This window comes from Zea mays, chromosome 1 (assembly GCF_902167145.1).
Source record: "Zea mays cultivar B73 chromosome 1, Zm-B73-REFERENCE-NAM-5.0, whole genome shotgun sequence".
Taxonomy (NCBI): Eukaryota; Viridiplantae; Streptophyta; class Magnoliopsida; order Poales; family Poaceae; genus Zea; species Zea mays.
The window spans coordinates 220,538,202-220,610,290 of record NC_050096.1 but is presented as its reverse complement, the minus strand read 5'-3'; the positions used below and the strand labels follow the sequence as shown (position 1 = coordinate 220,610,290).

The 72,089-nt window shown below is 44.9% G+C and overlaps 1 protein-coding gene across 2 annotated transcripts; it reads right to left on the bottom strand.

Moving 5' to 3' along the window:
• Window positions 1-26,330: 26,330 nt before the first annotated feature.
• Window positions 26,331-47,192, bottom strand: LOC103645298 (uncharacterized). Of its 2 annotated transcripts, XM_020546699.3 has the most exons (13): window positions 47,077-47,192; window positions 46,896-47,006; window positions 42,566-42,589; window positions 42,308-42,471; window positions 41,467-41,554; window positions 41,184-41,339; window positions 28,830-28,889; window positions 28,443-28,745; window positions 28,178-28,332; window positions 27,500-27,680; window positions 27,295-27,420; window positions 26,792-27,169; window positions 26,331-26,702 (listed from the first exon to the last, which is right to left on the bottom strand). In XM_020546699.3, the coding sequence occupies exons 3-13, from the start codon at window positions 42,572-42,574 to the stop codon at window positions 26,592-26,594; spliced, it is 1,731 nt and encodes a 576-aa protein (XP_020402288.1). In that variant the 5' UTR covers window positions 42,575-42,589; window positions 46,896-47,006; window positions 47,077-47,192; the 3' UTR covers window positions 26,331-26,591. The 2 variants fall into 2 exon arrangements, with proteins under 2 accessions (XP_020402288.1, XP_020402289.1); XM_020546700.3 differs by lacking the exons at window positions 41,467-41,554; window positions 42,566-42,589; window positions 46,896-47,006; window positions 47,077-47,192 and having other exon boundaries at window positions 42,308-42,493.
• Between the last annotated feature and the right edge of the window lie 24,897 nt (window positions 47,193-72,089).

Here is a 72,089-nt window from a genome sequence, read left to right as displayed (position 1 = left end):
GACACAACAAATAGACGTCGAGCTGCCTCCGGCACTTACATCACTTCCTCGACCTCCGCCACATTTTCCTTTGGTACGTCCAAAACTAGTATTCATTTATATGTACATACGTGTGTGTTACAAATGAAGAACTTAGTGTTTAATATCCAAATATGTGTTATAGGGCTTCTAGACACCTCATTCTTCGGTTGCAACACTTGGAGCTAGATCTAGCCAAGACAACGCTGCAACTTCGTGGGCAAACAACCTCTTCGCTAGCGATAGTCCAACCGGACGAAGTGACCACAACTCGAAGCAGCCATGTGATGGTTGGTACGCTTAGCTAGTTTGTCTTCTATTGCACTTTGGAACCTTAGTAGTTGTATGTCGACATTTAAATGATTCGAAACGTGAATGTGGATTGACACGAACCGATATGTGAATCTATAGAACTATGTAATATGTGAATGAGATATGTGATATGTGACAGGTGTTCGAGGTTTTGAATGTCGCTTTATCGATGGAAATGCTTCTGTGAATGCGAATGTGGTCGGAATTGATGTGTATATAATATGGATGTATGTGATGATATTCTGGATGAATTTGTTTTGTATTATTTGTGATATGTTTTGAATTGTGGGAATTAACAAAAAGCATGAAGGTTTTTGACCTCCCTGTTATTTTTAATTTCCAAGGGCATTATAATTTCCGACGGTCTCCACAGAAACCATCGGAGATAATTGCATAGGGTCTAGGCTACCCGTGGGCCGTCAGAAATAGTGTCCATTAATGGCCCACGACTCCCATGCATGCCTTCGAACATAAGGATGTGGGGCCCACGGGACTCCGTGAGGGTCATTACGTGGTTTAAATGCTAACAGCCATTAGTGATCGTCGAAAATAGGCTATATGTTTGACGACTGCCATTGAACATAACCTTATTTGTGATCTATTAGAACCGCTAGTCCCACGCCATCAAAAATAGACTCTAAGCCATCGGATATAAATAATATCTGGATATAAATAATATCTGATGGCGTCTTCGGAAATTTCACTATAGTGCCGGTGGCTATGGTTATTGCGGATGGCAAGAGGAGATAAAATCATGAGAAGGTGTGTGCAGTATCGATCGCTGCTCGATGGACTGGGAAACAGGTGACCGCGCGAGCCCTATTGGGCCAAAATGATGGCCGACAGACCAAGTGCGAATGAGGAAAATGGCTCCATGGATGACCCAATTCGTGAAGATGACATCATACTCAACCTCGATAAGGGCTTGTTCGGTTACATGGGATATAATCCCACCATGGATTTAATCCGGGTATGGATTGGGTGAATCCATATCTCACACCCAATCCCATGGTGGGATTAAATCCATCAACAAATCCATGTGACTTTCAAAGCTAGTTATTCTTTTGATCCATGGATTCTAATGTAAACTTGTGCAATATCTCATGGATTTGTTCCATACCTAATGGGCTATGGATAGAATCCATGTCTTCCATAGTTTAAAAAATTCCCAAACCTTTGGGTTATATTCCATGATGGGTTTAACCGAATAAAAAAAATTAAGTAGTCATGGATTATTTTGGGGCATGGATTGAGGCATGGATTTAATTCCAATCCATGCTAATCCAGAGCGGGATTGGTGTAAACGAACAAAGCCTAACTGATTCAGCAACCTCAGTCCTATATAACCATGGCAACCTCAACGCTGATTTAGGAGGCTCTTGCAGGAGGGGGGCAGGCAGGCTCTAAGGGCTAGGCGGGCGGAGAGGGAGGATGTGTTCAATCCTGCTCCACAGCACTCCTAGATCCAACTCTTTCAAATGTGTTGTCTAAAGTTTAGTTAGTTTTATAAGAAGATCATGAGAGCATATAGAAGTTTCATAAAACAACTTTCTATTTTGATTTTTAACTAAAAAGGCAACAAAGTCTTCATCAACAATTTAGTAGAAGGAAAGTAACTTGGTAAATCCCTCATCAAGCTCATAAATTTTCGTATAGATAGAACTTTATATCCACTTCTTGCTCGTCCAACATAAGTGATCAGAGTAAATTGGATACATAAGTAAATTAAGAAAACAAAGATTGCTACTCTAGTGTTCACCCTAATCTACATGTGTATTGAGGTGAATTTGGGTGTAATTTAGTTTAATTTACACCCAATCCAACTCAATACACGTGGATTGGGTTGAATATTAGAGTATCCAAACAAAGCCTAAGTGATAAAGCTATAAGGGAGAAAAAGAACTACAAAAAATTTCTTAGTTACGGAGAGATCATAATTTCCAATGCAAAATCATTTAGCATGCTAGTATAGGAAAGCATTGGAGAGAAAAATAAATCGAGGTCGGTTCTTATTTTATTAACCCGCTAACCATATTTATTTAACGAATTAGTATTAATTATAGAAAACACCTGAAGTTGCTTTCAATTGATTCGACTAGATAATTGTGCTAAAGTGGTGTAAATTTTATAGTCAACTAAACACTTTACTAGACCAGGAGACGATCCAACGCATGGTTAATTCTCGCGTGCGTGGTGAATTGCAACATGCAAAAAGATACGCTAGTAAAAAAAGCTCTTTGCTTACGGGTTTTAGTTATCGAAGGTCAGTAAAATGAAATGGCCCGTCCAACATAATGAACAGCCAACAAAAACACATTTTTTTGACGAAGGGGCGGAGCCCCCTATTTCATTCACTACCGGAATCCGAGGCTTTACCGAGTGTCAGCCGCTTTGCCGAGTGTCTTTTGTCAGACACTCGGCAAAGAAGGATTTGCCGACAGCCGCACTCGTTAAAGTTAGGCTCTCGGTAAAGGTGGCGCTCGGCAAAGGGCCGTCAGCGGCCGTCCCAAAGCTGACGGCCGTCAGTCTTTGCCGAGAGCCCAGGGTTGGCACTCGGCAAAGAGTCTTCTTTGCCGAGTGCCAGATATTTGGCACTCGGCAAAGGACTCTTTGCCGAGTGTCTTCTCTGGACACTCGGCAAAGTATATTTTTATTTTTTTGATTTTGTCTTCCAAACTTTTTGTGGTATGTTCCTACACTATGTAGACCTACATGTACCATTTTGGGACAATTATAACATAGTTTTCAATAGCTAGTAGATTTAGTTCGTTTATTTAAATTTCTTCGGAAAATTCAGATTTGAACTGCAGGTCACTCAAAACTTGGAAAACCGTGCATGCAAAAATGATATTCATATTACTTAGCATAAGTTACGACCGATTCCAGGAGCGGACCAGAAACTTCGAGCAACATGCTCACTAAACATGAATGTGAACTTGCCATCCACATGTTTAAAAATTGTATAAAACACAAACAAAGTCAGAAAATCATGAAACTTGTCCAAGTGTCATGATATCATATGTATAGGCTCTGATAAAAAATTGGAAAATTTTTGAGAAAACTATGATGCGCTATGTGTACAAACCTAAGAGATCCACATTAAAACTCTATGATTTTATGTGTAGTTCTCTTAGGTTTTTACACATAGTGTCTCACAACTTTCTCCAAACATTCTAAAATTTTTATCACAACCTCTATATATGATATCATGACATGTTGAAAAGTATCATGATTTTCTGACTTTGTTTGTGTTTTATAAAATTTTTAAACATGTGGATGGCAAGTTCACGGCCATGTTTAGTGAGCATGTTGCTCGAAGTTTCTGGTCCGCTCCTGGAATCGGTCGTAACTTATGCTAAGTAACATGAATATCATTTTTGCATGCACGGTTTTCCAAGTTTCGAGTGACCTGCAGTTCAAATCTGAATTTTCCGAAGAAATTCAAATAAACGAACTAAATCTACTAGCTATTGAAAACTGTGTTATAATTGTCCCAAAATGGTACATGTAGGCCTACATAGTGTAGGAACATGTCACAAAAACTTTGGTTGAAAAAAAATAAAAACAAAAAATATAATTTGCCCAGTGTCTAGAGATGGCACTCGGCAAAGAAACCTTTGCCGAGGGTCAAATGGTTGACACTCGGCAAAGTGTAGTGACATAATCTTTGCCGAGTGTCTCCCGGAGGACACTCGGCAAAGATGCCTTTGCCGAGTGCCGCATCGAGGGCACTCGGCAAAGTGTATTTTAAAATTAAAAAAAATCTTTGCCGAGTGCCAGATCACGGGCACTCGACAAAGACCGTTTACTTACCGCTAGTTAACTCTTTCTTCCTCACTCTCTCACTCTCATTCACACTCACCCTCGCCGCCGCCGCGCCTCTCGCCGTCCGGTTCGCTGCCGCCGCGCCCCTCGCCCTCGATGCGCCCCGCCCGGCGCCCCCCGCCGCGCCCGCGCCCCTCGCCGCGCCCGCCCGGCCGCCATCACCGCACCGCCGCTCCTCGCCATCACCGCGCCGTCTGCTGCACCCGCGCCCTCGACCGCCCGCCGTTGCGCCCTCCACGCCCTCGCCCGCCCGCTGTCGCGCCCTCCATGCCGTCGCGACCTCCATGTCGTCGCGACCTCCACGCCGTCGCGCCCGTTCGCCGTCGTGCACCGTCCACGCCGAGCAACTAGGTACAAACTCATTTTGAGATTTTAGTTGCTAAATATTGTCAAATAAATGTTTGCTTGTTGTGAAATAGAGTTAGGTTTTTTGTGTGTGATTGTGTATTGTGAAATAGAGTTAGGTTTTTAGTGGTCACTTTGCATGCATTAGGTAAGTCTTCTAATTGCACAAAAGATGTTTATGTGGTTATTGAGGCATTAATGTATATGTCTGGATGTCAGCCATCGTGCTGCTACTTATATTTACAGGCTTTAAAAACCTCCCCGTGCAGAGGAGGTGCTGCCGGATTTTTTGTTGATAGGCTTTGGTTATATATGTTATAGGATGGAGGACCGTGAGTGGATGTACACGGGCCGTAGAGGAAGGAACGATGTCACCACTAAATGGATTAGAAAGACCGATGATTTCATGGAACGGGCATATGGCGAAGCTGCTAAAGGAGCGAGTCTAGTCCCATGCCCGTGCAGCAAATGTGCCAACCGGAAAAGAAAACCAAAGAGGGCCATGGTAGAACATATTTGGAAGAATGGATTTACGCCGGGCTATACTCGGTGGATCTTTCATGGTGAAGCGCATCATATGAGAGAGGAGGTGTTGAGACAACGTGTCAAGGATTATGACGCGGATGCGGGGGTAGCGGATATGTTGAACGACTATCAGGAGGCACAATACACGGGAGGCTGTATGGATGACGAGCCAGAGCCGACTGCAAAGGCGTTCTACGATATGTTCAACGCGGCACAGAAGCCCCTTCACGGCCAGACAAAGGTTTCTCAACTGGATGCCATTGGGCGTGTAATGGCGTTCAAGTCGCAATACAGCATGAGTAGAGACGCATTCGATGGCTTGTTGACGGTTATTGGTAGCCTGCTTCCGGATGATCACGTTCTGCCAAAGAGCATGTACGAGGCACAGAAACTCTTTCGTGCACTCAAGATGACGTATGAGCAGATTCATGCTTGTCCGAAGGGCTGCGTGCTATTTAGGAAAGAATACGCGGAGGCAAAGTACTGTCCCAAGTGTACATCGTCTAGGTTCATGGAGGTAGACTCTGGTGATGGACAAAAGAGGCAGCTCGACGTCCCCTTGACAATCCTACGACACCTTCCGTTCATACCGAGGATCCAGCGTCTGTACATGACAGAGGAATCCACGAAACATATGACATGGCACAAAAATGGAAAACGATACAATCCTGACAAGATGGTGCACGCATCCGATGGTGAAGCATGGAAACACTTTGATGCCATTCACCGTAAGAAAGCCGAAGAGGCTCGTAATGTACGTGTTGCGTTGGCCACAGATGGGTTCAATCCCTATGGAATGAGCGCTGCCTTGTACACATGTTGGCCCATGTTTGTTATCCCAATCAATCTCCCCCCTGGTGTGTGCTTTCAAAAGCAGAATATATTTGTGTCGTTGATAATTCCCGGACACCCGGGGAATAAAATGGGCGTGTACATGGAGCCTTTGATCGATGAATTGGTACGTGCCTGGGAGGAAGGGGTATGGACGTATGACCGAGCTACGAAGACAAACTTTAGAATGCATGTTTGGTACCAGTACTCCATGCATGACTTATCGGCCTATGGGCTATTCTGTGCCTAGTGTGGTCACGGTAAGTTCCCATGCCCAGTTTGCAAGGAAGCTCTCAGGTTCATTTGGTTGAAAAAGGGTGGCAAATATTCGTCCTTCGATAAACATCGACAATTTCTTCCTGCTGACCATCCGTTCCGCCTAGACATCAAGAACTTTACGAAAGGTGTCATAGTGACAGACCGCCCACCTGCAACGATGACTGGTGCCGAAATTCATCAACAGATAGATGGGCTCGTGGCCAATACAGAAGGTGGTTTTGTGGGATATGGTGAGCAGCATATGTGGACACATAAGTCTGGCTTGACTCGGCTCCCCTATTATGACGACCTGCTCCTTCCACACAACATTGACGTAATGCACACTGAAAAGAATGTTGTCGAGGCACTGTGGGCAACAGTTATGGACATTCCTGATAAGTCAAAGGATAATGTGAAGGCAAGAGTGGATCTGGCAGCGTTATGTGATAGACCAAAACTAGAGATGAAGCCGCCAAGTGGTGGAAAGACGTGGAGAAGGCCTAAGGTCGATTTCGTCCTAAGCAGGGCCCAGAGGAAGGAAGTACTTCAGTGGATCAAGATGTTGATGTTCCCTAATGGGTATGCAACTAACCTGAGTAGGGGGGTGAACTTATCTACTATGCGAGTCTTAGGGATGAAGAGTCATGACTTCCACATATGGATTGAACGGATTCTTCCTGTGATGGTTCGAGGCTATGTCCCTGAGCATGTCTTGCTAGCGCTTTCAGAGTTGAGCTATTTCTTCCGTCAGCTTTGTGCAAAAGAGTTATCTCGGACCGTGGTTGCAGACTTGGAAAGATTGGCACCCGTGTTACTGTGTAAGCTTGAGAAGATATTTCCACCTGGCTTCTTCAATCCAATGCAGCATTTGATTCTTCATCTCCCCTATGAGGCACGAATGGGGGGGCCCGTGCAGGGACGTTGGTGCTATCCAATCGAGAGATGTCTAAAGACTATTCGAAAGAAATGTAGAAATAAATGCAAAATCGAGGCTTCCATTGCAGAGGCATACATTCTAGAGGAGGTCTCAAACTTCACAACAACTTATTATGGTGACAAACTGCCGAGCGTGCATAATCCACCCCCTCGTTACAATGATGGCGACAATGAATCGAACCTTAGCATATTTCGAGGCCAACTTGGAAGCGCAAGTGGCTCGACCACCAAGACCCTGACACATGAAGAGTGGCGGCATATCATGTTATACGTATTGACCAACCTTGAAGAGGTGATGCCATACATGGAACAATTTCTTCATGAATTCTGGCGTCGATCAAGGGACCCCACTCCACAGGAATATGACGCTCTTCTTAGAAAGGGTGCGAGAAATGGGTTGCCCGATTTCATTGCCTGGTTCAAACGTAAGGTACGTGCTTAGTTTGTAAAAGAGATACGTCTTTGAACTCAATTTAGCGTCTTTTAACTTGCGAATACTTGCAGGGCCAAAGAGATCCGTCTATGAGTGCCGAGTTGAGACAAGTAGCCAACGACTTTGCTTATAGGGTCAAGAAATATTCTGGGTATGACGTCAATGGATACCGTTTTCGCACAACAAACTACGACAAAAGTCGGCCCAATCGGAAAACAACGTGTTCTGGAGTCTTTACGCCCGGCCTTGACAATGTCGATTATTTTGGACGAATCGAAGAAATATATGAGCTCAATTTTTATGGTTCCAAACCTCTTACTCCAGTGATATTCAAATGTCATTGGTTTGACCCTCAAGTGACGAGACGGACACATTCTAATCTTGGGATAGTCGAAATTCGACAAGATTCCACCTTAGCAGGAGACAATGTCTATATCGTGGCCCAACAGGCCACACAAGTGTATTATCTCCCATATGCGTGTCAAACGAAAGAACATCTTAAGGGTTGGGATGTTGTGTATAAGGTATCGCTGCACGGGAGGTTACCTGTTCCTAACGATGAAGATTACAACTTAGACCCGGACACATATGATGGAGTGTTCTTCCAAGAAGATGGGCTAGAAGGGCGATTTGAGATAGACTTAACCGAAGCTATCAGAATAGACGTAGATATTGAAATGGTTGTTGATGAGGAGGATGATGAGGTGCAAAATGATAATGACTTAGTAATCCTTGAAGGCAATGACATTAATGATGAACTTGCGTCTTCCGATGGTGTTGAGATTGAAATGGTTGATAGTGATGATGAGAGTTATGATCCGGCTAACCTCGACACATATGAAGATTATTTTTAATCGATGTAATGCTATATGACTTTTTATTTCGCACCTGTTTTAAATACATCTTTTTATATGTGCTTATTTGTTTACTCTTAATTGCAGGTTGTTGGACAAATATGGTTGGCGGTAATTGGCTGAGTAGGAGGAGGAGGGGGAGGAGGAGTAGGACGGCGGACGAGGCAGAGCAGGCAGCGCAGCAGGACGAGGCAGAGCAGGCAGCGCAGCAGCAGGCGGCGCCTCAGGACGACGACGACCAGTAGCAGGACGACGACGACCAACAGCAGGACGCCTCAGGTTCAGGCGGCTCAAGTTCGAGGAGCATCTACCTGCGAGGCCCCGCGAGTCTCCCTCAGCATCCCATACTTCGGGACAGGCGACCGCTGATTCGTCCGGAAGGGGAGAGGTATGTAACTTTATGTTCTTCATTCTTGTTCATATTATGTGTTCAAAATCATAATATAAACTAATATTTTTGATTTATCACTTGGACAGGTCTTGGACGGTTTTGGATTATGCCGCGGGTCATCGTCGCCCCCCAATGGCATCATAGGCCTGCTGTGCAGGGAACACTTCCCTGGACTTGTGGAGTACGCCGGAGTGACGGGCCCAGCCTTCACCTTCGACCACTACGCCGTCACCCACGATGCAGTAGACCGGGACGGCCGGGAATTCAATAACAAGGCGGAGCGGGTGAAGCAAGAGTTGTGGGTAAGTCTTAGTATAATGTAAAATATGTCGCATTCATTGCAAATTCTTGAAATAATGTATGGATACATCGTTTTTGTATGCAGGATTTCTTCAGATGCGATGCTGGATACGAGGCTAGGGCGGATGTGGTGGCCACCACAAGCTATAAGAAGCTCGTCGTGGACATGCACTATGAGGCCCGAATCCAGGCCATCATCACCTACCACGGCTCCGTCCTTGGGGAGAGGGTGACCAAACCTCAAGCCCGAACCATGTCGTTGACCAGGGAGCAGTACCTGAAGGTAAAGTCATGCATGTTTGGTACCAGTACTCCATGCATGAATTTTATTTTTTCTTCTGATATGCACTTTACGTGTTTACTTTGTAGATGATTTCACATTCGTGCGCCGCACATCCTCTATGCTGGGAGCAGATGGTGGATAGGTGGTGTTCGGCTGAGTGGGACGAGGCGCACACCGCTAGCCGGGAACGGCGTTTGATGATGCAAGGCCCCTCCCACCACCAAGGCAGCCGGAGCCTGGGCCAATATGCCGAAGCATGGGTACGCCATCTTTTTTATTTAGATATATATCACTAAGTTAGATATTATTTCTAACTATCTCGTTGGTTTTCGTTGCAGTCGGCGTCACAAGGTGGCCGGCCTTGCTCCACCTTCTCGGCCTATGCTATGGCCCATAAGGGTAAGGCGACGTCCGACATCACCTACAACCCGAATGACGGGCCCGAGGTCTACACCAACCCCGCCGTCTACAGCCGCCTCCATGACTACACCGCCATGGCGCAGGAGGTCCATGGCCCAGACTATGATCTGAGCACCGAGCCAATCGACCCCGATGTGCTCATGAGGGTTGGAGGAGGCAAGAGACATGGGCGGTACTGGATTGCCGATGGGGCAATCGACTCGTCCTCCACTCCCACTCTGTCTCAGGTGAGAGCAAGGAGCACGGGTTTGAGTCCAGCCATACGACCTCGGCACGACAGCTCACAGCATCGCATACAGCAACTCGAGGTTAGTGCTTCTGTAACTCGTCCTTCCTTGAGTTATATACCCACTCTTTGAGTTACTATAACGTTGGCTTGTAATATTACAGACCCAACTAGAAGAAGAGAGGAGGGAACATCACGAGATGGAGGCGAGGATGATGGCGGAGCGGGAGGCGGAGCACCTGGCAGATCATCAGAGGATGGCGGAGATGTTCCAGTACATGCAGAGCCTTGGCGCCGCACAGGGCATCGCTCCGCCACCTCCATTGTTCCCTCCAGTTGACCCTGCTCTCTTCCACACTCCTGTGAGTATCAAAATTGTAGTTAGATGTTTGTAATGCATCTGGTATAACACATGCAATCTCTTCTCTGTGCAGGGCCAATCTGGTGCGGCATCCAACAACCCTCCGGAAGGGTTCAGCCCAACGCAGCCCCGGTCAAACCGCCCACCTCCATGAGTGTTGTGTTTTCATTGTTTTAGACTTCAGAACTTGTGTATAATACTTATGTCTGGGTTTGATACTTATGTGAGAGCTTGCGACGTTTGAGACTTATGTTTGTGTTTGCTACTTGTGTTGAACACTTATGTTTGTGATGGATATTTATGTTTGTGGTGACGGTTTTATGTTTGTGTTGGCTATTTATGTTTGTGATGATATATGTGATGTATATATGTGATATATATGTGATATCTTTTGTTTGTGTGGATGGAATACAAAAAACAAATAAAAAAGGTATATACTGGTCACTTTGCCGAGTGTAACACTCGGCAAAGAGATGCTTTGCTGAGTGTCAGGGTCATAACACTCGGCAAAGAGCACAGACCTGGGCACCGGCTTAGGGACTTTGCCGAGTGTAATGTCGCTGGCACTTGGCAAAGAGGCATGCTTTGCCGAGGGCCGCACATAGCACTCGGCAAAGAACCTGACATGGGGACCCTCCCTGGCGGGCTCTTTGCCGAGTGTCCCGGAGGGCACTCGGCAAAGACGCCGTCTCCGTCACCCGTCACCGTAACGGCCGCTTTTCTTTGCCGAGTGCTCCCTGGCACTCAGCAAAACTCTTTGCCGAGTGCCCAAAAAAAGTACTCGGCAAAGAAGGCTTTGCCGATGCACTGTTTGCCGAGCCTTCTTTGCTGAGTGTCACACTCGGTAAAGCCTTTGCCGAGTGTTTTTAAGGCTTTGCCGAGTGCTTTTGGGCACTCGGCAAAGCGCCCGTTTCCGGTAGTGATTAGGAAATATGATAAGTGTCATTACAAACCAAAACGATGGGATACAACCCACCACCAAAAGGAGCGCCTAGTGGAACTAACCTCTACATACTATCATACTAGATAAGCAAAGATCAGTCACCACTAGCAACAGTTCAGGTGAATCCACAGTTTTTAAGCAGAGCTTATATACAATGGCAACATGCCAAAAGCAGCTACACAGCTAAGACCCCAGACGCATCTAAACCACCAAAATGACATCCCATCACTTGAGCTGCAGCCAACTGCTAACAAGCACCAAAAGAAATCTTCAACCAACAATACGACGGTCCCTCGGACACCACCCAAAAGCCCTGCTCATCGCCTCACTTGCTATCCTTCTGATTAGCCGACTTCTTTGGACCACCATCTTTTTTCCCTCTCTCTCTGGCGAATAGCCCAGGAATCCACCCAATACGACGGTCCTTCTGATTTTTACTTGAGCTGCAGTAAAAATGAAAACACATTTTTGCTGACGATTTTCTTTACAAAATCTCCAGTAAAATTTATGCACTTTTACTTATGGTATTATTGAAAAAACCATCAGTAAAAATCATGTTTTCACTGGCGTTTTTAAGAAAACCACCAATAAAAATGCATGATTTCTACCAGCGGTTTTGTAAAGAAAATCACCACTAAAAATCGATTTCTACCCGCGGTTTTCTTAAGAAACTGCTAGTAGAAATAACTAAAACTCATTTTTTGAGTTTTTTAAATGACCTGAATAAAAAACCATCAAAATAAAAGTTGTAGGTCTCAAAAATTTATAAAACTTTGTAGTTGACAACCTTTTCATTTGAAGTCATTTAGGCTCTGAAAATTGCATTTGAATCTGTTGAATTCAAAATGTAACCTTTTTAAACGACCTCTGATGGAAAAAGTACCAAAATAAAAGTTGTAGAACTACAACTTATTCAACTTTGTAGTTGACAACGTTTTCTTTTGAATTCGTTTGCAGCATCAAACAACCAATTTATATCGGAACATATATAATATGTGGGGAACAAAACCCCAAACCTAGCACAAGACATGTCATAGGCGGAGTGGTAGAGGGGTTTCACACGAGAATGAGGTTGCATGTTTGATTTCTAGCCGTCGTATAGCGCGCGAAAAAATCACGACCCGTGACTTCGATGGAGACGGATGGGGTGGGGTGGGTCGAGGCCTCTCCAAATTAATATATTTTTTGTGTTTTTAAAACGTGTTTTATGTTTCCTGGAAATTATTTGCACTAACAGTTTTATTACGCTGACTGCTAGTGAAAATCGATTTACAGCAGGGGCGAGACTACGTGGAAGCAAGGGTATTCAATTGAATACCCATTATTTTTTGCAACAAAATTTATGCATAGATATACATATTATATATTTGCACCGAAATATTATAAAAACATGAAATAACACCGTTTTACAGCTATTTGGTCTAAACTTCGCTTTTTGCTGGCCATTTTCATTTTCCTACCGTGCAACTAGGGATAGCAATCGCGTGGTTAGAACACGTGTATATAGTTTACAAATCCATAACTACGAGACAAAGTTCAAGCCATATATATATATATATATATATATATATATATATATATATATATATATATATATATATATATATATATATATATATATATATATATATTTGTAGGTATAGATTTGTACTCATGTCAGATACCAATCTGGTAACGGTTATAGATGTGTTCGTAGGTATAGATTTGTACACATATATGTTCGTACGTATAGATTTGTACTCATATCAAATTCCGAATACACATCCTTCAAATTCTAGGCCCACCCCTGCAGCGGTGGTTCTTAGTTACTCACCTGCAAAAAAATTATTTTTGCTGGCTCCTAACACTAACGGTTCTGAAAAACACAGTGTAAATACGTTTAGAACTACCACTATAGAGCTTCTATTGTTATACTCCTCGGTTTGAAAATAGTTGATACTTTTGGATTCAAACTTTGTCTTCAAATAGTTGTTATTCTCACTTCTTAACGCACCTTTCTTTTCTTCTAACACAAATTTTCAGTATATACCTATCTACCTTTACATTTTAGGAGATATTTTGGCCTTTTATCTTCTTAATAACGCACCTTTCTTTTCTCCTAACACAATTTTTCCAATACCTATCTACCTTTACTTTTTGAGACATATTTTGGTCTTCTATCTTCTAGTACATTGTTATTGGCGAGAGAATCTATAACATAAAATATTATAGAAAGTGAGGACAGAGGGCAGATCGAACGGGTGTATACGTACTGTCCGACAGCGTTAGGTAAGTATGGTACAGTTTATCCTTGGTCGGTGTCGGCACGGTGTACGTACATATAGAAAGCCCGATTCGAAACATATTTTTCTGTCCGGTAAGCCCCATCCGACCCGCTTTTATGTAGCCCGGATCGACTCGACACGAATAAGCATGCTAAGTCTGGACAGGAAACTAAGCCTGGCGAATTAGTTCGGCACGACCCATTTACCTTTAAATCCGTCAAACCCGCTTTTTGTGCTAAACTGTGCTAACCGACCCACTCAACCCGTTTTCGATCCGTTTTTCTATGCTTACCAAGTCGGACCGGCCCGTTTAGACCCACAGCGGGCAGTGCTCGAACAGGAAAACGAGCTGCGTGCTTAGAAGACCCAGTCTAATTTTTTACCCGTGCCTAACAGGCTAGGTCCAGAACAGATTGAGCTTCACTTGGTCCGGGCTAGGCGACCCATTTGGGCATCTATATATATATATATATATATATATATATATATATATATATATATATATATATATATATATATATATATATATATATATATATATATGGACGAACTAATGGAAGCCCAGGGCTTCCATTAGTATCGGGAAGCCCCAGCCAATTAGACGGAATCGGTCAGATCGCAGGTTTGTTCGGCGGTTTATGGTCTGGTCGAACCACAGCGTAAATCATAAGACAAGAGATCGTAAACCCTTGTGTATTTTAGCGTAAAATGATATACGCGATAAAATCGCGAACGATAACCGAAGCCTCCCGAAAATATCGCCCAGCATGCACGTAAGCAGAAACGCGAGGCATAAATATATACATACAATGGCGTAACTGGTTGCATATACTTCAGTAAATATAAATCTGTTTCAACAAACCACGATAAATTCTCTCGAGTTGTTATCACCAGTCCGACAATATCTCCTGCCATGCAGGAACAAACTTTATAGTACGTAATTGACCGAACAAAATAGCGTAAACATTGAACACGAGATTGGTTAGCTCAGGGCATATAAAAAGATACATGGCGGCTGATTGTATTGCATTGTTTACAATGGATGACGGCAGAGAAGAAGAAGCAGGCGATGATAATTCTGCGTCATTGCACAGAGCTGCACCAGGTACATTTGCAATTGAATTATTACTTCAGTTCATAAAATAATTAGACAAATATGATGGTCGGCTTGCAGACACATGCAGTGGTCTACCAGCAGCGCCCACATCAAGAATTATATCTCCAAACTGTGGTGCGAGTCCACGGATAAATATAGTAACACCACCTGCAGAATTACGAGCGCCAGGGGTCAATGATGGCAATACAACAGTAATTGAAACAATGGTAGCAGCAAATCAAATGGTGCCTATGAGAACCATTAGTGATCATGAACAAGATACACCTAATATCCTCCGAAGTCATGTAAGTTATTTATCTTTGGTTATGTCAATTATACAATTTAAATAACATTAAGACTGTAACTAATATAAAATTAATTGTATTTATGATTATGTTAATTCACAGCCTGAAAGTATTGATCCAACCATGGTGCCTAGGATCGGTATGACATTTCGAAATGTCGATGAGGCATACAATTTTTACAGTCGTTACGCATATGAGGTTGGTTTTCCACTTAAAAAGTATAGGGAGAGAAAGAACTGTAAGTGGTTAAATTGTTCAATGGAGGGTAGAAATACAGAAAGGTTAGCTAGTAATCCTAGAATCCGTAATACATCATCGAGGAGAACACAATGCAAGGCTGGTTTGAAACTAAAAAAAATCTATGATGACTCAAAAGAAAATATTGTAGCTGTAAGAATCGATCTGGTGCACTTAGAACATAATCATGAATTCATTAAGAAGGATACTGTAAAGAAACACCTACAATGCAACAAGACTCATGATCCTGAGTACATGGAGTTTCTCAGTTCAATGCAACAAAGCAGAATACCGTAACACTGTATCATGGACTTCGTGTCTGAGATGCATGGTGGTCCAGAAAACGTACCAATTACAGCAAAGGACATTGCTAATTTGTAAGAATCATTTTCTTTATGTATCTATTATATAAATTTTAAAATCCATTTCAAGTTAATGAGTAATAATTATAAATTTTTGTTGAAATATACAGGAAACAGGCAAAGCAACGAGAAAAGAATGCCAATGATGTGTCTAAGCTTTTGGCTTTTTTTCATTATGCAAAAGGGATAATCCACAATTTTTCTCTGATTTCCAGTTAGACAGCGAAGGAAAAATATTGAGTATTTTTTGGTCTCATGCTAGTCAGCAAGGAGAGTATGTTGATTTTGGGGATGCAGTTACCTTTGATGCAACTCATAAGACTAATTTGTATGGAAAACCCCTAGGAATGTTTGTTGGTGCAAACCAACACCTACAATGCACAGTGTTTGGGTTCTCATTATTGGGAGATGAAACTGTTGAAACATTCGAGTGGGTATTTAATGCATTTAAGACATGCATGGGGACTGAAGGACCAAGAGTCATGTTGACAGGTATGATTTATGTAGATATAATGACTATAAACTCGAAGTACATGCAATATAAATTCAATATCTTGTGCGTATTTACAATGCATGTGAGTCTTGTTTTGTTATGTACCATACAATGTTTGCATAAAAATATGCATATAATAATGTCAAATAATGAATATTTACAAATCAAGACCCTGCAATGCCAGTGGCATTACGTCGGGTCTTCCCAAACACAGTCCACAGGTTGTGTCTATGGCATGTGCAAAATAGGTACATGCCATTTCTAAATGAGTTGTATGCACGATATGCTGAAGCGGATTTTAAGACAAAATTCCAGTCTATAGTACATCATCCATTGACTGAAATAGAGTTTGAGGCTGCATGGAAATTGTTGATTGATGAATTCAACCTGCATGAAGATGGAACACTTAGAAAATTATATGCAATGCGTAAGGAGTTGTTGGGGACTTGTTCTCAAATGCTATGAGTTAAGAACAAGGCAACATAGAAAATGTTAATCGCTAAAGTCCTTCGTCCTTCGAAACATTATTTCCCCTAGGGTATAATGGTTTTCGGACGAAGGTTATGAAGGGTATACCTTCATAAATTCATTATATAATGACGAAGGATGAAATGTAAGGAATATAAATGACAACATGAACAATTATGTATTATTATTAAGCATAAACAGAAATATCGTTGAATTACAAGTGTACCTTCAAATGGAAGGAGATGATAGTACAAGCGTGACGCAAAAAGCGAATGCCAAGTCAGCGTGTCCAGTACGGGGGTACTGTTCACCTATTTATAGGCGCGGGACATAACCCATACAAAATTACATTCATGCCCTTTACACTTGATAATAATTCTATAGTAATTTGTCGAGGTCTAAATAGCCTTTTCATCTTTAAGTCGGTTTCACCTTCTGCTGTCAGGCCGAAGCTTTCCTGCTTACACCTTCGGCGCTGCACCAACCTTCGCATTATTCTGGTCTACTGTGATGCCTGACTTGAGTCCGAAGATACCTGTTCTCACATTATACTCCAGAAACACTATTAGATCCTGTTTTTGAGGACCTTCGGATGCCGAAGGTCCCCAACAGTAGCCCCTCGCAATATTAATTTGTTTAAAATAATAAATTTAGATTGCGACATGGACGAAGGCTTTACGCCGAAGGTCCGAAAAAACACCTTCCCTTTGCTAGAATAGCAACATTCACTGACAAGCGGGGTCTTTCAATTTTCAACGCACCTGGCGTATAAATACGGCCATACCGCGAACGCATTTGACACGCTCTCTGGCCAACTGCTCCTGCTTACTCAATTTTTAGCTCTTGTGCACTACGATTTGCTAAGCTTTTAGTTTTGAAGCTTCGGCTTTGAAAATAGTTTTTTAGTGTCTCCGAAGATGTCTGAAGATAAGAAGACTGCTGCTGAGATGAAGCTGAGCCTCGACGAAGAGAAAAACTTGGGGTTTCTCATAGCGATGTCAAAGACCAACACAGAGAAAATTACCAAGGAGATTCTGGAAGGTTTGTCTGAAGATACTGGTGACAGTGACAGCTATGATGTGGACAGTGGTGGTGAAGACTCCGAAGATCGTCCCTGGCGACCAAGCCATTCAGTTTATGGTAAATCAACTATCAAAGAGAATCATCTTGTCAACATGAGAGGAAGGTATTTCCGGGATTTGTCCATTGTGAGGGCCGACGAAGGGGAAAAACTTGCCCACACCCTGAAGAGAATGAAGTCGTAGTGTACCGAAGCTTTTTGAAAGCTGGACTGCGATTTCCCTTGAGCAGCTTCGTTGTAGAGGTGCTGAAAATATTCGAAGTCTATCTCCATCAACTTACCCCTGAGGCGATTATAAGGCTGAATATCTTCGTGTGGGCCGTGAGAAGCCAAGGTCTGAAGCCTGACGCAAAAAGCTTCTGCAATATACATGAATTATCATATGAAACAAAACCTTGGGGTAAGGAACAGTATCACAATAATTTTGGCTGCTACAGTTTCGTTTCCCGGTCCGGGTCAAGCTGCCCCGTGCCAACCTTTCGGAAGAGATGGCCCGGCGACTGGATGACAGAATGGTTTTATGTGAAGAATGATCTGACAGTACGAGAAGATATCAAAGGTATAATTATGCGCCCTATTTGGCAAAGCTTCGGCCTTCGGAGGCCGAAGGTTGAAATGAATGAAGCTGCCGAAGAATGCCAGAGGGCCTTCGGCGTTATCTGTTCTTTTATTGGAACGAGAGACTTAGTACAAGAGCATATTGCCTTCAGGGTATGGCCGCTCGCGGAGAAATGGGAAATGCCACAGGAAACCATAAAAGAGGCCGACGAAGGTGGACTTATCAGATTGAAGTACACTTTTAAATTTGGGGATAAATTCGTTGAGCCAGATGATGACTGGTTAAAAAGCATTGAAAATTTAAGTGATGAACTGCTTGGGGCTTATTCGAAGGCCAAAGACACTGCAATGTCAGCAGCCTTCGGAGGCCGAAAAAAGAAGAGGCTAAATCAGGTATTTGATGCAATCGGGTTTGTCTACCCTGACTATTGCTATCCCATTCGAAGGCAAAAGAGAAAAAACCCAACTTCTGCAAAAGAGGAAGTTGCAACTGCTCCTAGCGAGCCAGAACCGAAAAGAAAAAAGATAAAGGTCCTCACACATCGGCCGCGCTATATTGAACCAGCTTCGGTGCCTGAATTTACCGGAGAAACCTCTTCGGCCACCGAAGCTGAAAAAGTAACCGAGCCAACCCTTCTGCCAGAAGTCCCAGAAACGGCCGAAGTGCCAACAAAAATAGAATTGGAACAATCAAAGATTTTGTTATCCGAAACGAAAGAGAAGGCCGAAGCGCCGTCCGCAGAAAAAATGGAAGAAGTAAAAGAAGCAACTGAGGGATTAAAAACATCAGAAGTTTTAAGTCCTGCAGCAAATATTGAAGCAGTAAAAAACCAAAAGGTGCCAGCAGTGACTTCGAAAAGGAAGAGAATGGTCAACGTGCTAGATGTTCTGGAGACAATTAAATCTTCAAGCACACCTCCGAAGGATACTGCTGTCATCCCTGAAGAAAAAACTGAAATCTCTGATACTAAAGCTCCAGAACAAGAAACTGAAGCCGAAGCTGGGTCCTCAGAACCCACGAAAATAAAATCCTTAGAATTCGAGGAAGAAAAAATTGCAGAGCCAGCTTTTGTTGAAGAAATCAGTGCTGCTGCCCCCGAAGCATCTCCCAAAGTCCTTGATTATATTATTCGCCATGCTTCGGGGAAACAGCTATCAGAAAAAGAAAAACAAGAGGCCCAACTTTACGCCCAAAAGCTGAAGTATCCAAAGGGGGCATTAATATTCAATGGCAGTGGAGAAGAATACTTTTTTGTATTGTCTCCCTGACAGCAAAGAGATTTCTGTTTGTCGGGAGATGAGCAAGAGCTTCGGATTCCCAACACTGGAAGACGGGCTCTCAGTGCTATCGAAAAATGATTTGGCCGACAGCCTGGCGTATAATAGCTTGAAGGTGTAACAAATGGAATCTTTGCATTTTTTGTTGAGACCAAAATTTTTCGTTTGTTTAAACCTATTGACACACACATATTTCTCTTTGCAGGGCCTGATACTTAGCAATGCCCTCAGGGCACAGAAAAATGCTGAAGACGAAGGGTGTACTATAGCCCTGAGCAACCTTCGTTCCGAAGTAATTGAACTGAGGAACGAAGGTCTCGAGAAAGATAAAATATTACACTCATTGATAAACAGAATAAAGGAAGACGAAGCTGTTTTTAAAGGTCAAGCTGAAGCTCATAAACGCGAACTTGAAGATCTTCGGAAACAACTAGCCAGAGCCAAGGAAGAACGTATACTTGAAGAAACAAAGCGAGAACTCAGCGACCAATGGGCAGATCACTTAGAAGGAACTGTTGAAGAGCTTCGTTCGTCCAAAAAGAGATGCTATAACAAATCTATAGAATGTGTTAAGAAGCTAAAGGCTAGCTTCGCCAAGGTCGGCGCATTCTCAAGTGAGGAAAACTTTACGAGAGGCAATCCTGAAGGTCCCATCGAATGGATCGACCACGAAGCTGAAGCCTTCGAAGAAATTTTAAATAGCCGTGGAGATATATGTGCCTTCTCGGGTGCCAGAGGAATTGCCACTATTTTAGAGAAAAAAGGCTGCGAACATGTAAAGATTCTAGCGCAATCCGAAGGTGCTTTTTCCTTCGAAGATGCAAGGGATCCATCGGCCGAAGCTAGCATGGTTGGTGGAAAATTTTTCACCGATATATGGGATAATGGTGGCCGAGAAATGGCCCGAGAGATTATTCAAAGAAGCGAAAAGGGCATTCACGATGCTAGAGAAGTAGCTGAGGCTGCTGAGAAGAGCGCAGAGCCCGAAGGTCAATTAGGTATTATCTAATAGCTTTTATTGTGCTGTAATTTTAGGTTTTAAGATTCGTTTGCAATTTGTCATAGCAATGTGGCCGTATCCTGTTCTACTTCAGATTCTGCTAAAGCCCCTTCGGACACTCAGCCGAAAGGAGACGACGAAATAAAAAAGATGGCTGAAGCTATTATGGACGAAGTCGTCAATCGACTTCTAAACGAGGCCGCAGAAGTCGTCTTGAGAGAGGATTAAGTATTATTGTAAAAACTTCTGAAATGTGATATATATCGTAACATTTTGTAACCCTGAATGTAATATACCTGTTTTTCTTGCTTAATTCTTTACGATGCATTAAACTTTACACGTACCGCTTTTGAGTCTTTGACGAAAAAACACCTTCCCTTCTTTTCATGCTTCGTGAAGAAGAATTTTTCAACAATATCGTGTTCTGATGAATAATATCTAGGCTTCGTGAAAATATTTTCCGAAGCTACACCTCCGAAGATCGATAATGTATCTCCCTGTGACATTATGATTTTTCCCTTTCTTCAAAACGTTCTTCTGTAGATTGATATTGTGTCCACCTCTTGTGCCATATGCAACATGATGTATGATGCTTATGCTATGCGAAATGATGCGATGATGTTATGTTATGTGATGTGATGCGTATTCCGAAGATGCACACGCATCCCTGCAATAAAACACACAATTTTTTACAAGCCTCCCTTAGGAGCTTCTTCGCCTTTTACTTTAGCGGAATCAGCGTTTATTTTTCGCTGTAAGCCTCCCTTAGGAGCTTCTTCGCCTTTTACTTTCAGCGGTATTCGCGTTGACTTTTCGCGCTTCGCCTTTTACTTAGGCGGTATCAGCGTTGACTTTTCGCTGTATGCTCTGCATTCCCTTTGGAACGACTTTGGAGCAGAAAACTTACACTGCGCTCCCTCTGGAGCGGCTTTTTGTGACTTCGGCAAACTTACTCTGCGTTCCTTAGAACGACTTTTTGTTACTTCGAAGAATTTTCAATAGTTCGAAGGTCCTCTTTGCTGTCGCAAGTCTTTCAACAATTTAAGCCTGTGAAGAAAATATATTTTCCTTGTGGGAATCGACGAAACTATTTACATGAAACCTGAACAATGTCCTTTATTACAGAAAATAAAACTGAATGAAAAAGATAGGATATTTGTCAATAGATGTGCTTTGACTCTGGCACAGTGCTGTTAACTGTGCGAGCTTCAGACTGCTCTCTGAAGTCCCTTTGGTGTGGAGCATATTGGCTCCCTTCTGGCTGCTGGCCTTGTTGCAGCGGTGGTGGAGGCAGAGGTTGTTGCCAGGAAGCCTGAGGTTGACTCGCCGAAGCAACAGAAACTGCAGGGTGATTGCCTACATACTCTGGGATGTAAGGCGAATGATACGAAGCAGTGTGCATGACCTGCTTCGGCTGAGCCTGCTGTGCTGCTGCTTCGGCTATTTCTTTTTGCTTCTGGATGGTAACATGGCACATCCTGGTGGTATGACCTTTGTTCTCACCACAGAATAAGCAAAAGATTCTTCTCGGTTGATCACCAAATCTTCCTCCGAAGCCCCTGGCGCCTCTGCCCCTTGGAGCTGGTGGTCGGAAAGAGCCTTGCTGTTGCCCCGAAGCCTGTGAGGAACATTGTGGCCTTTGCTGTTGGCTCCCTCTATCATCATTTTGTGTAGAGTTATGAATTGATCTAACGTGCCTCGGGTAGAACCTCCCTCCGAAGCCCCTGGTCATTTCAGAAAACCTGAAGGCCTCCTCCCTTCTTTGGCGAAAATCATTATCGGCCCGAATGTACTCGTCCATCTTCTGGAGCAGCTTCTCCAAAGTTTGAGGGGGCTTCCTAGCGAAGTACTGAGCTGACGGTCCTGGCCGAAGCCCCTTGATCATGGCCTCAATGACAATTTCATTGGGCACCGTTGGTGCCTGTGCCCTCAGACGCAAGAACCTACGGACATACGCCTGAAGGTATTCTTCGTGATCCTGGGTGCACTGGAACAGAGCCTGAGCAGTGACCGGCTTCGTCTGAAACCCTTGGAAGCTAGTTAACAACAAGTCCTTCAGCTTCTGCCATGAAGTGATCGTTCCTGGTCGAAGGGAGGAATACCAGGTTTGAGCAACACTCCTGACAGCCATAACAAAAGATTTGGCCATGACTGAAGCATTGCCACCATACGAAGATACTGTTGCTTCGTAGCTCATCAAAAACTGCTTCGGGTCTGAGTGGCCATCGAATACGGGAAGTTGAGGCGGCTTGTAGGACGGAGGCCAAGGTGTAGCCTGCAGCTCAGCGGACAGAGGAGAAGCATCATCAAAAACAAAATTCCCATGATGGAAATTGTCATACCAGTCATCTTCGTTGGGAAAACCCTCCTGATGAAGGTCTTGGTGCTGAGGCCTTCGGTGTTGCTCATCCTGGGCAAGATGACGAACTTCTTCAGAGGCTTCGTCTATCTGCCTCTGCAGTTCAGCTAGCCTGGCCATCTTTTCTTTCTTCCTCTGTACTTGTTGATGAAGCATCTCCATATCTCTGATTTCTTGATCTATCTCGTCCTCTGGTGGTGTCGGACTGACAGCCTTCCTTTTCTGGCTTCGGGCCTCCCGCAGGGAGACTGTCTCCTGATTGTGGTCCAGTGGTTGCAGAGCTGCAGCCCCAGTCGCTGAAGCTTTCTTCGGCGCCATAACAAAGGTTTATGATCGCCGAAGGTGTTCAAAAAACTTCAAAGAGTGGAAGTGAGTTCACCGGAGGTGGGCGCCAATGTTGGGGACTTGTTCTCAAATGCTATGAGTTAAGAACAAGGCAACATAGAAAATGTTAATCGCTAAAGTCCTTCGTCCTTCGAAACATTATTTCCCCTAGGGTATAATGGTTTTCGGACGAAGGTTATGAAGGGTATACCTTCATAAATTCATTATATAATGACGAAGGATGAAATGTAAGGAATATAAATGACAACATGAACAATTATGTATTATTATTAAGCATAAACAGAAATATCGTTGAATTACAAGTGTACCTTCAAATGGAAGGAGATGATAGTACAAGCGTGACGCAAAAAGCGAATGCCAAGTCAGTGTGTCCAGTACGGGGGTACTGTTCACCTATTTATAGGCGCGGGACATAACCCATACAAAATTACATTCATGCCCTTTACACTTGATAATAATTCTATAGTAATCTGTCGAGGTCTAAATAGCCTTTTCATCTTTAAGTCGGTTTCACCTTCTGCTGTCAGGCCGAAGCTTTCCTGCTTACACCTTCGACGCTGCACCAACCTTCGCATTATTCTGGTCTACTGTGATGCCTGACTTGAGTCCGAAGATACCTGTTCTCACATTATACTCCAGAAACACTATTAGATCCTGTTTTTGAGGACCTTCGGATGCCGAAGGTCCCCAACAGGAGTGGATACCTGTTTTTTTCAAACATGACTATTGTGGGCTTATGGTGTCTACGCAACGTAGCGAGAGCATGAACAAACTCATGAAGAGCGCTCATGTAGATTCAAACACCCCACTTCATGAGTTTGCTAAGCAAATGTTGAAACTACTGCATAGCAGGAAGATGCAAGAAGGAAAGGAAACACTAGGATGTATGGTATGTAATATTATTTATGCATTATACTATTTAGTAGGCTCGCACGACGTAACTAATTATTTTATATGCAGGGTCAAAAAGAAACCACAACTCTATATATGTTCGAAATTAGGGTTGCAAGGGCATACACCAGGGCTGTGATGAATAGATTTGAGGAGTCAATAAAATACGCTACTGCATATAGGATAACACTTGATCCAGATGGAGGCGCAAATGATTGGTTGGTGCAGCATACATCAAGATCAAAAAGAATCGTGTGGGGGCAACACCAATTCAAAGTGAACGCAGATGTAGAGGCAGGAAAGTTTAAATGTGAATGCAAACAGTGGGAACACACAGGTAAGCAAAAGTTAAGAAATAACGTCATATTATTTATACGATAATAATTAAAGCTGAATGTGAAATGTTGCACCCTTGTTTAAATGTAGGACTATTTTGTGTGCATCTAATCTGAACATTCATGCACATTCAACTAGAGAGGATACCTAAGGAATACATTCTACAGCGTTACACATACTCAGCTAAGCAAGATGTGGAATTTTCAAGAGATGACAGGAAAATGAGTGGAAAAGATGGAGAAACAAAATCATATAGGCAAAAAATGTTGCTTAAAAAGGCAATGAAGGTAGTAAACCAAGCTAGTATGTCAAAGGCAGGGAGTGATAAGGCTTTGGACACAATGGATGAACTGTTGGAGATGCTTGGGCGTTTAGAGCCAGATATAGGATGTGAAGATGCTGGTGGTGCAACTACTGGAGAGGGCAACCATGTGGGTGTTCTTTTATATAAAAGTGTTGAAAATTTTATTCAAAACTTAATTATTGCTAATTGTAAAAATTAAACGTTGCAGGGCGAAGAGGATGATGTTGGAAACGCTGAAGATGAACATGTATCGCAATGTGATAACGAGGAGCATGTGGCAGTACATTCACGACAACAGGTAATATTATGGCAAAAAAACAATGTAATTTATGTATAGTGCAAACAAATGGGATGATTTATACATTATTTGTAATATTGACTATAATGCACTAATGAGTAGGATGGAGGCTTAAATATTGATGCACATCATCAATCTGAACTGCAAATGACGCTTGTTGGAAATGATGATTGTGAAGGAACACAATATGGGGATGTTAGAAAGGTATGAAATCTAAATTTATTACATTGCAGATATTATGTATATTTAATGGTAGTAACTATTTATAATTTGGCATCATAACATATGTACCTATAAATACTTCTTTGTATGGCATGTAGAGACTGGAATATGATGTAGATGGCATAAGCTTATTGCGTCCAATTAATGCAAGCCAAAGGGAAGGACAATAAAAACTAGTGAACAAAGAGTTCTAAAACTGGGTGCGAAAGGAGAAAAGAAGAAGACTCGAAAGTGCCAAAAATGTGGCATTGCTGATGGACACAACAGTCGAACCTGCTTGTCTGTAGAGGAAAATAGGGTTAAATTGGCTAGCCTTGCCGATAGAAAAAGAGGACGACCACCTGGGTCTAGAAACAAAAATTCAACAATGGCCCCACAGTGGAATGAGACATCCACATCAAAAAAACATAAACATACTGATTCTGAAGAACATGGTTCGGATGACGATAATTTGGCAGAATTGTAAAACATTTATACATAAATAATGGATGATATTGAAATGTTATGATCATGATACTATTTGATGATTATGAATATTTACGTTAAAAGCTCACTGTATGGATTATATCTATTAATGCGACGTAATTATTTGTTATGAGCTATGCTACTGATGGGTTTGTTTGGCTATATAATCATATATTCACTGCATCTCGTACAATATTTATGTTGAAAGAATCAAATATCCGGCGAAATGAAGTCAATATGTAGGGGCTTGCGCCAAACAAAAATACTAAATGAATAAGCGTAAACATGTTCAGTTATATGCATAAACAGCATCAGATTTATGCATAACTGAACAAATATAGGCAGCACATTAACACTGGATAAACAAAGATAGGCGCATTCAGTAAATAAGTACATAAAACAAGGTAAACCTGTTCATTTATATACGTAAACATTATCGGTTTTTTTGCATAGTCAATACAAGGAATTATTGAAAATATTGAACAGAACTGATCAAAGATAAGCAGCACAATGAAGCTGGATAAACAGGCGCATAAAGTAAATAAGTATACAAAAAAACATAAACTTGTTCAGTAATATGCATAAACAGTATCAGGTTTTTGCATAATCAATCCAGAGAATAACTGAAAAACTGAATAAATGAACTTAGAAAGAAAGCATATAAATGAAGAACATCACTGAATAAGATATAAAAACCATAAGACAAATGATAAAGTGCAGAACTATCATATATAAATATAACCATCTAAAACATATCTGGTACGATATATATAAGAGTTTGCTAAGAGCTGCATATGGACATAAGTATTATCTGAATCCTAACATAAGCCAACAGACCAATATTTACATGAACACCATTCAGTGACACTACCCTAAACTAAGCTAGAACTGAGATAACTTGAAGCCACCAAAAGCCATCAGACCATGATGTTCATACTAATATTAAGATAGTAAACTATACTAGGCTACTACTGAAAGAACTTGAATCTGTCCAGATGGGAGACCACGAAGCTGTTTCTATTTAGTCGATGGAATATTAGGTAATGCAGTACAAGAGAGCGAATGTCCTCTGAATTATCCTGCAAACAAATATAAGGAAAGGTGAGTTAGACATAACTGTACATACATTATGTCATAACAACAAAAAAACTATCTATGTATTATGTACCGGATCAATGACTGCATTCATAGCTCCAACCATGTAGTCGTAGTTCTGCATATATCTCATGACAAAGAATCCACAATCATTAGACCCCAATTTCATTGTTGGGCAGTTATTCATGAGTTCAATAGGGTACTTCAAAAAAGCAGGGAGAGCCGATCTTGGTCGAGCATTTTGAATAGCTAGATTGAGCCTACTCATCATTAACCTGGCCCATGAAACCTTCCTATCACCCAAATCCATAGGTATACAATGGTAATTTTTCCAGATAGTCCCACCCATCTCTGGTCCATAAGGGTTGGAATCTAACACATGTATGCGTCCAATCTGAAGATTAACAACATACAATGTCCAATGTCCAGATCGTAGCATGGGTACCATTATCTACATGCACACAAAATGGAAATAACAAATGTTTAATACACTAAGGTTGATATGGATGATTGGATTAAAATTTAAATGCAGCAAAATGAGGTGAGAGTGTGGAGGGTGAAGGAACAGAAATTAACTGATTTGTAGTCATCCAGCTGCTTGAAAGAAGGCAGTGTCTTCAATAGGTAACTCTCCAAAACTGAAGGGTCAAATGGACGAGGAGACTTACTATGTTGCTCCTGCTCCTCAAAGTTCAATATAGCCTAATAGGATAGAGAAGTATTATGTAATTTCCATTAAAGATATGCATTTAAAAAAGAGGTGTAAATGTAGAAGTCATACACCAACATTAACATCTAGAATGAGCTGGTGAGCATTGAGTGGAGGAATATGTTTAGACCAGTCATCGCGGACACACTCAATGAAACATTGCATAAACACGTTGTCGAGACATGCGCCATGAGCAAAAGATTGTTGTATGTCACAACAATTGGCGCGATGTTCACCAAAGTCAATTATATTTCTACATAAGAAAAGATTGAGCATACAACAAATAGAAACAAATGTTATTTGTATAAATGAGATATAAATTACATAATATATATGAAACTTGACCATTGAATTGAAGGTACTATATGGGAACAATGAGATACAAAATTACATAATATGCAACTTGACCACCCTCTCTCAGCCATAATAATGGGAATTCTAGTATTTCAATTTTCTGTTTTTCTCTTTTATGTAAACTTGCTGTTTTTGACTTTTGAATGTCTGGCACAGCCTGCTGTTGGAGCTGACAGAAGGAAAGTGGATGCTCAAGGCAATGTTCTATAGAAGCTACAACTCAAAGTTCAGTCATGTGTATAGCTATTTTGCTTTCGCTTCTATTCAATGCTAAATATTTGGGTGCAAAGATTGAATAAAACTTAATAGTATCAATACCATTGCCACGATGTTGTTCAATCAGAATAAAAAAGAATTAAAAAATATGCCAAGTCAAAGAAATTGAAAATTATGTACCTGTCCAATTCAATGAACCTAGAACACAAGTATGCCCGAAGAGCGCGAGCACATTCTAATTCAGATAAGAAGAGACCTGGTGCAGAAACACTCCCAATAGGAGTCTTGTCAAATACTGGTCCAGAATCATTTTCAACTGTGCCACCTACCACTGTTTGACCTTGCTGCACAAAAAAATATGAAGTATACGTTAATGAGAATATGTAAACATGAAATGCAAGATATCAAGACAGAAAAGATATATAAGTAAAGCTTAAATACTAACAGTATTTGGTGTAACAGATTCATCGGCCCGAAGAACCTCATCAATCAATTCTCCAAATGTAGCAGCTAGATTGGACTGCTTTGTACCAATAGTATTCAAACATTGCTTGATAGAGGCAAATATTTTGCCAACCTCTAAGTCATAATCAATCAACGTAGCTTGGAACTTCTGGCGTTGATGTACAGGAAGCATCTGAATCTTATTTGCCATCAAGTCTTGCATAAGAGGGAGTTGAATGATTATATTGGGAAGTCGATCATGTTGATTTGGGTCTTCATCAAAAGTTTCTGGCCTCATAGGAAACTGAAGTAAAAAAAGATAATAATGATATGATAAGTATGGTAAAGCAACAGACAAACAAAGATCATAGTGGGTATATGACCTAACCTCAATCTGGCAAGTAGTTGGCGATTTTGAGACGTAACATGTCTCACTGCTGCTACGAAACTGATGAAACAGGATCAAAATTAATAATTATGTATATGGATTGACGCATGGCATGAATTGATATCGTTATATGACTACTAAAATCAAGATGTGTATTCCAACTAAAAAAGAAAAGAAGACCACAGACTATATTTCAAACCATCCAGCCATGCATACTGCAAGTTTCAGATTCCATATACAAGGATAGCAATCCTGACACCTCTTATTTATCAGGACATTCTAAATGTAATATAGATTTTATAGGGAGCCATATTATAGTAAACGCAAGCAAACATTTCTACATGAATATATACTTTCAGTGGCTGTTTGCTTGGGATCCCTAGGAAACCTGCCAGGCATATTATAGTGAACGCAAGAAAACATTTCGACATGAATATATACTTTCAGTGGCTGTTTGCTTGGGATCCCTAGGAAACCTGCCAGGCACAGGCAGTGCTCCCAGGCGCACAATTTCATCTGCCTGGGGTCATGATCAATGCCTGGCAGATCCCAATCAAACAGACAAATAGTCCCTCACCACACCCATTTGCAGTACTGTTCATGGCTCGAGTTTGATCAGAATATTTACTTTACAAAGAAAATGCAAGAATGCGCAATAACAGCCAGTAAGATGAGTCAAGCAAATCCATGCAGTAGTACTAGTCTACTAGAGGGTAATTATATAATATCTAAGACAAAGTTAATCATAAATGGTGCTCCCAAAAATTATTACTTTGGATCAACTTTGTTGGAACTTGCTCTCAATCGCAAGGAGGCCAACAAGGGTGAGCAGTGGTGACAACAGGGTTACGTGCTAGAAGGCAATAGCTCTGTTCATCTGGCCTCCCACGGGCACTGTGCAGGGGTATTTATAGGTACCTGAGCGCCCAGCGCCTTGTGCTAAGGACGCATGTGCCCTCAGCTACCTAGGTTATCCCCGGAATATTCCCATAAAGCGGGGTTACAGACTGTAATTACAGGGATGTCTTTACAAATTAGGCCCGTAACACGCGGCGGCCACGCAGGGCACGTTACAATGGGCCGGATCGCACGTGGGCCTCTGAGCTGGACGAGGCCGCACTGTGGGATGACTTCGTCGCCGGTCTTCGTCTGGTGCCGATCAAGCGAAGTGTGTTCCTGCCTGTTTTGTCTCTGTCAGAGCAGCGGCTGCAGCGAAGGCTTCGAGCGAAGGGTGGCGTCTTTGCCTTCGCCCCAATATTTGCCCTCCGAGGGACCAGTTCGACAAAGTCACCTGGTGCCGAAGACGTCGCTAGATGGCGGAGACGCTGCCCTCGCTCGAAGTGGTTCCGCGGGGGTTTTTGATGTGACCGTTGATTGACAGCGTACTGTTGGATTGCGGGTTTCCCGAAGCGGCGCGCCCTGTTGGATTGCGGGTTTCCCGAAGAGCCGCGCCCTGCCTATAAAAGGGGGCGGGGGTCGGCGCTTTTTGAACTTCACTTTCCGCGCTCCGTGAAAACCCTAACCGCCCGCCGTCTTGCTGCTCGTCTGCCCGCCGTGCTCTCGTTCGCCGGAGATCTGGCTCGAGTGAAGCAGACCGCCCGCCGCCGCCGACGGTACGTAGCGATGCCGTCCTCTTCTTCTTTCGTTGCCGCTACGCCGCCGGCCAATTCCTCGCCGCCGGCCAATTCCTCGCCGCCGGCCGCCGCCTCGTCGGAGGAGACGCTGAGTAGTTTGATGGCGGAGGAGTTGCGCACCGGCGATTCTATTGATTTTGGCGTGTCACGGATGTCGTCGGTTCGCGTGCAAGATATGCAGCGGTTGGGTTACTTCGGCGGCGGAGTCGCTCGTGCCCCGGGGACGGAGGAAGTCCCCGAGCCGGAGGGTGAGTTGGTTGTTTTCGAGGCGTTCTTCGCCGCCGGTCTCCGCTTGCCTGCGCACCGGTTTGTTGGCGAAGTCCTGCGCAGGTTCAACGTTCAAATACATCAGCTGACACCGAATGCCGTGGTGGCTCTGTCGAAGTATGTCTGGGCGACGACTTCGTACGGCGGACAGCCATCGGTTGAAGTTTTTGCGAAGTATTATTGTTTGCACTGGCAGAAGAGGATGATTGGGGACGAAGTTGCTCAGTTTGGGTCCTGCACATTCACGCCGAAATCCGGCAAGACCACGATGCAGGTAGTCGAGTTGGTTCCTTATGCCCGCAACAAGTGGGGCAACTGGAATGAATTTTGGTTTTACGTTGCCGAGGGTGCCGTCGAAGGCCATGAGGGACTCCCCGTGTCCGAGATGTGTTCTCATTTTTACTCAGCGTACCCGCCCTTCGAAGTGGCAGAGGAGGATGTGGACGAAGGGGCCCTTCGGTGCGCCGCCAGCCTGAGCAGTGGGCGCGATTTGGTTGAAGAGTTTGTCGCGTACGGGGTATGGCCCTTGGCGCATGGCTGGGCGTTGGGCGAAGTATGCCCTCGCCAGATGCCTTTTCACGGTGGAAGGGTGGTGCGAAGTCCTGCCTTCACACTGAATCTGCGAAACCGCGACCCGGCCGCCTTTGTGCGCGAGGCGGAGGATGGGGCGGTGCGGCTCGTTGGACGTTACGTGTCGAGGACGGAGGGCCAGTGTAGCTTTGATATCCGCGGGTCGAATGACCGTTTGAACAGGGTTTTTGAATTAAATCAACTGCCGTATGACGGCTATCCTGGTCAAGACGACGTGGACCGCTGTGGGAAGAAGCCGGTGGTGGAGGCTGGAGACGACCCTGCGCCGGCGGCCGCCCCATCCTCTAAAAAGAGAAAATTAGGTACTGCTATGGGAGGACTTGGGGTTTCTGATAGTTTTGCTAGAGAGTTGATGAGGACATGCGCGGCCCCGGGGGGAAGGATGTCTTCGCTCGAGCTCCGGGAGTCTTCGGCTCGGATGCTGAGGGTTACCGGGGGTTGCTGGCCTAGGAATGTTCCTATCCCCCGTGCGGCTGGCGAGGACCTTTTTACATCTCGCTTGGTTCGTGAATGGAGAGTTTTTCCTTACGGGCGGAATATTGCTGCTATTGTGTCGGCAGTGATGGACAAGGACCGCCACGGAGCAGCGCAAAAGCGCCAGGCGGTTGTCAGGCTCGTTGAAGCTAGGCCGAAGAGACAGCGGGAGTCTGCGAAGGCTGCGGCCCCCGGCGGAGGCAAGCCGCCGCTGGCGGCGAAGTCGGGCGCCCCTACGTCTGGCAAAGCGCCGGAGGCGACGGCAGGCGCCGGGGGCTCAAAATCGACGAAGGCAGTGCCGCCGGCCGGCAGAGTGCCGGAGGTCGCGAGGGCGGCCCGAGCGCTGCCGTCGGCAAGCAAGCGTATCGCCGACTTCGCCACCGATATTAGCGTGGAGGACTATCTTGGTGGTACGTCGTTGGCTCCTCTTTTCTTCTTTTTATTATTATTATTATTATTATTATTATGATTATTTATTCGTCGATACGTCGCAGGGTCGGACGAAGGCCAACTTGCTATAGTTGCGCCTGTCGCGGCGGCGACGACGGCTGCCGTAGCGCCGAAGGCGAAGGGCGGGGCTCTTAGCGCCGGAGGCGAGGTGGCGGCCCTCGCGGCCGTCAGGGATGAGGCGGGCGCTGCGTCCCGCCGGCTGAAGGAGGTGGTGGAGTCGCTAAGTCAGGTCCGCTGAGCCAGACTTCGTTTTTTTTTGCCGCGGTCTTATGTGTGTTGTGCAGGTGGCTGACTTCGCCAACCGCACGGCGTCGGGGGCCCTCACGGCAGTTGTGTCTGCCGAAGTCGAGAGACTTCGGACACAACATGCTGATGCCGTCCGAGAGAAATCGGCCGCCGACAGCAAGTGCCGCAAGCTGGCGGACAAGGTGGCCGCGCTGGAGGGAGAGAAGGCTGACCTCCGGCGCCAATTGGCGGGGGAGAGGAGGGAGACCAACGAGGCCCTCACCAAGGCGCAGGCTGCGCAGGCGGAGACCAACCTGGCACGGGCAGAGGGCAATCTTGCCAGGGAGCGCGCCGAGCAGCTGCAGGAGCGGCTCATCGCCCTGGAGAGCCACGTGGAGCGGGCCGAGGCCGCGGCACGCGCGGAGGCCGAACGGACGCACACTCAGCTTATGGATACATATCGCGAGCTGGGTGCGCAGACCGGTGACTTCGAAGTGCCGGACCGAGAGGCCGGACTTCGCTGTCTGGAATGGGTGCAGGAGGAGCTGCAGGCACTCCCCACTGTCGTGGAGGGGTTTATGTCGTACGCCTCACTGGTCACCTGCGAGGGGGCGATGAACGCGCTCTCCCGCGAAGGGTGCCGGCACTTCAAGGTCTTCGACCAGGCCGATGAAGATTTTGAACGAGATATCTATAAGGTTGAAGACCCCGTAGTGAAGGACTCCGCCGGGGCCATCTACGACCGGATGTGGGGTCCACACGGTCGCCAGGTGGTCAGAGAGCGGGCCGAGACGGCGAGGGCTCAGGTAACGTTTTCGCTTGTTTGGCGTTTGTTGGATGTGGGCTGTGCGTGTGTTTGCTGAGTTTTGTGTGTTTTGTTTTAGGCGGCGCGTGGAGAGCGGGTGGACGACTTCGGGGCATTGAACAGCGCGCTGCCTGACCCGGAGCCGATCCCGGCGGAGGCCGTGTCTGGGGTCGCCCTGGAGCCAACCCCGGAGACTGCGGAAGACGCACCGGAAGCCCCCGCGTCCGCTGCGACCGGCGAGGACCTGCCCCCAAAGGTGGCCGAAGGCGCGCCTGATGCCCCCGCAGCTGCTGCGCCGAGTGCTGAAGATCCCGCGGTGGTGGTGGCGGAAGCAACAGCGGAGGCGACGGCGGAGCCAACGGCGGAGGCTCCCACAACGTCAGGGCCTTCGCAGGTGGCGTAGTGGGTGTAGAGGGTTGGGGAATTTTGGATAAGTTGCTGAATTTTGGTTGCTGCGCAGGTTCAAGATTTTGGGCCTGCGCACGCAACCGCTACTACTAAATTTTTGGTGGCTTCGACCGCGGAAGATGGTAATGAATGTGGTGGATCTGCATCTGAGTTTTTTGATTTTGCTGAATCTGGGAGCTCGGTTGAGTGGACTGAGGAGTCGTCGGAGGAGGACTTGGACTACTTTGCGGCCTTGGATGTGGCTGCGGCGGAGGCTTCGCCACACGCCGCGGACGCACAAGATGTGCCAGGTCCTAGCACCGGACGCCGACTTCGAAGAGTGGTTGCGAAGCGTAGGGTTAGTGGGGAGGAGGGGGCTCGGCTTCGTGTGAGTAGGGCTGGCCGGCGGGAACTGTTGTCTTTGCCGGCCGCCGCGAGTACAGGTGAAGGGGAACTGCGAAGTCTTTTTGCGGGTGAGGAGCTTAGGATAATGTTATTTAATTATAGGGAGATGGGAATTATTCCTAAGGTTGAGCAAATGTAGAGTGTGGCGCCCTCGCTTGTATATATGTAAAGGCTTGTATGATGAAGTTGTGTGCCCTCGCTTGTCTGTGCATGCGAAGGCGTTGTGTACTTTGTCTGGTGTGTTTTGTTATGCTGTGCTGGTGCGACAGTCTTCGCGGTAGACTTCGGCTTTTCCGGATTTGTTGTGCTAGTCCGGCTGCACCCTTAGGTGACTTCTGCGCGGATAGTCCTCGCGGTGGACATCGGTTTTTTCGCACTTGTTGTGCTAATCCGGCTGCACCCTTAGGCGACTTCTGCGCGGATAGTCCTCGCGGTGGACTTCGGGTTTTTTTCGCACTTGTTGTGCTAGTCCGGCTGCACCCTTAGGCGACTTCTGCGCGGATAGTCCTCGCGGTGGACTTCGGTTTTTGCGCACTTGTTGTGCTGGTCCGGCTGCGCCCTTAGGCGACTTCTGCGCGGATTTGTCGCACGCGAGGGTGGCTAGCGCTTAGCCTCGCGGTGACCTCGAATTGGTCGAATGTCGAAGACCGTTGTCGCGGTCTTTTTTCAACACATGTTTTTGCGGGGGATTTTTCACACATATATTACATGGCTCCGCCTCGTTAAAAACCTCACCCCCCGGGAGGAAAAGAGTGCGGGCCGGTACAAGATTGTTTTTGGCGAATTACAAGGGCAGAATTAGCCCTGATGAGTCAAACAAAAAATTTGCGGAGGTTGTCGATGTTCCAGGAGTGCTCCAGGTCCTCGCCGTTTGGCGTTGTGAGCCTGTAAGCGCTGGGGGAAGCTTTTGTCTTGACTATAAAGGGGCCCTCCCACTTGGGCTCCAGCTTGCCCTTGGACTCCGTCCGAGCTGTTCGGACGAGTACGAGGTCCCCTTCGCTGAACTCCCTCGGGATGACTGTGTGGTCGCGCCATGCTTTGGTCTGGGCTTGGTATTTGTTTAGGGCCTGTAGGGCGAAGACTCGGTCTCCGTCAATGAGGTCCTTTGAAGTTGGCTCGTCCACGTCGGGGACGGCTGACGGAACTGTTCGCGGGGACCCATGCTTTATTTCTTGCGGGGTCATGGCCTCCGATCCATATAGAAGGCGGAAGGGAGTAAACCCAGTCGTGTTTAGTGCCCAGACTGCCTCAGGTAACAAATCGGTCCATTTGCCCTTTTTTCATCAAGGAGCATCTTCTTGACAGCTGTGAAGATTTTCCCATTGGCGCGTTCCACGACCCCGTTGGACTGCGGATGATAAACTGAAGCGAAGGCAAGCTTGGTGCCGATGGAGAAACAAAAATCCTTGAAGTCTTGGTTGTCAAACTGCTTGCCGTTGTCAACTGTTAGTTCGGACGGCACTCCGAAGCGGCAAACAATGTTTTGCCAGAAGAATTTCTGGGCAGTCTTTGACGTTATTGTAGAAACAGCCCTTGCCTCGATCCATTTGGTGAAGTATTCGACGGCGACGAAGGCGAACTTGAGGTTCCCCTGAGCGGTGGGCAGGGGCCCGACAATGTCCAGGCCCCAGCGCTGGAGAGGCCATGTATGGGCGATCAGCTTTGTATACTGCGAGGGGCTGCCTGACCGAGGAGAAAATTTCTGGCAGGCTTCGCAGGACCTTGAGACCCGATTTGCGGCGCAGAACATTGCGGGCCATTAAAAACCCTGGCGGATCACCTTGGCAGCTAGGGCCCTTGGCCCGGCGTGTGAGCCGCACGTGCCACTGTGGACTTCACGTAGGATCTGCATGCCTTCGGTTTCGGTGACGCACTTAAGCATTGGCTGACTGACCCCTTTCTTGTAGAGTTGGCCTTCAATCAGTGCGAAGTCCCGGCTTCGATAACTGAGGCGCTTGGCCTCGCTGACGTCGGTTGGATGATAGTACCCCTGCAAGAACAGGGTTATTGGTGCCCGCCAGTCCTCGGTCATGATTAGGTTGACTATGCGGTGGCCCTCGCTATCATTAGTTATTTGGAGTCCTTCGGGGCTCCGGACGGCTGGCGTGCCGATGATGTGAAAGAACACGTCGGAGGGCAAGGACTCGCCCCTGGCGGCGGCCTTGGCCAATGCGTCGGCCTCCTCGTTCTTGGCCCTATCCACATGCTGCAAGGTGAATCCCTTGAATTGTCTCTCGAGACTTCGGATGGCCGCGAGGTATTGCATGAGCGCGGGGTCTTTTGCTGCGTAGTCTTTCTCGACCTGGCCGGCAACTATCTTGGAGTCTGTTTTGATGATACATGTGGTGACTCCGAGGGCCCTTAGCTTGCGGAGGCCGAGGATAACTGCTTCATATTCTGCTATATTGTTTGTGCATCTGTCGGATTCCAGAGCGAAGCTGAGGCGTGCTGCATATCTGTGCTTGACTCCGGCTGGTGAGGTGACGACTGCAGCGGCGCCTGCCCCCGCATGGCACCATGCGCCGTCGCAATGGATAGTCCAAACCTTCTCTGTGGACGGGTCTGGCTGTGTTATTGGCCCAGTCCAGTCGACGATGAAGTCTGCCAGGACTTGTGACTTGATGGCTGTCCTGGGCTCGAAGCTGATGTGGTAGCCGGATAGTTCGGCTGCCCACTTGGCAATCCTCACCGATGCCTCCGGGTTTCTGAATAATTCGCCGAGTCCCCTGTCTGAGGTGACTCGGACCTTGAATGCTTCAAAGTAATGGCGCAGTTTGCGCGAAGACATAACGACTGCGTAGGCGATCTTCTCTAGCTCTGTCATGTTGCACTTGGATGTGTCAGTACCTGGGAGACATAGTAAACAGGGCACTGTCTGACCACGCCCTCAACTGTCTGCTCCTGCACTAGTGCCGCGCTGACCGCGTGCGGCGAAGCCGCGACATAGAGCAATAGGGGGAGCGAGGAGTCGGGGCTTGTGAGGATGGCCAGCTCCGACAGGTACTGTATTAGTGAGGCGAAGGCCGCTGCTTGCTCCGGTCCCCAGGCGAAGTCTTTTGCACCGCGGAGTGTTTTGAAGAAGGGGAGACTTCGCTCGGCGGATCTGGAGATGAATCTGTTGAGAGCGGCCAATCTGCCTGTCAGACGCTGGACGTCCCTGGCGGACTGCGGAGGCGACATGTCTACGATGGCCTGGATCTTGGTTGGGATGGCCTCGATGCCGCGGTGTGATACCAGGTAGCCCAATATCTTGCCCTGGCGAACACCGAAGACGCACTTTTCCGGGTTTAGGTGGAGTCGTGCATCTCACATGTTCGCGAATGTCTCGGCGAGGTCGGCGAGATGGTCCTCCTTATTCTTGCTGGCGACGACGATGTCGTCCACATATGTAAATATATTTCTGCCAACCTGCCCTTCGAGTACTGTTTTGGTGAGTCTGGAGAAGGTGGACCCGACATTCTTGAGTCCCTCCGGCATTCTGATGAAGCAATATGTGCCGAAGGGTGTTATAAAGCTGGTGCTAGCCTTGTCTTCCTCCTTCATGTATATCTGGTGATAGCCGGAGAAGCAGTCGAGGAGTGACATGACCTCGCATCCGGCCGCGCTATCGACTATTTTGTCGATTCGTGGCAACGGGAAATTGTCCTTTGGGCAGGCCTTATTGAGACTGGTGAAGTCTATGCACATTCGCCATTTCCCGCTTTTTTTTCTGCACCATTACAACATTGGAGAGCCACGTGGGGTAAGCCACTGGCTCGATGAATTTAGCCTCTAGGAGGCGGTGCACCTCCGCCTTGGCGGCCTCTGTCTTTTCGTCAGACATTTTGCGAAGCCTCTGCTTTTTTGGTCGCACCGAAGGGTCAATTCCCAAGCTGTGCTCAATTGTGGATCGGCTGACTCCGACCAGGTCGAGGGCTGACCAGGCGAAGACATCTTTATTCTTGGACAGGCAGCAGAGAAGCTTCTCTTCTTCATATGAGGTAAGGTCTTCGCTGATAGTGACTGTCTGCTTGGGCGTGGCCTGATCGAGGGGGACAGTCTTGGTCCTGTCTTGGCTCTGCAGCTGTGCCTTGTCGTGCTGTTTATCGGTTGGGCTGGCGGGCGCAGGGACCTCGCGCTAGGTCGTGAGACAGTGCACGTTCCTCTGACCGGGCACGAAGTCCCGCTCTATGTTGCGCGTCGTCTGCTGGTTGCCGTAGACCGTAATAGCGCCTAGCGGACCTGGTATCTTCATACATAGGTACAGTCCGTGGATGGCAGCTTCGAACTTATTGATGGAGCCCCGGCCCATGATGGTGTTGTATGGATATACCATATCCACGATATCGAAGGTTACTTGCTCACTTCGGGCATTGGGTGCTACACCGAAGGAGAGGGGCAACTCTATTTTGCCAACGGGAAAGGTGCCCTTGCCGCCGAAGCCATACAACGGGTTGTCCGAAGGCTTGAGTAGGCTGTGGCTTATACCCATGCGGTCGAAGGCGTGGAGGAAGATGATGTCCGCCTGACTATCGTTGTCGACTAGGACTTTGTGTAAGTCCCAGCCTGCCACGCTGCAATTGATGACCATAGCGTCGATGTGGGGGGCGCTGCGCAGGTCGACGTCTCGTGCGTCGAAGGTTAGCGGTATGTGGGACCACTTTGTCTGCACGACTGGGCCAGTGACGGCGACATGGTTGATGATGCGGTAGTGGTCCCGCTTCTGCCGCTTGGTGTCAAAGTCAGTGCTGGACCCCCCCGTTATCATGTGAATGACTCCGCGATATGGTTGATCGGCGAAGTCTTCCTGCTTTGGGGCATGGGGGATGTTTTGATGTTGCTGGTGTGGTGGTGGGGGTGGAGGAGGTACGATTTGTACTTCCTGATGGTGTTGGTAAGCGTGGTGCGGTGGATGCGGGGCGGGAGCGTGGATATATGGTGGAGGGGGTTGCTGGTAATTATGCGCGACAATTCTGGGGTTGTCGGCTGGCTGCGCCCGCGCCATTCTGTCTCTGGTGGCCTTCGTTTCGGGGCAGTCTTTGGTTTGGTGGGCGCAGTCTTCGCCGTGGAAAAGGCAGCAGAATCGGCCCCTGCCACGAGTTCCATTTCCGCGGCCCTGGGGGGGATATTCCTGGCGACGAGGGGGGGTCAGCAGCGGGATGCTGGTTGGCGATGTTGTGCACTTGCTGCTGACTGCGGCCGTCTCGACCGGAGTCTGGCTGCGGAGTCCTCGTCCACGTGCGGCTGGACTGCGGGGCATCTTTGGGTTTCCGCTGTGACTCAACCTTGCGCTGGTGGAGCTCTTCAGATTTGGCATATTTTTCAAAGAGCTGATATAGCTCCTGGAGGTTCTTGGGTGGATCTCTGATACAGTGGCTGTAGAGGACGCCGGCACGAAGGCCACTGATGGCGTAGTGGATAGCGATATGATCATCAACGGAGGGCAGCTGTGACTTGAGTGTTAAGAATTTGCGGTAATACTCCCGCAGAGTCTCCTTTTCCAGCTGCTTGCAAAGCGAGAGCTCGGCCAAGGCGTCGGTGTCTGGGCGGTACCCTTGGAAGTTGAGCAGGAACTTGTCCCTGAGACTTCTCCATGAATCAATAGACAGCGGAGGCAATCTGGTGAACCAGGTGAGAGCTGGGCCCTCTAGGGCGATGATGAAAGACTTCGCCATTGTGGCGTCGTCCCCTCCGGCGGATGCAACGGCGACCTGATAACTCATTATGTATTGCGCTGGGTCGGTGCTGCCGTTGTACTTGGGATAGGTCCCTGCTCGGAAGTTAGCTGGCCAAGGCGTCACTTGCAGGTGTGGCGCCAGGGGACTTCGCTCGTCGAGGTAGTTGACCCCTTGGAATGGCGCGGCGTGCTGGGAGGTGTAGTCACGCTGGGGGAAACGCGGGTCTTCCCGTTGTGCTCGGTGTTGCAGGGGTGGCCCATGCTGCAGGCCGAGGTGGCCTTCGCGCGTGTCTTCCGGTTGTGCGCGCTGCTGGAGGGGTGGCCCTTGCTGCAGGCCAAGGTGGCCTTCGCGCTGCATCAGCGCGATCTCGCGCTCGAGGTATTGGGCCTTCTGCTCCTCGTCGCGTATCATTTGTCGCACTTTGGCTAGTGCGGACACACGCTGGCGCTTGGCCTCCAGTATCTCTTTCTGCCTCTGGAGATTGCGGTTCTTGAGGCGCAGGGCGCGTAGCTGTAGCTGTTCTTCCGCTGAGACGCCGAGGACTTCACCGTCCTCGGTGAGGTCCGCGCCTTCCAGTGGGGCGAAGCCTGGGGGCGGCTGCGATTGTCCTTCGGGCCCGTAGGTGCGGAAGGTGTCGTCTTCGCAGGTGTGGGGAACATTGTCTTTAGTGGGCTCTTGGTGGGTGGATTGGGTGAGGGCGAGGGCCTTGCCCTTTCTTGCGGCGGGCAGTGCTGCCTTCGCAGCCTCGTCAGCCTTCGGGTTAGCTCTCTTGGGTGCCATCGCGGGTGGTTTTGTCGTAGCACGAACGGTGGGCGCCAAATGTTGGAACTTGCTCTCAATCGCAAGGAGGCCAACAAGGGTGAGCAGTGGTGACAACAGGGTTACGTGCTAGAAGGCAATAGCTCTGTTCATCTGGCCTCCCACGGGCACTGTGCAGGGGTATTTATAGGTACCTGAGCGCCCAGTGCCTTGTGCTAAGGACGCATGTGCCCTCAGCTACCTAGCTTATCCCCGGAATATTCCCATAAAGTGGGGTTACATACTGTAATTACAGGGATGTCTTTACAAATTAGGCCCGTAACACGCGGCGGCCACGCAGGGCCCGTTACAATGGGCCGGATCGCACGTGGGCCTCTGAGCTGGACGAGGCTGCACTGTGGGATGACTTCGTCGCCGGTCTTCGTCTGGTGCCGATCAAGCGAAGTGTGTTCCTGCCTGTTTTGTCTCTGTCAGAGCAGCGGCTGCAGCGAAGGCTTCGAGCGAAGGGTGGCGTCTTTGCCTTCGCCCCAACAAACTTGGTAACCCAACCATAGAGTTTTATTTTCAGAAAGGGCTACTTAATGTTTTATAACTTGTACTAGGTCAGGTCTTAGTGTAAAGACATAATGCACATTTTGGGTTCAAAGGTACAAGCTAACTAATAGGCTACAAAACTAATGAAACAGAAATGAAGACTCACAGGGCAAACACCAAATGGTTCACCACCCTGGCGAGGCTTCCGCTTATCGGCCATTGACAACGCCCTTATAATATTCTTATTAAAATACTTTATGCGTGGAGTGCCATTTTTGTTGTTTGGAGCAGCAGCATGATGCAAATGATCCAAATAATACAGCTACATAATATAAATATTTCATGAGAGTCATATACAAATGAACGTAAACACATAATATGTCTATGTATTTTCAAATTGCAAATGAATAATCTAATAAAAGATTTGACAACTTAATTTTGAAACTTACAAGAACAATGATGGAACAACCATATATCGTCGCCGACACATTGTTAATGCTCCTGTTGTGCCATCTCTGGGCAGCCTCACATAAGTCACTAAAAATTAGATGGCACCAATCAATTTGAGGGAATCGCTCCATTTCTTCTGTAAGTACAACCTCATTGAAAGAAATAGACCAGCTAGCTGTTGGGAATAGCAGCCGGTTGAAGAGAATGAGAAAAAACATCTGATAGAAAGATCATCATCCTGGCCTAGCCTCAGTCTGTCTTGGAGCTTTGAAATAACAAACTCATCCTTGGTAATATTCAATGAGGCCCGAAGTGTTGCCGCAGCGTCCGCTTCATTAATATTAAGGGGCTTTCCACCACCCAAATTTGGAAGACCCAATATCTGATGGACAGTCTGCTTGGTGATTTTGAGTTCTTTGTCTGGACCAATACGAAGAATCATGTCCCTGGGGTCTAGCTTCTGCATGAGCCAACAGAGAAGTGTTCGACATCCAATTGCATCAATTGTCATGTCAAGAATACTAGAAAATCCTTTTCTGACTATAGCTTGACGTTGCCTTTCATTCAATATCTGAATGGACGCAAGAACATCTCCTGGGTTGCATCTGATGTTGAGCTTCTGAAATGAAAAGGTAGATAGATGGATAAATATGTGAATACTTAAATATCATAATTTATGCTTTCTTATTTATACAAAGTTCCTTGTACTATGACTGTTTTGTATTAATGAGCTAAGGTAATGTAGAAAGGTATAACTTTCAGCACATAAGATATGTATTGAGATTAGATGCATGATTAAAATATTGGAAACGATTAATTTCTGCAATGTTGTAAACTCACCTGCGTCTTATTTGGGGCATCCATTGAGATATTGCACTTCTTTTTGGGTGGCTCAAAGTCATCATCATCATCCACATTAGGCATAGCAATGTTTTTAGCAGCAGCTGCAACACCCGTCTTTCTATGCTGCGGAGGATCACCATCAGAAGGCGTATTTGTAGGGTCTGCCATGTCAGTCGAGCGTGGAATGTCAACACTGAAACATTCTTGACTTGACTCAATGATTAAACGCTTCGGATTGGTTGGGAGTCGATCAACCTTCCGCATTATTGAAACAGCAGCCTGCAAAAGAACAATGTAAAACATATGCGCTTCATTGAGTTAGAACAACATATACACCAGTGATTATACGAACTAATTGGAAAAATGTCATTAATTGTGTTTTATGACCCTAACGAAATAAATGTCAACACAGTCAAATATCAAAAAAATTATATCATTTCCTTATAAAAATTGCCATATACATATATGCAAACCAACAGACTGATAATAGAAACAATATTTACTCAAGAAAATGTATATTTATGCAATATTAGTAGTTAATAAGCATCAACATAAATATGTATATATGACTGAATAAACATGCAAACAGATGTTCAAATATTATTTCTTTTTTCCTTTATTTTTCCCCTTCTTCTAAACTGAGTGTATTGCCCTTGGTCCCCATCACATCTGTTCGTTCGTTTCTTGACAGGAAATAAAATAGTTTTTGCATTCCTGAAAAGTGTAAATCTGTGATAGTTTTTAAACCATGTAGTACATTTGTGCATAAAAGAATGTTGCAGATGTTGGATTGATCCATCAAGTAGTATATTTGTTTCTAATTCTCAATACTGAAAATATATCAGTTTATGGAGGTGAAATATTGAAATTAAAACGTGACTAACTATTGTGAATTCAATGTATTGGAGGGATCTGCTCTTGATGCTGGCATATACTATCCACACGGTGAAGTGAAGAAACGAACGTACAGATGGGAATTGACAATTAAGCTACACACTATTACGGTAGAGACATTAGAAAATTTGGCGGCACCGAATGCTATCAAGAAACGAACGAACAAATGTGATGGGGATTGGGGGCAATACAGTAAGTTTAGGAGAAGGGAAAAATAAAGGAAAATGAAATAATAAAAAGAGGTGAGAATACTATTTTAAAGAGTAATAGCACTTGTAAATACTACTATAGAGAAGGTCACATTAAAAATACTATAAGGGAGGAACCTGTTACAACAAGTGTTATAATAGAAAAAAAACTCGGTATTTTTTGTAAATGATTCTGTCAGCAAGACCTATGTGAGCAAAAAACAGGTGTTCGCAAAAATTCGCAGCGCCGTAAGCACATATGGCCAAGTCACCCCGAGCTAATCATTTGCTTTCAGCTAGTTTGGATTGGTTTGATTTGAGGTTGTTACCTATGTGCTAAGATCGGTTTATGATTGTTGAGTGATTAGTTTGGTTTGCTAGAACCGCCTCTATGTTGAAAAAATGCAGAATAGAGGATAAAAAAGGAATTGTATCTTGTTGTTCAGAGCCACTAAAGAGGGCAAACACGCCATTCTCATCCCTGCCTTTTCTTTCTCTGTGGATAGATGGCAGGTTTCTCTCTTTCTCTGTGGTTTATGGTCGATTTAGTTCCATTTTGGAAGTTGAACATATATGTTCATATAGCTGCAGCACAAAAGATAAATGTAGGCAGTGCCTATTAGTTTACTAATGTTATGAAGTAGTGGTTTATGATTGTTGAGTGATTAATTTGGACATGATTGATGACCATATTTATGTGAAAAATATGATCCAGTAAGTATATAAAAAGTGAAATGCATTACAGTTTATTTGAATAATATATAGTAGCACGAAGTCATGAGCAACACACTTGTTTCCACATCAAAATATCAACCCCTACTTCATATAGGTATGTATAATTCACATCATTGCATATATCTTCACCCACACAATTTGAGCATACAATGAGTCTAAAAGAACAGGTCCGTGAACCTTTATCAAAGCTAAAGGCTCTATGATAAATAACTGAACCATAATCGCACAAGAACAGTAAGATCAATGAAGACCGTTGGTGGGCATGTAAAATACCTATAGGACGCGGTGGCGGAGGATTGACAGCAGCGACCGGCTCGACGACACTATCAACGGCGGCGCCGATTAGGGTTGAGTTCGCGCGGAGACAAATGAAAGCGATTCACACTGCCGGAGTGGGGAAGGAGATTAGGAAGTTGCACTGTAAAGCATAAAATTAAAAAAATCAACTCGAGCACCTTAGAATCCGGACTACATAGCGACCGCGGACGTGAGCCAATGTGACGCGGGGCGCGCAAGATTGACAACGGCAGCGGCTCGACGATGATGTCAACGACAGCGGCGATTAATGTTGAGGGCGTGCGGCGGTGGAGGACGGTGAAACGGGCTGGCGGCGGTGGATGAACAAGAATCGCCCAGGCGACCGCTGAAGAAACGCGGCGAGTCGGCCAGGATGGTTGACCGCGCGGGGGTTAGGGTATAGAAGTGTTTGACCGCGTGGGAAGTGGGGTAGTGGGCCCATTCCTTTATTTCTGGAACGTGGGTCGGCTGAAGTAGTTATGCTAAATCACTATTATGTATAAACGGAAGAATGGAATAGCGTAAACATGTAGGGCTCGCGGTTGTTACTCTGTTTACGCTAAAATGGGTTTCCGTTTACGCTAAATCTGTTCGCTTGCGTAAAAAGTGATCGGACGTGGGCTGGGGCTCTCTACAGTTATATAGAGCCCAGAGCTCTTAATAGATAAACTATATATAGGGACGAACTAATGGAAGCCCAGGGCTTCCATTAGTATCGGGAAGCCCCAGCCAATTAGACGGAATCGGTCAGACCGCAGGTTTGTTCGGCGGTTTATGGTCTGGTCGAACCACAGCGTAAATCATAAGACAAGAGATCGTAAACCCTTGTGTATTTTAGCGTAAAATGATATACGCGATAAAATCGCGAACGATAACCGAAGCCTCCCGAAAATATCGCCTAGCATGCACGTAAGCAGAAACGCGAGGCATAAATATGTACATACAATGGCGTAACTGGTTGCATATACTTCAGTAAATATAAATCTGTTTCAACAAACCGCGATAAATTCTCTCGAGTTGTTATCACCAGTCCGACAATATCTCCTGGCATGCAGGAACAAACTTTATAGTACGTAATTGACCGAACAAAATAGCGTAAACATTGAACACGGGATTGGTTAGCTCAGGGCATATAAAAAGGAACGTGGCGGCTGATTGTATTGCATTGTTTACAATGGATGACGGCAGAGAAGAAGAAGCAGGCGATGATAATTCTGCGTCATTGCACAGAGCTGCACCAGGTACATTTGCAATTGAATTATTACTTCAGTTCATAAAATAATTAGACAAATATGATGGCCGGCTTGCAGACACATGCAGTGGTCTACCAGCAGCGCCCACATCAAGAATTATATCTCCAAACTGTGGTGCGAGTCCACGGATAAATATAGTAACACCACCTGCAGAATTACGAGCGCCAGGGGTCAATGATGGCAATACAACAGTAATTGAAACAATGGTAGCAGCAAATCAAATGGTGCCTATGAGGACCATTAGTGATCATGAACAAGATACACCTAATATCCTCCGAAGTCATGTAAGTTATTTATCTTTGGTTATGTCAATTATACAATTTAAATAACATTAAGACTGTAACTAATATAAAATTAATTGTATTTATGATTATGTTAATTCACAGCCTGAAAGTATTGATCCAACCATGGTGCCTAGGATCGGTATGACATTTGGAAATGTCGATGAGGCATACAATTTTTACAGTCGTTACGCATATGAGGTTGGTTTTCCACTTAAAAAGTATAGGGAGAGAAAGAACTGTAAGTGGTTAAATTGTTCAATGGAGGGTAGAAATACAGAAAGGTTAGCTAGTAATCCTAGAATCCGTAATACATCATCGAGGAGAACACAATGCAAGGCTGGTTTGAAAAAGGAATTGTATCTTGTTGTTCAGAGCCACTAAAGAGGGCAAACACGCCATTCTCATCCCTGCCTTTTCTTTCTCTGTGGATAGATGGCAGGTTTCTCTCTTTCTCTGTGGTTTATGGTCGATTTAGTTCCATTTTGGAAGTTGAACATATATGTTCATATAGCTGCAGCACAAAAGATAAATGTAGGCAGTGCCTATTAGTTTACTAATGTTATGAAGTAGTGGTTTATGATTGTTGAGTGATTAATTTGGACATGATTGATGACCATATTTATGTGAAAAATATGATCCAGTAAGTATATAAAAAGTGAAATGCATTACAGTTTATTTGAATAATATATAGTAGCACGAAGTCATGAGCAGCACACTTGTTTCCACATCAAAATATCAACCCCTACTTCATAAAGGTATGTATAATTCACATCATTGCATATATCTTCACCCACACAATTTGAGCATACAATGAGTCTAAAAGAACATGTCCGTGAACCTTTATCAAAGCTAAAGGCTCTATGATAAATAACTGAACCATAATCGCACAAGAACAGTAAGATCAATGAAGACCGTTGGTGGGCATGTAAAATACCTATAGGACGCGGTGGCGGAGGATTGACAGCAGCGGCCGGCTCGACGACACTGTCAACGGCGGCGCCGATTAGGGTTGAGTTCGCGCGGAGACAAATGAAGGCGATTCACACTGCCGGAGTGGGGAAGGAGATTAGGAAGTTGCATTGTAAAGCATAAAATTAAAAAATCAACTCGAGCACCTTGGAATCCGGACGACATAGCGACCGCGGACGTGAGCCAATGTGACGCGGGGCGCGCAAGATTGACAACGGCAGCGGCTCGACGATGATGTCAACGGCGGCGGCGATTAATGTTGAGGGCGTGCGGCGGTGGAGGACGGCGAAACGGGCTGGTGGCGGCGGATGAACAAGAATCGCCCAGGCGACCGCTGAAGAAACGCGGCGAGTCGGCCAGGATGGTTGACCGCGCGGGGGTTAGGGTATAGAAGTGTTTGACCGCGTGGGAAGTGGGGTAGTGGGCCCATTCCTTTATTTCTGGAACGTGGGTCGGCTGAAGTAGTTATGCTAAATCACTATTATGTATAAACGGAAGAATGGAATAGTGTAAACATGTAGGGCTCGCAGTTGTTACTCTGTTTACGCTAAAATGGGTTTCCGTTTACGCTAAATCTGTTCGCTTACGTAAAAAGTGATCGGACGTGGGCTGGGGCTCTCTACAGTTATGTAGAGCCCAGGTCTCTTAATAGATAAATTATATATATATAGTATATGCATGCATGAGAGTACGGATTATATTATCCTCAACATCCGTGCGCGCATCAGCGGTCATAAAGATAAAGTAGACGCACGCATGCGGCATGCCGTACGCGTACGAGCGGCGCCCGGCCTTGTTCAGTCATCGTCATCATAGCCAGTAGCAGTGCTGCTAGCTAGTGCTAGGGGATTTTACAGGGCCTTTATTTATTATTACGGCGTACCCAATGCGAACTGTGATCCATTCCATCCCTACCTTAATGGCCTAATATATCCGGCTTCTTTTCAGCCTACGGACGGCTCTCGATCATGCCGTTTCTCTCCTTCTTTTTATATGTCCATCATCTTCTGGCATTAAAAATATGATCCGCAGGTAAGCTGTACCAGCGGCGACGGCGGCGGCGGCGTTTTTGGTCGACGCCGGTTGGATGTTGGCAGCAGCGCGCGGCTGCACCGATGATGGCGACGATGCTGTGGCTTATCTCAGCGGCGGCGCGGCAGCTTTTCGTGTCCCCGTCGGCAGCAGGGACGACTCCATATTGAACTCAACAGCTAGCAGTGCAAGCGTCAGTTCTTGCCTGACAGCAACTGTTTGGTCGATAGTCGATTTCTATTAGACAAGTCTATTGTGTTTTTTTTACTGTCAGGAGGAGAGATGCTCCCCACCTAAAATCTCGTTCGGTTATTTGGTATCCATAAGAAATGGAAAGGATTGGAAGAAATTTTAACTAATTAGAGATTGAAACCCACTCAGTCGCTCTTAATTCATGTGAATTAGAATTGAACCGAACATGATATATAGGAAATCCTGGGAACAATAAGAATCGAATCGGATGCTCGTAACACGGAGCCTTTGCCCCTTTATGCAAATTTCATTTTACTATTCGGCAAGCAGCTGACATAACCGTGTTGAAAACAAAGCTATATGTATCGAGCTGTAACTGCCCTACTACATCTCATTAATTACTACTACTACCCTAATGATGCCACCAGAGGCGTGGGAGCCGCGCGCGCGCTGCTATACGTTTTGCGTACGTGTACTAACGTACGTACTAATCCACCGTACCTAGCTACTACTACAGTGCATGCTTTGCTTTCCCATCATATCTATCCATCGTTTAATTTGTGTCAGGTCCCGCTCATGCACGCACTCATGTGCAGCAAACCAGCAAATGAACTCTGATCAGCACATGGATCGACATAGCACCAACGAGACAGTGATGCATCCATCGTGAAGGGGTAGATCTGATCTGGTCGGACGGCTCTGCGATCCACCTATAGTAGCTAGCTACCGTATGGCTTCAGCTTAACTTCAGCTCGTCTGTCTGTTCATTTCAAGAGAACGGAGTGTCAACAGTGCATGGTGTCACATCTATCTCATCTCTGTCACTCACAGCGCGCTGCGAGTAATCAACTAGTAGCGCTACCAACCTGGCGACGAAGGTGTGTCGTCGTCGTCTGACACCACATTATACCTGACGACATTAATAATTAATAAGCACCGCACACGCATTATACTTATTAGTTAATGGTGTTTACTACTCCTAGCTAGTAGCTAGGCCCCGATCACATCCTGGACGGTGTACGTGCATGCATGTGGGAAAATTTTGGCAGGACCACTAGTGTGCCTGCGCGCTGCTGCCCTGCTGGGCCCGAATTTTAAGACGGTCGCGTCGGCGTCGGCGTCGGCGTCGGTTGCACAAGATTATTAGCAGGGATCGAGGGAAATAGGAGGACAGCACAGTGGCACGTACGGTACGGGAGGCAGCATGCATGCATGCAATGCACTGCATGCCGCCATATCATGAGGCCATCATGCCTGCCGATCTTTTTTGTCAGCGTCAAAAGAGGAGAACTGCAAGGCGCAGCGCGGCGCCCACACAGCAGCAGCAGGAACCGTATTTTGGTTAGTGCTAGCTACTAGTAGTCGTACTCCTATATACTACTAGCTACTACTAGGCCCATGCGTGTGTGCACAGAAAAAGTTCAATCATAAAGCAATGGATTGCGGAATCATCAGGAGTATCGGAGCTGCAGTCGGTACGATACGCACACTCATGCATGCATGGCGCACATGCAGTGCAACATAGGAGTATGTATCTGCCTACAGTGTTTCCTTTTCACAGCTCTCGCTGTAAAATCGTAAAATCTTGCTGGCAAAAGCAAATAGCTCGGATCGAGGACACGAGTACAAAAGCAATGCAGGGTACGCGTCCGGCCGGGCAGGCAAATACTGTAACGGCGTAATCACTGTAATGTTGAATCACCCTCGTATACAAGCAAAAAAAATCTCAATCTTATGGATCAATAATAGAGCCAAAAAAAAGATCTCAATCTCATAAACATGCATGCATCCTCACTGGAGAAGGTACTTTCTGTGTCAAAGTTCACTTGTTGCGAAGAGCTCCGAGACTCTTCTATTGAAAGAATGAAGTTGCCACAAAATTGCATCAAAGCAAGAAATCATTATTCACTAAAACAGTAAAAAAACTCTTCACCGACCTTATATTGATATCAAGCTGAATATCCTTATTCTCAGCTCTTCCGTTTCTTATTCACTTTGCCCTGTGGTAGGTGTCCGCGCGCTCAGTGTCCAGGCAAAAACTTAAAGTATACCTCTTATGACCTTTTGCCTAGCAAAATTCATGAAAACTCAAGCAAACGATGTTTTCCTTGCGAAAGATTTAATTATCTTTTAAGAGTGAGTCTAGTCTCTACAGAACAAGAAGTATGGCTCCTAGCTGCCTACAGATTGCCATGTAAAATTATTTAGAAAAAAAAGGATGGAAGTATAGAACTATGAGATACCTGCCAGGCTTTGATCTGAATAGCTAGATGTAGGCACCACCAGTGTGTGCATATGTGATGGCACAATATAACTTTCAGATCTATTAGATTTCTTATGAAGCACTTGTAACTCTACCGAAAAGAACAGGAAAAGGTAAAAGAGATAATTTGTGAAAATCTTATATAAAACATAAGAACTTGATTAAAAGAACAAGATGCAACAAAAACATGATTCCCACGAATAATTTATTCAGATTCTGAAGATTCCGGTTGTGAAAATCTTATATTTTCTTCAAAGTTAAAGTACCAGACTTGTCATTGCCTGCTACTCGAAACAGTGGAAAAGTAGATGTCATTCGTGGCAAAAGTGATGTAACACCAAAGACAAATCTGCGTTCATGGGAACACATGATTAGTGAACTATAAACACACCAAGAAGCTTCATTAATTGTTATCAGGTCTATTAGCAACACAACCTTATGCCATAAGTATCCACTAAAGAACCACTGAAGTATGTACTCATGACTCCTCCAAAGAATGATGATTCCCAACATAGTGACTGGAGAGATCTAGATGTACTATGTGATTCACCTCGAGCTCTCTCAACCACCTGAATTAACATTCGGTTACATTTTGAAAACAAACAAGAAGTTCAAACATTTGAGTCCATAAAGAAAATGTTAGAGAAGTACAATATAAAAGTTGAACTGAAGCATTCTAAGCAATCATTTTCTGACTTACCACATCAGATATGCCAACTGCAAGAGATCCAAGAATAATAGAGAGTGTTGCACTATATTTATCATCCACAACAGTGGCCATCAAACTCCATGAAAGTGCTCCAAGGATGCTTGATAGAAATAGGTATGACCTTCCTCGATATCAAAAGAGAGGGATGGAATCACTGTGTACAGAAATAGCAACAGTACATCATTGCAATTAAATGCATATGTCATATATAGAAATAAAGGGATGGCAGGAAGGTTATTCAGTATTTTGGTGAAACTGATAAAACCTTAGAGGGGCTTGACCAACCATGGCAAGGCTGAGAACCTAGATATACTTGCAGTTTAGAAAACACAAACCCAGTTAATCTTTGCACCAAGACATGTTACACATTTTTATCACACAACAAGAGTTATAAGGGAATGCACTTGATGTACTCGTACTGCTTATGCACCAACAAACCAAAAGCACACATGCCTGGAGATTGAAAGCTGTAGGTTTAGCCATTACTTTGTGATAGTCAGAAACTGCAAAGTTACAACATCTTTTAGCTCTAAAAGAATAAAAATCAAGAAGACCGAGTGCAAATATCAAAGGGATAAATCCACAGGGTTTTGACAAAATAAGTGAGAGAATGCCTGGGATTCTAGGAAAATAAAAACCAATTTTCATCCTAAGGCCAAGCGAATCATAAACCTTTCTTGCTGAATCCGGATTTAGCATGCCACCACAACGAACCCCAATGTCCACCGACCCCATGGCTTCCTCTTTGGAGTTGACGGCTGGCCAGTCGTGGTCAGCTTCATCTTGGCATCTCTGGCCTCTGCCTCGAGTGCATGGATAGGGGTGTTGAGCATCTAGCGCTGATCAAACATCGTGCCACGTCAAACATGCGCTAGGGTAGAAGAGAAAAAAGGAGGTGCGATGTGATTCTAGTAGTGGTCAAATTCGTACATAAGCGCGCTATGCTCGGCACCCACCGACCACCAAGGCGTGGGGGCGAAGAGCTGGTGCCCAGAGTGGCATAGTCAATCAGGGAGGACGCCCCGGATGCGTCGACGACGAGCAGCGATGACACGAGGCGACACGACAAGGGTGCAATGGGGATGTCGGCAGGGCTCGCCCGGATGGGCGAAGCGATAGTGGGTGAGGCCATGATGGTGGACGCAGGTCAAGACTAGGTCGGACACGGTCAAGCGTGAATCGGAGATGATAGGGACCTCGCTGGGAGGGTGGTGGGAAGATGAAAAGGGTAGAGCGGCAGGCTAGTGAGGTGAAGAAGGAGAGGAGGGGAGCGGAGGCGGGGCCCAAACGTGTCCTCTGCTGGATGGTCGCGCCCATGCCCTTGAGCAGTGCGTCAACATGGTGAGAGGTGTCTTGCTCGAGAAGCTTTTGTAGTGAATGAATGCATAGGACATGCATGCGTCAGCAAGTGACTTGTGTCGTACCCATGAAGCGCGGACGGTGCTCCAAACCAGGTCACGTTTTAAGAACTCCAACTAGGTGTTTACTATAGAACATGTCATTAACTTTACAATAGAACATGTCATCACTATTAAAAGTATAAAAAACCAGCAATAGTAGATGCATCACTGCATGTTTATTGGAAAATAGAGTATTATTGTTGTATTTCTTAGTTAGCCGATAGTGATATGACATTGTCAGTGTTTGTCACCTATTAGGATTCCTATAGAGAACCAAAACAGGGTAACACAATTAGGGTAATCAAGTCATGTTCCCTTTAATCTATTCATAAAGGTGGAATAGATTAAAGAAAGAAGGCTAAAACAAATATCTATAAATAATACGAGAGATTGAGGCTTTAAATCATCATGTCATAAATTTATTTTGTCATCTATTCTCTTTCTGATTACAAACAATTACAATTTTACCTTCAAATAATTCAAAGGATGCTAAAATGTTTAGATGTTTTGAAGCTTTGAACATGGAGTGATTCAATATTGCTTGGGTGTGCTCTTAGTTTTTTCGCGCCGAGAGCCCCCTCTGCATGGGCACTGTTCATCTATTTATAGGGATAGTTTGACGTACACTGTTGTATGAAATTACAATCATAAACTTGAACCCTATACATACAACTATGAAACCTACTAGGGGTGACACCGTCCTTTTTCTGAAGGCCTAGTGCATACATTGATAGGTTCTTCCTTAGTTTCCCACCATTGGCTTTAGGTGCAGCGATGTGCTTCATCTACGCAATAGTGCCCAAGCTTCCTCCTTCTCCCCTTATCAACTTGTATTAGTGATCTTCGTCATACATGAATCGGTTGCTTCCTAAAACAAATTACGAAGTGATTATGATTAGTTAGGTTTGAGGACCTTCGACGAAGGCTCACTCAATAGTAGCCCATCGTGAGATTAGTTTGTTTTTCTATTACGTGCTCAGGCCACAGAATAGACAAAGGTCTTGTGCCTAAGGTCCGAAAAACACCTTCCTAGAGCACATTATTGAAAACAGGATCACATAAACATGTATTTGGACAGCTAGCAACAAGGCGAGGGCCTGCATCATTGTTCCATAAGGCAGTGAATAGAACTAGTGTGACTCCTCGACTACTGCGCCGCGCCTCTCTACCTATATAACTGGGTCGGACCAAGCTAAGTCGCACGACATTTACTGCTGGTACCAACCTATTGACATTAAATTATCTGTCTCCAAAGCTCATTCATTCCTCTTGCTTTTTGTGAACTTCGAAAACTCGAGCTTTGCAACAACCTTCGGATGGCAAGGATTAGAACAATTGCTAGGGTAGTAAAACCAACGTCGTCGAAGGCAGTGCAAAGAGATGAAGAAGCTCCTGACAATGAAGTCTTGCAAAAGTCTGCAAGTGAAGATCCTATGTTAGAAACTGTAATAAAGGTGGCAGTTGTGCTAAAGAAAAAAAAGTGGATGAAGTAGCTAAAGATGGCGAGGGGTCTAAGGAGAATGTTTCTTATACCGAGGATGACACTGTTGTAGAAGAAGAGTATGATCTTCGACCATCTAAACCTAGTTACATTGACATGGGATAACCTAATGAGTTGAAGGTTTTGAAAAGGCTTGGATACATCGATGATGAAAATTTAATCTGCTTTGCCAGTGAGGAGACTCTCCCAGACCCGAAGGAGGATGAAGTCATGGTGTTCAAGAGCTTCTTCTATGCAGGACTTTAGCTGAAGAAGTATGAGATCTACATGCACCAGCTGACACCCAATGCAGTAGTAAGGCTTGGTGTCTTCATATGGGATGTATGAAGGTAGGGTGCATAGGTCGATGCCGAGTGCTTCTTCAGAGTGCATGAATTGCACTATAAGACGAAGGATAGACCTTCAGATAAAATGCACAAGAACATTGGGTGATAGACCTTCTCTTACCGAAGGGATTCAAAGTTTCCTGTATTGGCCTACCAAACCAAATGACCAAGTGAGTGGGTTAAGGAATGGTTCTATGCCAAGGTAGATATGAAGAAGAGGGAAGAGTTCAAAGATATAGTGATGACAACATTGAGGATAAGCTTCGGCTTAAAGAGACCCATCTATAATATGAGCAGAGTTGTCGAAACAATTATTATTGCGTTCAATGATGTGACAGATAGGATTGTCACTCGAGATTTAGTGCAAGAATTTCTTGCGAACAGGTTGTTCCCTGTAAAGTTTGGTTAGGGTATGTCGAAACCCAATAATGGCGACGAAGAGGTAAAACCGGGCGTTTTGAAAGTTCTACCATATCGTTTCAAGCAGCAACCTTTGTTTAAATGCCCATGCCCCGAGCGGCTAGAATCCATTGCAGTGGTGTGTAATGAGATCCTCAGGAACTACATAAACTACATCACAGTGCAATTTTAGCAACCTTTATTAAGCACCAACAATTGGTTGCTAAATGTTAGGAACTTATGGTTGGTCGCTAAATATGTTTGTAGCCATGGCATGTTGGTCACTAAAATATAGAAAATTAACAACTCATGACGGGTCGCTATAGAGATGGGTTGACATCTCATGGTTATTTGCTAAATAAATATAGGTAGCCCCCGCCCCTATCTCCCACACCATCTAATTTTTGTTAGAGGAAAAAGTAGTTCCCCAACCCATCTCTACCTCTCCTCATGCCTAGCCTGATGCCTAATGTGTTGCCAACCACCAGCAGCACCCTGTCCCTCGCCCCTGCCCCATCGCTTGTCGTCCCCTCCCCCTTGCCGTGCTCCCATGACTAGAGCGTAGGCTCTACCCTTTGGCTCCCACTATCCCAACACCCATTGCCCCTACTCTGCGTTGTGCCCTCATAGTAGTAGCACTTCCTAGACGTGTTGGAGCTAAGTATTTTACCTTTTTCAAAATGTTGCACTTTCTGGACGTTTTTGAGCTAAGTATTGGAAATCCAACCTCAATTTGAATCGAATAAACCTGCAAGTGTGCACTTGAAAATAGTTAGATCTCTAGGTTGTGTTAGTCATTAATCACCAAAACAAAGTTAGAAATGGCATATAGCACATTTCCCTTTCAGGAGTAACGACCATACCAGCAGTGCACCTCTCGGTTTCTTGTGTGTTGGCTGCCAAGTGACACCAACTGGTTCATGCGACAACATGACCGAGTACTTGTATTAAAGGATCGAATAGGTGACTAGAGGGGGTGAATGGGAGTCAATAAAAGTTTCTATGTTGAAGCACTCTTGACTTGATTCCCACGTTTAGTCCAAACCCTCGAGTGCACCAAAAACTCCAAAAAGTTCAAAACAAGAACACCTCAATCAAGTGTGGATTGGATGTTCCAAACATGTTCCTAGGATGATTATGGATCCATTAAACTAAACAAAACTTGATTTCAACACCAAAAAAATCATAGGAAAGGTCAAAATAGAGACCCTTAGAGCAAAGCGGTAGTGTTGGACAAAAGTCCAACAATGCTAGGTTGCAGAAGTGTCGTGCAACAAAATTTGCTCCAATTGCCTCCAAGTGTTGCAGTTAACAAGAAGACAAGAAAGAGTGATTCATGAAGTTTGAGCTCCAAAAGATGAAACCTTCTAACTAGATCAGAAACCTCAAACTCGAATTGGGTTTTGTAAAAGTGCAAATCTGTTAGAAAATTGTCCAAGAATTGGTTCAGCTCATACCAGAGGTTGCAATTATTCTAGGATAGTTTATAAACTAGAGATCAACCCCAAGACACTTCCTAAACTTGCAAAACCAAAAATCAACTAAAAACTCAATAAAAAAGTTGGGAGAAGGGGGATGCAACCAAGTACAAAGCCCATCAGATTTTTCACTTGAATTGAAAAACATAGAGAGCAAATTGTGGTTGCAGCCACACTTCCTCAAAATTGCAAGGACATAGATGCTAAGGTTCAAAGAATCTAATGATCTCCTAACAAAATGATAAGGGAAAATGAAGATTACAAGCTAGAGAGATGGTTAAATGGGTCAACCCCCTCCTATTTATAGAGGGTTCCTCTTCTTTCCTAAACTACCCCTAGATGCATAGAGTCTATCCACTTAGCCAGGGGCAAAATGGATCAACTCTTGAAGTTTCGATATGATGGCCACACACTCTTCACGACTGTTGGGGTTGTGCTTCGGTGTGCCGAAGGTCTCACACGAAGAAACAGCTTCGGCTGAAGTCGTCTCCAAGAGATGGCCGAAGGTCCCTTTTCATGGAGCTTCGGCGTTTTAAACCGACATAGAGATAGAATGACCTTTTTATACATATAGGTCTGAGTCAATGCTGTAAACTTTCGCAAGGGACATAATTGTAATTTGTCACAGGCTGCGACCTGTGCCTATAAATAGATGAACAGTATCTCTGTACTGTTCACGTGAACCTGTCATTTGCTTTCGCATCACGCTTGTACTTCTGCCTTCCGCAGGACCGAAGGTACATTTGTAAATCAAAGTCATTTATATTCATTAATACAAGTAGAGATAATTCTATGACAATATTTAAATGTTTATTTCATATTCTATGATTTATGTGAATGCTTCATTCTTCGTTGTTATGCTTACGAAGGTATGTCCCTCGTAACCTTCGTCCGAGATGCTTTATATCCCGAAGGGATATATCGTTATGGAGGACGAAGGACCTTAACACTTAACATTTTTTTGTGTTGCCTTGTTCTTAATTCTTAGCATTTGAGAACAAGTCACCAACATTGGCGCCCACCTCCGGTCAACTCACTTCCACCTTTCTGAGCTGATGGCTTCGTTCAACACTCAAGTTGGAGCTGCTTCGGCTTCGAAGCTGGTGCTCCCGATAACAGGCGGTTCTTGCTCAGAGCCAGCTAACAAAAAGCAGAAGAAGGAGGCTCAGAGAAGGGTGCAGCATGTTGGAGTGCAGGGACCCTTCATTAAGTCAAAATGGTCTCACATTCCAATTACTTTCTCTCAGGAAGATCTTCAGCTCAAGGACTATCCTCACAATGATGCTATGGTCATTTCTTGTGTGATCAAAGGGTTTCTGGTTCACAATGTCCTAGTTGACACAGGCAGTGCAGCTGACATTATATTTGCTAAAGCCTTCAGACAGATGCAAGAGCCTGAAGACAAAATTCATGATGCTACGCACCCTCTTTGTGGCTTCGGAGGGCGGCAGATTGTGGCACTCGGGAAGATTACCATGCCGGTAACCTTCGGATTTGTTAACAACACAAGGACTGAGCAAATTGTGTTTGATATTGTTGACATGGAATACCCCTACAACGCCATCATTGGTCGTGGTACCCTAAATGCTTTTGAAGCAATTCTTCACCCAGCTTATCTCTGCATGAAGATACCTTCGGACCAAGGGCCTATTGCTATTCATGGGAGTCAGGAGGCTGCCAGAAGGGCCGAAGGAAGCTGGACTGATTCCAAGGCAATCCATAATATAGATGGAGTTGAAACTGGTGAACAGTACAAGTTCAGGAGGGAAAAAGCAGCTTCGGCTGATCAGCCGAAGCCCATGCTGCTGTGTGAGGATATAGCAGAGCAGAAGGTGCTATTGGGCTCGCAATTATCTGAAGATCAAGAGAAAACCTTGATAAGGTTTTTATTCAACAATAAAGATGTTTTTGCATGGTCAGCCAATGATCTTTGTGGAGTGAATCGGGATGTTATTGAACATTCGCTCAATGTTGACCCATCCTTCAGACCCCGCAAGCAGAGGCTTCGGAAAATGTCTGATGACAAGGCCGAAGGGGCTCGCAACGAAGTAAAAAGACTCCTAAGTGCAGGAGTTATCAGAGAAGTGAAGTATCCAGAATGGCTAGCTAACACTGTTATGGTGAAGAAGGCCAATGGAAAGTGGAGAATGTGTATTGATTTCACAGATCTCAACAAGGCTTGTCCGAAGGATGAGTTCCCGCTGCCAAGGATAGACTCTTTAGTTGATGCAGCAGCTTCTTCGGAACTCATGAGTCTCCTGGATTGTTACTCAGGCTATCATCAAATCTGGATGAAAAAGGAGGATGAGCCGAAGACTAGTTTCATAACCCCAAGTGGTACATATTGCTATCTTCGGATGCCTGAGGGGCTTAAGAATGCAGGAGGGAGTTTCAGCAGGATGACTGCGAAGGTTCTCCAATCTCAGATAGGAAGAAATGTGTTGACCTATGTTGATGACATTATTGTAAAAAGCACGAAGCAAGAAGACCATATTGCTGATCTGCAGGAGACCTTCGCCAGCTTCAGACAAGCTGGCCTGAAGCTGAATCCAGAAAAATGTGTCTTCGGAGTAAAGAAGGGTAAATTCCTTGGATGCTTGGTTTCAACAAAGGGAATTGAAGCTAACCCAAATAAAATCGAAGCTATACTTCGAATGGAGCCACCAACCACAAGAAAGGGGGCCCAAAGATTGACAGGAAGACTGGCTTCTCTTAACAGATTTATATCCAGATCAGCGGAAAGAAATCTACCCTTCTTCGAGGTGCTAAAATCAGCTGAAGTCTTTCAATGGGGCCCAGCTCAACAAAAAGCTTTCGAAGAACTCAAGCAATACCTGATAGATCTAACAACATTAACTCCACCAATGCCAGGGGCTCCTCTATTGTTGTATGTGGCAGCTTCGCACTCAGCAGTAAGTGCGGCACTTGTGCAGGAGAAGTTTGATGGACAAATCAAGAAGCAGGTCCCAGTATATTTTGTATCTGAGGTCCTTAGTGTCTCAAAGAAAAATTATACAGAACTGGAGAAGGTGTTGTATGCCGTTCTAATGGCATCCAGGAAGCTTCGGCATTATTTTCAGGCATATAATATTATTGTTCCTTCTTCGCAGCCGTTGAAAGATATCATGAGAAATAAAGAAGCTACTGGCCGAATTGGAAAATGGGCTGCGGAGCTTAATGAATTTTACATTGATTATGTGCACAGATCCTCGATTCAGTCTCAAGCATTGGCGGATTTTATTGCCGACTGGACGCCAGGGGCTCAGGGCGAAGAAGCAAATAAAGATGCCGAAGCATGGACAGTGTTTTGTGATGGCTCCTGGGGAACCTTCGGAGCAGGAGCAGCTGCTGTTTTGGTTTCACCGTCCAAGGTTAAAACTTGCTATGCAGCAAGACTGGACTTCAGCTGCACAAATAATATTGCTGAGTACGAAGCCTTGCTCCTGGGCCTTCGGAAACTAAAGGCGATGGGGATCAGGAGGGCGATCCTTAAAACTGATTCTCAGATTGTTTCGGGTCATATTGACAAAAGTTGCAAGGCTAAAGACCCGAAGCTTGAAAAATACTTAGACACAGTCCGAAGGATCGAAGCTTCCTTCGAAGGATTTTCTGTTAAGAATATCCCTCGAGGGCAAAATGAACATGCTGATTTGTTAGCCAGGTCTGCAGCACAGGGGCTGCCGCTACCTTCGGATGTATTCTTCGAAACAATAAAGGCACCTTCAGTGGAGTTACTTGAAAGAGCAGTTCTTACTATCTCTCCCGTGTACAGTGAAGATTGGAGAACTGAAATAATTTCTTACCTTCAGGGCAACTTCCTATCAGATGACGAAGCTTATAATAAAAGAATAGAGGCAAGAGCTCGTCCGTATATCATTATAGAAGGGGAGTTATACAAGCATGGAGTTTGTGCCCCGCTGCTCAAGTGCTTGTCTAGAGCCGAAGGTATAGAGTTGATGAAGGAGATACATGCAGGCCTTTGTGGATCCCACATCGGATCCAGGCCGTTACTTGGAAAAGTGTTCCGACAAGGTTTTTATTGGCCGAAGGCAGCTTCGGATGCAGCTGAGTTAGTTCAAAAGTGCGAAGGTTGTCAGAAATGTGCAAGAGATCAAAAACAACCTTCGTCTTTGACACAGCTAATACAACCCATCTGGCCATTGCAAAGGTGGGGCCTCGATTTGCTGGGCCCATTACCACCGGCTCAAGGCAATCTGAAATATGTTGTAGTTGCTGTGGAATATTTTTCCAAGTGGATTGAGGCGAAGCCATTAGCTACAATAACTTCGGCCACTGTCCAAAAATTTTTCTGGCAGAATATAGTCTGTCGCTTCGGAGTGCCGAAGGCTATAACTGTAGATAATGGAACACAATTTGACTCCGGAGAATTCAGAAATTTTTGTGATCAAATTGGCACGAAGATCCACTTTGCGTCAGTCAGGCACCCGGAGTCAAATGGGCTTGTTGAAAGGGCCAACGGCATCATAATGACAGGAATAATGAAGCTAATCTTCAATCAACCAAGGGGAAAGTGGCCAGATCAGCTTACCAAAGTGGTATGGAGCCATAACACAACAACATCAAGATCTACAGGCTTTACCCCATTTAAGTTGTTATTTGGTGACGAAGCAATAACCCCGGAAGAGGCCAAAGCTGGATCAATAAGAGTGGTAGCTTCGGCAGAATCAGGTCCCGAAGATACTTGTCTCGTGGAAAAAGATGCCTTAGAAGGGATCAGGCTCCAGGCCGTGGAGAATATCAATAAGTACCAGGCTGAAACAGTTAAATGGCGAGATAGAAAGGTCCGGCTAAAAAATATTGAGCCAGGACACTTGGTGCTTCGGAGAGTGGCCAATCCAGATACAGTGGGCAAATTGCAACTGAAATGGGAAGGGCCTTTCTTAGTAGCATCTTCGTCAAGGCCTGGTTCGTACAGACTGAAGGACATGGACGGCAATGAAATTCCAAGATCTTGGAATGCGGATGAGCTTCGGCGGTTTTATGTATAACTCGATGTAATTTTGACTTTTCTTTTCTTTTTCATGGCACCCTTTTCCTTTCTAAAGGGGGAGAAAGGTTTTTAATGGGGCCATCGTATGTAATTTCCTTTTTAGTTTTATAAGAGCAAAATCCCCCAAAGATGTACATGTAAAAGCTGAGAGTGCACCATCGAGTGCCGAAACTAAAAAAGAGAAGAAGCTCCAAAGACGTCCCTAAGGGGATGCAGAGCTCACAGCGAAAAGTCAACGCTGATTCCGCCGAAAGTAAAAGGCGAAGAAGCTCCAAAGTCGTTCCTAAGGGAATGCAGAGCTTATACCGTCTAAGTAAAGGACGAAGAAGCTCCAAAGACGTCCCTAGGGGGATGCAGAGCTTACAGCGAAAAGTCAACGCTGATACTGCCTAAGTAAAAGGCAAAGATGCTCCAAAGTCGTTCCTAAGGGAATGCAGAGCTGACGTGTGTTTGCTCCTAAGAAAATGATGGATGAGTGTGGCTTCGGACATACGCTTCGGACATTCATTTGCACATTGCATCATGGCGTTTGCATGCATAAGCATTCATTCATAGCATTTGTGTTCTTAAATGATTGCTTCGGCACAGAGAAAAAAGTTTCGGATAAATGGTTTGTTATGCAAAAGAAAGGTTTCGAAGAAGTGGTTTTTATGAATCGTTGTATATAAGAGTAGCAGTCTTTTATGTTTTGCTATGTAAAAGCTTCGGCAGAAAGAAGAAGTAGTCTTTTATGTCTTGCTATGTAAAAGCTTCGGCAGAAAGAAGAAGTAGTCTTTTATGTCTTGCTATGTAAAAGCTTCGGCAGAAAGAAGAAGTAGTCTTTTATGTCTTGCTATGTAAAAGCTTCGGCAGAAAGAAGAAGTAGTTTTTTATGTTTTGCTATGTGAAGAAAAGCTTTGGCAAAAAGAGGAAGCGATCGTTTAGGCTTCGTTGTGTACGAAAAGAAGGGAAGGTGTTTTTTCGCCTTCGGCTCAAAATACTGATTTCGTCCACATCAAAGCGACTCAATCGAAGGGTAAGGATATATTACAAGGTATGTACAAAGTTCCTTGAGAACAGTTCAAATGTATTTACAAAATTTGTTACAAAAAGTATCCTGAGTTTTTTCCTATAGTACATTTCTACTGATCTTCATTAAGCTTCAGCTTCGGCGACAGCTTCGGCGACAGTTTCGGCGACATAACTTAGGCATCATCTTCACCTTCGTCAACCTACAAAAATCAAGGAATCGTGAGTGAAAATCAAGTGCAAAGAAAAAGGTAAGTACGAAGTATTATCTCTTACTGGTTCAAGATGGCTTCGTGCTTCATCTCCAGCCTTCTCCCGCCCGCCTTTTGTCCATATCATTTTTATAAATCTGTTGGAGATACTTCGGGCAAGGTCAGGCATATCATCCAGGATTGATGGAGATAAAGCGAAGTTGGGCCTGTTAACAACTTTTCCATGTTCACAGCCAGCCTTCATGAAGGCTGCAGCAGTCCCTCGAGAAGCTACCCAGGCACAGAAATCACCATGCCCAGCTATGACTTCGTCGAGCTCGTCAATTTCCCCCTCAATGTGTTCGAAGGTTTGCGGTAGATCTTCAGCTGAGGGGGTAAATTTTTCGCTGCTAGCTCCAACCGAATGAAAAATCTTTCTTAGTCGCTGAATGCACTTGTTGCTAAATTCTAGGCATTTTTCTTGAAGATTTGTCAGTAGTTTTCTCAAATCCGAATTTTGCTGAGCTTCGGCTTCAAGTTTTGCATTGAGATCTTGTTTTTCTTGTTCGAACTGCTCAGACTGGCGGAGAAGCTTCGTGTTCAGTTCTAATATTTTTGCTTCAGCTTCCGCCAGTAAACCTTCGGCTGCCTGGAGTTCGAAGTTCTTTTTCTCAAAAGCATCTGATTGTTCCTTTATTTTGTTTTCCAAATTTTCAATTATAACTTCATGCTTTTTATCTTCAAGATCCTGCTGCATTTGCAAGGCCTTGCTCAATAGCATACTCTACACAAACACAACCTTCATCAGACATGTTTTTGTTAGGAGCAATAAAAGTTAGGGGACAAGTCATTTACCTTGAAGTTGGAGTAAAATAAACTACCAACGACATGTTGTCGTCGGTAGCGGCTGATGTCTGACTCCAGCTTCGGAAAACCGATACTCTTTGATAGAGTAACGATGACCTTAGCCCCAGCTGAGTCCCGGATGCAGCCCAGTTGTTCATCATCTACACCCCCAAATAGGAGGGCACCTGACTTGTACCCGCAAGACTTGGCGTAGTCTTTAAGTTCTTCTATTTCGTCCTTCGTCAGTTTTTGCCCAACTAAGTTCTGGAAAGTGTATGCTTCGTCGTCCGAAGGGTCTTCGGCTATTTCTTTTCCTTTCTCAGGCACTGTGGCCATGGTTTTTTCAGTAGTAGCACCAGCTTCTTCCGCGGCCATGTCTTCCAAAATCTTGTTGATATTCTTAATCGTGGTTTCTAAGTTTGTATCTTCGGCTGTAGCGGTTTCGGTAGCCGCGACCTCCGAAGCTACGCCTTCAATGATTGCTGCACCTTCGGCAGCTGCCGTTTTTTGAATTGACGCCCTTGGCGGCGTCTTATCGATAACTTCAGTTACCGCAATGATTCTTTGCCGCTTGGGTTTGCTTGTCTTCGTCTGATCCGGCTCGTCCACCTTTCGAAAAAGCTTCGTCAGTTGGAGCCCTAGTGGACTTAGCTTCGTAGGCATGGGTTCAGTCATTACCTTTAAAATTTCTTCTATGTCGCTAGTAGAAGGCGGTGTGGGGGTTCTCTCTTCTTCGGATATTTTTCGTTTCGGAGTTGATATTTTCCTTTTCTTCGGAATTTTCTTCTCTGCTGCTGGTTGCTCTTCATCCTTGGTCAGAATTTCAGCCACTCTTTTTCTTTTGTGGCCTTCGGCACCCTTATTCAACTGCTCATAATCTGGGTACTCGAAGCCCAGGGCATCGAATACTCGATTCAGCCTTCGTTTTGGACGGCTGCCGAAGGCTGCAGTCATCAATTGATCCTCTTTCTTGGAATAATTACCAAGTATTTCGTTGCACATCACTTCAATCGTATCTAGCCACTCTTGGCAAGGAGTTTTAAAGAATTTCTTAAATTTGAAGTAGTAAGGCAAGCGTACAAGTTCACCCTTTTTCTTTTCCCCCTCCAGCTTCGGCATTTCCCACTCTTTTACACTAGGGAAAACTTTGAAAGCCAAGAATTCCTGGACCAGGTCCCTTGTACCGATATTTTCTGCAATTATTTTGAATTCATACATTGCTTTTTGAGTTGGACCCTCTGGTAACATGTGGCACTGGGGGCGGGTTTCTCCGAAGGTCAGTTCCAGTGGGCTTTGCACAAGCTTCTCTTTATCATCATCAACCTTAACATAGAACCATTCCGATTTCCACCCTGCTGCCCATTTGCTTCGGTAGCTAATCACAGGACACTTTGTAGTTTTCCGATAAGCAAAATTATAGCAACCAAAGTTCTCATGTAATCCATCCTTTCTAGCCTTTGTCTGATAGTGCAGTTCATGAACTCGGCAAAAGCTGTCCGCAAACGGTTCCACCGCCTGGCTTCGGAGTGCCCAAATATAAACATTAAGCCTAACGATAGCGTTAGGGGTTAGCTGGTGAAAATAGATTCCAAAATTATTCAATATCTCTGCAATAATCCCGTGAAGGGGGAATCTCAACCCAGCCTTTAAGAAGCTTTTAAAAATAACAATTTCATCTTTCTCCGGCTTTGGGGTAGTCTCTTCTCCTCCGAAGCGTAGTAGCTTCTTTTGATTTTCAGTAAAATAGCCTGACTTTACCATCTTGGACAAGTCAGCCTTCGAAACAGTAGATTTCCCGAAGTCCAAATGGCTGGGTTTGCTTGGTGTGGCAAGGTGATAATCATCTTCGGAGTTTGTTTCCTCAGCTTCTTCTCCTTCTGCTTCAGCGATTGCTTGTTCTGCATCATCAATAGGAATCTTTTCCGAAATCACTAGCCCGGACCGTTGCATGGCTTCGGAGATAGGGACGGTCTCCGAAGCTTCAGTTTCCTCCCCCTCGCGTTCAACCCTAGCAGTAGAACGGATTCTGGCCATTTAGCTATGAACTTGTGAAACTTTAATACTTTTTTCTCCGAAGCAGGTTTCAAGATGGAGCTTCGTTCAATTCTGACAAACAAGCTTCGGCGATGGTTAAAAATTTTGGCAGCAAAACAGTGCAAATAGCAATGAATGCTGTGGTAACTTCACAACTACTTGTCAGTTTATATAGTGCTGCAGGTAAGAAGGCGAAGCGGCGGAATTGTTACACCAGGCGCGCAGTAACTTGTACCCGCTGCGCAGTGGACCGCAAGGATCAAACAGTAACTCTGCAAGGTGGGACCGACACGCGCTCGGAAGTCGGATCGTTTCTCCGCAACGAGCTCAGGGAAGGTGTTTTTTGGACCTTCGGCTTCCCGAAGCTGAAGAGGCTTTTTTCACGGGTCAAGCTCGTTACGAAGAACGATCTAGCACCGCGAAAGGGGCTACTGTTGGGGTTGTGCTTCGGTGTGCCGAAGGTCTCACACGAAGAAACAGCTTCGGCTGAAGTCGTCTCCAAGAGATGGCCGAAGGTCCCTTTTCATGGAGCTTCGGCGTTTTAAACCGACATAGAGATAGAATGACCTTTTTATACATATAGGTCTGAGTCAATGCTGTAAACTTTCGCAAGGGACATAATTGTAATTTGTCACAGGCTGCGACCTGTGCCTATAAATAGATGAACAGTATCTCTGTACTGTTCACGTGAACCTGTCATTTGCTTTCGCATCACGCTTGTACTTCTGCCTTCCGCAGGACCGAAGGTACATTTGTAAATCAAAGTCATTTATATTCATTAATACAAGTAGAGATAATTCTATGACAATATTTAAATGTTTATTTCATATTCTATGATTTATGTGAATGCTTCATTCTTCGTTGTTATGCTTACGAAGGTATGTCCCTCGTAACCTTCGTCCGAGATGCTTTATATCCCGAAGGGATATATCGTTATGGAGGACGAAGGACCTTAACACTTAACATTTTTTTGTGTTGCCTTGTTCTTAATTCTTAGCATTTGAGAACAAGTCACCAACAACGACGTTGCTTCACCTTAACACATCCTTCACAATGATGCCATGTGTTGTCTCTAATTCCCTCCTAATCCGTGCCACAAGGTTTTATGGCCCAAATTTGATGAGACTAGCGAACTATTGTATGGTGGTTTTGAGGCTCAACCATGAAAACCCCCGCAGGAAGCATACGTGTCCCCCACATCCTGGACACATGTCTCGTCGGTCCACAACTACACCAACAACATGATCTGCTCTGCCATGTCCTTGTGCATGTAAGTGTCCCCAAGTGTTACCCACCATGGCTAATCACACGACTTATCAAGTTCCTCAATCAAGACTCATCACTCATCCTTCACCTCTCTTGGTCCATTGGCACGAACCCGCATGATTATCACCTTCGCAATCGACCACAATCTCCGAACTCAACACCTACACACCACAAGCTAAGAGACATGTTGTATGAACATATTCATGCCCTGGTTAGTCCATATGACTCAACCCAAGACACTACATTCAATGACAATCAATCATCACAACCCGAACCACAAGGTTGTATATCAACCTTGTGTTTGCAATCTACTCCTTGAAGAGTGCATTATAAACACCATCGCACAAACACAACGATTAGTAGAGAAGGAAGAAGGAATAATTCACCCAAATGACAAAAGGCTAGACCAAAGCCAAATCAAAGTCAATGAAAGTGAGAAAGGCTTGGTCCCCAAAGGTATGGGCAACAACTCAACACAACCAAGCGAAAATGGCTAGCCCTTAAGAAGAGGCAGAAAATGGCTTAACACAACTAGCTAAAGATTAGAGCAAAATCAAATAAAAAACCATCAATAAAGCTAAGAGCAATACTAGTCCCTCTAGAAAGAGGAAATGACTCAAACCAACAAGCAAAACATCTCTCGAAACTAGTTTATCAAAATAATGGAAGCCTTGTTCTACACTAGAACTAGTGTCGTTATCACATAGAACGACTTTGAGAATTCATTCTACCAGAACACGACTATGCATATTACATCAGAAAGTTGTAGCGTTTGTAGTATATTTTTTAATTTATGGTAAAAGATATTAAAAATAACATAAAATTCTCTATATGTCACTACAATTTTTTCAAGTACGTTATTTTCTTTCGCCACTCGAATGTAATTTCTTACCCTTCCATGCCATCACTAGTAGCATAGAAGGTTAAGAAAATTGCATGTCCTAATCTCTTCTATGCCACTGGTGATGACATAGAATGGTAAGAACACTACTAGAGAATAGGGCTTCCATTCAAGAACATTTGTTCTGGTTGCCTTAAAACCGGTACTGATGCAATCATTAGTACCGGTTTTAAATGTTGGGCCTAGTAGAGAATATTAGTACCACTTGGTATATCCAACAGATACTAAAGTCAAGTCTTTAGTACTGGTTGAAGACACCAACAGGTACTCATGATCCTCAATTTGGCGCTAAAAGAAAAAAAAAATAGTATTGCTTCTAGCAAAGAATCGATACTAACGGTCTCTTTTCCATTTCTGCCTAGAAGTTTAAGGTTTCTGCCCAAATGATTTAATATTTGTTCTTAAAAATAACTGCTACTAAAATCCCGCCAAGATTTTTTTCCCGGAGCCTTTAGTTCTTTTTTAAGAATTGGACCTAAATATTCTCCGGTTCTCGCTTAGAACTTTTAATTCCCGCCCAAATGCTTTTAATACCGGTTCTTATTTAGAACTGGTACTAATGTTTCTCCCTTTAGTTTCAGCCTTCCCCAAGCCTTTCTCACTAGAGAGCCCATACGCCGCATCGCCACTAAGTCTGAGGACACCTTGCCATGGCCATCACATGCATCAGCGAAGCATGTTTGTCCCCTCAATGAGCACGTCGGAAATCGAATCTTTGTTCTTATGGCATTACTCTTATGTATGTTTTGTATAGAGTTTACAATTGTTACACACTAGCAATATGAAGTTTGTCCATGTTTTTCTTTTTTGTTTGTTGTCCATAATGCTTACATCGTCTATTTTAACAAGTGCATCTCTATAATCCTTGAGCTTAACATTAAACTCTAATTTTCTCATGTTTTATATGTTTTCATAGGAATCGTGCTTACATGGATTGTTGTGAAATGGAGGAGGAGTTGAATCATGAACTAGCCTATAAGTAGGAAATAAGAAAATAATATATCAAGCTACTAATTAGCCCTTGAGGCTACAAGTGTTGTATTTTGATCGATGTTTTGGTAAACTAGTTTTTAATTAGTTGAATATATATATATTTTGTTTCCTGCCTGAGGGCTATAGTTGGCGGCTAAGGGCAACCGCCGGCCAAACAAAAGTGTTATCACTTTTCACCTCCTTTTCATTGTTGTCATATCACTATGTATGATGTGTTTGACTGATGTTTTAGTTAGATATATTTTTTATTGCCTTTTAAGGGCCTTTTATGTAAAACGTATATTAGCACAACGCCGAGTTGAAGGAAATATACTACTCTGTTTGGGTTTAACAAAATACAATATCTGCTCAGTCGTCAGTCCTGCTTACCTCTCTTTGGCCCTCACCTAGTCACCTCTATTCTTGCTTGAACTGATATGCCGAGTGGTGCAGGCTTCGTGTCATATTGCTGGTCTCCTCCGGCAACGAACATCACCTGCAAGATTTCTTGTTTAACCATTATGTCAAAGATTTATTTGATTTGCTACGTCGCACAGTACTAGCTGTAGGGATGCATGTCTTGGTCTTGCTCCGGGGCCTACAGGGACTTGTTATTGCAGCTCGCTAGCTAGCTGCCCGCAAGGACGTTTGGTCCCATGATAGATGGATGATTGCAGTTGGGCGGGGTGCGTTGCCCTTTCCGGCCGGCTCTTGTTTTTAGTCATCGTAAGTTCAGCGGGATTTTGGTTTAAGTGATATGGACGTAGAACCTTCTATATGGTCTAGACGCAGAAGAAGCCCGGTCTGGCTGGGTGAGGAGGCAGAGTCCTTCTAACTCTGCGAGAGTTGTAAATAAACGAAGAGATTATTTATTAGTTCCAAATTATTAACTTTGGTGCTCAAATCATGCAGTAGTACCCTGGTCAGTTTGTCGTCCAGCAGGCAGGCAGCAGCAGCAAGCAGTATTGAAGTCTCCATTGACAACCACTTAAGGCCATGGCTAGCTAGCTACAGAAGGGAACAGTTTGTCTGAATCAGGCCACCAGCGATGTACAAGGTGCCAAAGTGATTTCATGTCATGCATGAACAACGACCCAGGCTACAGCTGCAGGTGACGTTGCTTTGAAGACGGCTGGGGGCCAGTGCCTACGGCTAGACTCTAGACTCTAGAGTAGTACTGCTAGCGCATGCAGTACTCCTGTTTCACAGTGCAAGATGTATGTTGTGGCCCGCGATCTCGACTGGCTGGCTGGCTGGCGATATCTTACCGGCCGGCCGCCCGCATGCACCAATGCTCATCAGCTGGTCCGTCCACCGTTCATGTTGTATCGGCGGACGTCAACCGGCGGCCGGCCGGCCGGACCGCCGGAGCACGGAGCTCTAGTCGAAACAAAGTGGACGAACGGATGCACAGTGGTCGGCTGCATCGAATAATATGTACACCGGTGACAGAGGGCGTGAGTATATGATGCAGGCGTACCAGAGTCACGTTGTCTCGTTGTAGCTAGCCGGGCCGGCGGGCCGGAGGACATGGCCACTGGCGGCAGTTACCTAGCTAGCTAGAGTACACGAAGGCATGCATGCTGTATGTAAGTTTGGTGCAAGGGAACGGATTACACACATCTACCGTGCTTCTCAGGAAACTTGCAAATAATAAATCATGATTCGACACGCATAGTAGCGGCTTATTGGGTTGAGTGGGTTTGGACTAAACGGTGCGTGAGGTCGTTGGTGTAATGTCTCTTGGTATACTAATATATGATAGCACTTTAATATCGGTTCCTGGCTAGAACGGTTAATAAAGATCCCTTCTTTAGGACCGGTTTTTGACAAACCGATCCTGAAGAAGGGACCTTTAGTAACGGTTCTAGCCATGAAAAAGTACTAAAGTCAAATCTTTAGTACCGGTTATTGTGCTAGAATCGGTACTATCATGTCTAGGGACGTTTTATTATATATTTACATTGAAATGGATGTGTGTGTGTGTCAGAAGATAAACTCCAACCGGATGGTGAAATGCGCACGCCTAATCCTAAGAACGAGGGGGCTGCCTAGGGTTTATCCGTGGAGATGGAAGAACACAACAACACAAAGATTCGGAGTAGTTCGATCATAGTATCTGTTGGGAGCCTCTTTCTTTGTCGAAGGTCCTCAGGACGAAGAAATCGTCTACAACCAAAAGGACTGAGCGCCGAAGCTACAACAGACATGCGTAAAATGCCGAAGAACTATAGCTTCGGCCCAAGATGGTTACGAAGGTCAGACGTGATATTGAGCCAGAGAGTAAAAGATCTGATAGTCCCTGATGCTTGTATTAGGATAATGTATATGTATCACTGTATCAGAGTCATAAATGTACTTTTGCTTGGGCTGTATCCCATGCCTATAAATAGATGAACAGTGCCCCCGTACTGTTCACGTGGGATTGGAATTGCATTCACGCTTTTGCCTTCGAGCAAGCCAAAGGTACAAATGTAATGTACATTGTGTATCACTTTATTAATATAAGTGATGGATTATAAATATAGTTTAACATTTGATATGAAATGAATAATTAAGTGAAGTAATGTTACATCTGTAATTATGCTTTTACATTTTTGGATGATGAAGACTTGTTCTTCACGACCTTCGTCCAAGACTCATTATACCCGAAGGGAGATAATGGTTCGAAGGACGAAGGTCCTTAACGTTTAACAATTGTGTTGCCTTATTTTATGGTTCACAGTAATAAAAAACAAGTGACCAACATTGGCACCCACTGAAAGTCGCCTAAAGGGGGTGGATAGGCGGAAACTGAAATTTACAACTTTAAACACACTACAAGCCGGGGTTAGCGTTAGATTAAATATTAAGTCCGGGAGAGAGGGGAAAACAAATCAACCAAGAAGTAAAGCGGATGAACACGATGATTTGTTTTACCGAGGTTCGGTTCTAAAGAACCTAGTCCCCGTTGAGCTGGTCACAAAGACCGGGTCTCTTTCAACCCTTTCCCTCTCTCAAACGGTCACTTAGACCGAGTGAGGCTTCTTCCTTAATCTCACGGGTTACTTAGACCCTGCAAGGATCACCACACAATTGGAGTCTCTTGCCTCGCTTACAAAGCTTGAGAGTAAGAAGTGAGAAAGAAAAGAAAACCAAGCCAAGCAAACAAGAGCAACAAGAAACACAAGTGATCCTCTCAAAAGTCCTAATGCGCTAGAATTGAATTGGGGACTTTGATCGGATCGGTGGCTTTGATTTGTGTCTTGGAGTGTTGCACTTTGCTCTTGTATTGAATGAAGAGTAGTAAATGCTTGGATTGTTGGAGTGGAGGTGGTTGGGGGTATTTATAGCCCTCAACCACCAATTCAACCGTTGGGGGTGGCTGCTGTCGATGGGCGCACCAGACAGTCCGGTGCGCCACCGGGCACTGTTCGGTGCGCCAGCCATGTCACCCAACCGTTAGGGTTCTGACGCGGTCGACCGTTGGAGCACTGACTTCTGGTGGCACCAGACGGTCCGGTGCGCCTCTGGCGGCTGCTCTGACTTCTGCGTGCACTGTCCGCGCACTGTAGCGTTGCAGGCGTCCTTTGCAGTCGACCGTTGCGCTGGTAGCCGTTGCTCCGCTTGGTGCACCGGACAGTCCGGTGA

What these genes read in the sequence shown, in the direction of transcription:
- LOC103645298 (XM_020546699.3), bottom strand. An exon ending in ATGCCCCAAATAAGACGCAG is followed by an intron (nt 41,555 to 42,307) that starts GTGAGTTTACAA and finishes TCTAATTTTTAG; the next exon opens with TGACTTATGTGAGGCTGCCC. An exon ending in AACCATTTGGTGTTTGCCCT is followed by an intron (nt 28,890 to 41,183) that starts GTGAGTCTTCAT and finishes CTGTTTCATCAG; the next exon opens with TTTCGTAGCAGCAGTGAGAC.